Source organism: Tyto alba, unplaced genomic scaffold (genome assembly GCF_018691265.1).
Source record: "Tyto alba isolate M040663 unplaced genomic scaffold, T.alba_DEE_v4.0 Super-Scaffold_6, whole genome shotgun sequence".
NCBI classification, from domain to species: domain Eukaryota; kingdom Metazoa; phylum Chordata; class Aves; order Strigiformes; family Tytonidae; genus Tyto; species Tyto alba.
Window position 1 is genome coordinate 41012643 of NW_024881327.1, and position 66622 is coordinate 41079264.

Genomic DNA, 66622 nt, shown 5'->3' on the forward strand with positions numbered 1-66622 from the left:
CATGTGCTGAATGTGTGTCCCTCTTCCAAAGAGGTTTGGGCTGTAATTGACGTTACTGAGTGTTGGATCTTACTTATATTATATTTGAAGCTGAAACCAAGGCATCTGGGCTTTAGCAATGTCAGTGGTCTGTTGACCTAGATGGAAAATTGGCCAGTTTTTCACAGGATGTTTCTTAGGTCACCACTTTTGGCACACTGTCATAGTAAAGCTGCCTGGGTACAGCACTACTGACCTTATCCTTGCAAATAATGCTGTGGTAGCATTTTGAACATCAGCAGGGGCAAGCAGCAAAGCTTGTATTCGTACTGTGGCAGTGGGTTAATTGAAAGTATGAGGGCCCTATATAACCAGTGAAGAACCTTTGACCCTGCTGTCACAACAGGAATTATTGATCAATTATGCCAAGCCTTCCATAAAAAAAAAAAAAAAAAAACAACCAAAAAAAAAAAAAAAAAAAACAAAAAAAAAAACCCAAAAAAAAACAAAACAAAAAAACCCCACAACCACACAAAAACAAAGAACTACCCTGTCTTTAAACAAATAAGTAATATTGTCTCCAGTAGGAAAGGAAGGAGTAGCTCCTCAGACTAATTTATCTTTTCTGTGGGAGCATCATGAAAATTCAATTTGTTCATTTTTTACTGTAGTAGATATTATAGAAGTATTGAAGACAACTGCGTTACAGGATTAATAGTGCAAAAATATATTATTATAACCCTGGTTTTATTATGTTAATTTATGTTAGTAAAATAAAATAATGTCCCTTCCTTCTAGCACATGCTCACATTTATTAGGCTTTAAGCTGTCAAAGCATTCCTTCTTTCAGTAGCATCCCAGTGATGCTACCAGTGACATCTGCAGAGAAAAGTACAAGACACTTGCAGCCCTCTGTCTCCAACATGAAAGTGCTGTCAAAAGAGAATATCTGTGTGGTTATCATTGACACCTTGACAACAAGAAAGAAATAAATAAATTTGTTGATGTACATGAATACAAATGCAAAATCAAACAACCTGACAATAGATGTTTTTATTAACAGAAAATAATTCCTTTGAAAAAGTGTATACACATACTGAGCAAGGTATGGAGTTTGTGGAATAGATTTGTAGTGATGGCCAAGACAGATGATAAATCTTGCTTTCCTTTTGGTTTTCCTGGACTTTTTCCTCTATATTCTGTTTCATGTTCTAACGGGGGAAAGAATACTGAAAATAGTAATATTGGATGTATAAATGTTATTGAATGAAATTTTCATTAGTTGTAAATAGAATAAGCTTTACTTTAAAACCTAGCACATCTCTTTTTAGCTTTCACTACATACCATTTTCAAAGATATTGCTGAAGTATCTTCTTCCCTACAGTGAAGCCTACTGGTTCTCATTTGACTGCCCTTTTCAGCATGTTTTTATTTGCAGATATTTTGGACGTGCTTCCTTAACATTTAATCTTGCATTGTTAAATGTGGGCATGGAGGTCAGAGTTTGGTTTTACTCGGCTCAGTATCTGAATATTAGACACTTGGGATAGCATTTTTTTAAATGTCATGTTATGTATGGTGAATCTCCAGTTCATTTTGCTATATTCCTTAATCTTATCAGAATATATACCTATGCAACAGCATATGCGTACGAAAGTATCCTGCAGTATGCTAGAATAAGGGCATGCAGTAATGGTACCACTACTGAAAATGGTAAATTGGAAAAGCAGTATATTTACAATCCTGTTTTTTGACAGAACTCTATTGCACAGAAAGACATTATAGGAATCTGATCAAAACCCTTTTGAAATCAGTGGGAATATTCCCATAAACTTATTTGTCTCTAGGTCATTCATTAGATTATGAATGAGCTTGCTGATGAAATTATGTCGTATTAATAATTCTGCCATTAACTGCAGAAGTAGCAGAAGTGAGGGGGGGTGTTTTGAGAAGGTTATGCTATTAAGTTAGCACTATTGATTTCTACCAAGTAGCCTAACCATTGTGCTCTCCCCAGATACAAAAACACTATGTTTGGTCTCTGCTCCTCTAAGCAACATCTGACAGCAACTAAAGCTGCTACATGCAAGAAATAAATAAAGAAATAAAAAACAAATGGTCGAACATAACTGGAAAAAATTAACTAGCCCAGTGAGAAGTCAAGCTCCATACTGGGTCTGATTCCAAGACCACTTCATGGACAACTTGAGGACAGTTCACGTTTCATCTCCTTCAAATCCCTGTGCACCACAGACAAACTTGCCCTAACAAGTTTGTGTTGATCCATTATGAAAATCCAGAATGCCCAATTATTCACAGAATAGCTAGTTTGTAGTTCCTGTATTCTGCTTCTGTTGAATGGTCTTCAAGGAGAGAACTGGGACAAGGATTAAATATTGGGCTGCAGTTGAAAGTGATGATTTAAGAAATCCTTACTAAAAGGAACATCGTGCTCCTTGTGAAATGTGTTCGGTTTTCATCTTTGACAGCTACCAGTATCAGGCACTTATTCACAAAGGCTTCAGAAACAGCAAGGTCTATTCCACCCCAGCCTCTCTCCTTTAGTAAGCTTTTCATGTAGACATCCAGCATTTCACCGACGTACGTGTCCGTAGCTGTCAGGCAGCATGAACTGAAATCCCAGGAAGCCACAAGATCAGTTAGCTGGCAGTGCTGAGCAGGTATCCAGACATGACTTCTGTAGAGTTTATACCCTCCAGAGTGGAGCACAAGTGTAGAAGAGTGGTCAAAAGTAAGAAGAGGGTTAATTTGGGATTAGTTAGGACACAGGCAGCAATCTAGGACTGGTCAAGAACATGAGGTTTTACATCAAGTTGGATAATTGAAAGGAAGAGAAGGAAATCTCTTAAATGGAAGGGGGGTTTCTTAAATTTCAGGGACTTTTAGCTAGAGCTAGAGAAAATCCAGTCTTTTCAAACATGAATGCCTACACCGAATCAACAGCACGTTAATTCAGACATGTAATTTCTATTTCAGGCCCCCAATCTGAGTGATACGAATGTTTAAATGGCAAATATAACCTATTCAGCAAAGCCCGCTCTCCTTCCAAATTGTAGCATTTCTTACATTGGATTTTTCAGTGTGAGTTCTACAGACTGCTAAATCAAGACACCAAACTATTCTGTCAAATTTACAGGTAATTAAAAGATACTTTTTTCCAATCAGACCCCCCACTGGTTTACTTTTTGCTGTCCTCCATGAATAACTTTTGTTTAGGAAATGTTGATGGCTGTTTTTATAACAAAACACAAAGAGGGAATTAAAAAAAAAAATAAATCATCAAATTAATTCTTTTTTTATTGTTATTTCCTGCTGATTCAAAAACTCCAACAATATGGATACAATTTAAAGAACCAGCTATGAAGGTACTTGCATGCTTTCATTTTTACTTGGAAGAATGACTACTATACTTACCTCTAATACCGCATGAAAACCACTCCTGTGAGAATACTTGGAGCAACCATTTTCATCTACCTATAAACTGGATTTCATTGGCAACCTGTAAATATGGGTTCAAAGATACTAAGGATGTGGATGTGGGTTTACAGTGCAGTAGCTGTAAACTGGGATGCTTCAGTGTAGGCTGTTCTTTCCTCTAGATACATATTTCTCTCTTACCTTGGGTGGAGTAATTTTATTCTCCCTGGATACCAAGAGCCATATTTTAGGTTAGATTCTATGTCTGTGAGGGAGGGATCAAGCACTTGCATTATGATATTTATATGCAGATTACTCCACCCTGACTCAGATGGAGTGAAATTAAATTAAAAGCTGCTTACCTCTTAGCTCCTTACTGACAGCAGATAGCAGGGAAGGACAGAAATGGCATTTTCTTTGAGTTCTACCTTGTTACTTGCCTGTCATGTGCAATAGGTCTGCTCAAGTTGTTTTATGATTTGCTGTTGTAGAGAAGCAGCAGACCATCAGCATAACAAGAATAAGGAGGGAATTTTGATTCAGGCTCTTAACTCTGAGTCAAATGTCTGCTGAAACAGCAGGTAGCCCAGGGCTATGGGGCAGATTGCCAAACTCTGGTGTATGCTAGAAAGAGCTATACACGTAACGACAACACTCAGGGCGGCGCTGGGTCACACAGCACCTCCCCAGATTCTGTGCCAAATAGCTGCAGCCAGCACAGCATCCTCTGAGATAAGATATCATCTGCCTGGCTTCTTGTCTGCTCACAGGATGTTGCCCATCTGTGGAGGAGGAGGGAGATAACCCTTCAGCTCCTCTGGCCACTGAGACAGGAATACCTAGGTATTCTCTAGGCAAGTGGAAAGTTAGAAGACTTTAGCTTTCCTTTTTCACAGCAAGCAGTCCCCAAAAGGACTGGCAGATGGTAATCCCAAGACTTCAAGCACTAGTAGAGAATTAAGAAGTTAAATATTTTTCCTTCTGACTTCCCTGGGTGAATAAGGTTTTGCACTCTTCATTACAAGATGCAAGGGCAGAGAAAAGCAGTGTATCCTAATGTATGGACTTTAGAAGCCAGTAAAAATAACTTGCTAGGTAACAACACAGAACAAGTCTGAAAACTATACTGCTTATAAGAGAGAGGCGAAAGAAAACATATTTTTAAATATATATATGAACATTCTGAAAGACATATATTGCAGGCAGTATTACCTTTAGATGGAACATTTTCAAATTTTGCATGTCCTCTAAGAGTGTAAACTCTCTGCCATTTAAGAGCTACAAAGTGTTAATATCATCCCAGGACCAAATTCAGATGAGGCATTGTAATTGAATGACTCCTATTTCTATGGTCACAAACCATAACGCTTCAAGAGCATCTTTCTATTATTATTATTATGTTAGTATAAACCATTTCACATGCATTAAAAGCTTCCCTCAGTCATGCCCACTCACTTTAGTATTTAGCTGTTTGGACTGAAAAATGTGAAAACCCTATCAACATGATAGAATTGGTTCATTTGCAGTTTTCCTCATTTTCTCATAGAATACATGATTTCAGGTGAGTTTAGTGAAACTTACTGAGAGACCATTTTTATTTGCACTGAAAAAGGATTTCTATTTCAATCTACTGTTTGGCAAATCTCCCCGCTCTGTACTGTGCCATGGCAGAGCTGCTATTGTAGATAGGCAAGTGCTTGGCATAAACATGCACAGTAAAATGAACAAGAACCACATGTACCAAAGCCTCCCACTAGCAATTTTCAAAGTGTCAAATGTCTATGGTTACCTTTCAGGTACCCACAGCCTTTGTCTGTCCTGACAGCATTTCTTCAGCCAGCAAGTCACTGCCTGACAATTTATTAGTAGTTCAAACTACATGAGCCTGACTAAATGCATGCTGCTCTCAAGAGTGTGGACTGAGGTGGCAGATGTTATGCTTAAACAAGTACATGTTATTAATGAATCTGTGTGGTACTTCCTTGTGCAATGTTTACCATTAAGGAGACACACAGGAAGGACAAGGCAAGGAGGAGGCAGGCTCATGATTCGTACTATTTTATTCAGAGGCAAAATTTTCATGCCACACGTCCCCAAGGAACCTTTGCAGTGTGGTTCAGATTATATTGCAGCATTTGGCTTGAAGTGTCCCAAACTACTCTGTTGCTGTGTGAATATGTTTCGTCTGATTTGATAGAACAGTTGTGGGAAGAAAACCTTGCCAAACACCAAATCTTTTCCAGGCATTTCTCTGCACAGCATGGTGTCATGCACAACAAAAACCAAATCTCGGTTTTGCAACAGTAATGGCTTAAAAGGGCAAGTTTCTCTGAGTATTTGCAATTAAGGTTGAGTAAAATATTTTCTTCTCCTTCAAGATCATTAACATTTTGCTTGAAACATGCCTTAGTATAGTGCCATCCTTTTCTTCAGCCACAATGGCTTATAATTTTTTCCGTTTATAATCTCTCCCATCCACTGCAAAGTCACCTGGCTTAGATTCATTACAGCAATTCCAAACTAGATGAGGCTGTAATACAAACAAAAGTGCATTCTGTGTATCCTAATTGTCATCCTGAATACCTGTATTAAACAGTACTAGAGATAGTGGGACTCATAACACATTCACCAGTGGACTCGTTTCCCTGATAAAGCTAGTTTTAATATCTTTTAATATTTTGTATGTGAATTTGCAAAGAGCTGGAATTTTGCAGCTTGTTAATGCAGTTTGGCACCAAGGAAAACCTTCTATTTGGCATTTCTAAAATCTGCATTTAACCAGTACAATAATTAATTAACGTTCATTGTATTTGTGTTTCTGTGGGGTTATTTCAACTGCTATTATGCTGGCTGGTTGGTGTGTTTATACATATAATTTTAAAGGTTGCCAGGGAAACCTAGAGCACTCTTTTTTGAAGAAAATAATTCAAATTAATTGTGCCAGTCATAATTTTTATATAGTTTTGCAATTGATCAGTTACATAATTATGCTAAGATAATATAGCCTTTAATATTATTATTATGTTCCTAACATTTACTTTAGGTAAAAAAACCAGAACAAGTCTCCTCCTACATGACACACTTGGAAGACCACAGCTGTAGTAGTTTAAATATGTTGATCATATGAGCATCTGTTTTATGGAATTTTTTTCTAATGTCACAATACTGAGTACAATGCTTCTGTGGATGATCTCATTACTGATTCATAAAACTGACCTTTAAAAACTCAAATGAAAAAAAAAAAAGCTTCATTTTAGGGCAGTATCTGGGGCATATTTCAGAAGAGTGGTTAGGCCTTTGCCTCAGACACAGACAATGTTTATGTGTCTGTGTCAAAGGTGTGAGCCTGAAATCCCTGTGACAGCTGGAAGGTGAAATGACTGTTATCTCCCTTCCCGCCAGCTCTGCCTGCCCGTGTGTGTGCGGCAGGCTGACCCTGGCCCGCAGCAAAACCCTGTGGAGCCACTTGCTTCCTCCACACCATGGGACAGCGGGGCAACAGGAGGGAAAAAGCAAGAAAACTCGTGGGTTGAGATAAAGACAGTTAAGTAAGTGAAGGACAGAGAAAGAAAGAAAAAAAGAAAAAAAAAAAACAAAAAGGAAGAAACAAAATGAGTGCTGTGAAGGCAATCACTGAACAGTGCCTGCCTCCAAAAAACCCCTCCCTTGGTTTTTATTGTTGAATACAATGTCATATGGTATGGGATATCCCTTTGGTCAGTTGGGGTCAGCTGTCCAGCTGTGTCCCCTCCCAACTTCTTGCCCACTCCCAGTCTGCTCACTGGGAGGGCAGAACAGGAAAAAGCAAAAGCCTTGATGCTGTGCAAGCACTGCTCAGCAACAGCCAAAACAGGGGTGTGTTGTCAACACTGTTCTGGTCACAAATCCAAAGCGCGGCACCATAGGGGCTGCTCTGAAGAAAATTAACTCCATCCCAGCCAGCACCAGGTCAGCACACTGCAAATTATCTCACATGCATAGAAAGGCAACTCTGTGCCTGTCCAAAGTTACCTCAAAAGGGCTTAAAAGCTGAGCATGTACCACAGGCAAGTCAGGGTACGGAGGGTCAATCTCAGCCTGTTAAAGGCCCAGAACAGCCTTGCTCCAACAGGGACCTCCCATCCACTGTCAGGATCAGTCCCAAAGTCACCTCTCATTGCTGCCCCATGGGAGGGATGGGGGGAGCAGTGAAACTCTCCCTCTGCCCTTCTGCACGTAGTTACAGCATTCAGGTAAAGGAAGATTTGGGCTCATGCCCTTGCGGGATCCAAGACCCCTTTTTGGAAAGCACCCACAGAAGGAGGACTGCAGGGTATTTGGTGAGAAGCACTCATCGCTTGCACAACTGCCACGCAGAAAAACCACTCCTCCCTCGTCCCATGCAGAGGGGCAGGCTGCGAGTGAAGAGCCCAGAGGTGCACACGTGCTCAGCTGGGGCGCGGGAGTCCACGTCAGGCTCCTGTACGTGTGTTTTCTTTTAGGTGGAGAGCAAATATAAGCAGCAGACAGTAATGATCAAGGTATTAAGCTACATACCTCCTCTGATCACTAGATTATTTCATATAAAAGATGGTGGATAGCTGTCCTTCACTTTTCCTCAAAAGTTAGTGTCTGCCTTATACTCCCAGCTGTGTACTGCAAGCACAGGGCTGCACCTCCTCTGCAGCCTGAGCAACCACTGAGGCTGTGATTTCAGGCAGCTGCTCTTTGCTAGCTCACAGCAGCTCCTTGCTCAGCAAGTTTGAGATTTTAGACCCTGCTTTGAGGTGTCTAACTCTACAGGCAGCAGCCAAAGACTTCCAGTCCGAGATCTGCAAAAGACCTACATCCCTACTGAGCAGCATCTGGAAGACAGGCAAGATATAACCAGGCACTCGAAATGGCAAGGCACACCTGTGTTCAGGCAACTTCAAAATCTGAGCTTATCTTCAATAGTGAGATAGCCCAACCAAGTCACATTTATTATATCTATTGCTTGCTTGTATCACTTCCAAAAATGAACTCTCTGCTATGCGCTCCCTCAGGGGGGTTCGACAGTGTTATCTGTCATTAGGTGGCAACTATTTTGAAAATAATTTTGGCCTACTGACCTCAGTTTTGCTTAATCAAGGCCACAGCAGAGATGGCTAAGCCTCCTCCTAAAGGAAAACCTGCTAATAAGTAACAGTATCTACAGAGACAGATGTTACCAGAAAAGAAAATGACCAGTACAACACACTTTCAAACCACTGTGTAACAGAATGACCTTGTAATTCCAAATTCCCCAAAATCCAATCACACTGTCACGTGCAGTATACATAATGTCTTTAGTTGCCATTTCAGGAAACAAGCTGGTTTCTGAATGATAGCATTCCTTAATGATCACCCTGGTAACCATTTATTCAGAAAATAGCTTTAAGCCATGGGGGATAATCAGAGTAATAAATAATAGGATCCTTTTGTTGTATTAAGTAGCACACAAAATATAATACTGACCTCTTTGAATAGTAGTGATACAAGGGTGGTTTTCTCTCTCCATGGGTCTGACAGGTGCCTGGATTTCAAACTGTGGACTGACCCCCTTCAGATGTTTACAGTCAGCACAGAGTTGTTTGCTCCTTGTTTTATTTCTTTCCTTCTACCAAAACATTTTTACCTTCCGCTTGTTTTATCCCCGATTTGGTAGTTGCATCCACCAGTTTTCTCTTGTTTTATGCATCTATTGGACTGGGACTGACTACAGTTGAGAATCATCTGGCATAAGGAGCAGAAGGAGGTTCTCTTCTATGATAGGATCTCTCAAATATTTCTGCAAAACCAAATAAATATACAAATAAGAGCAAAAATAAGTAACTACAAATTCAGATAATCAGAATGATGTTTAACCAATACAGAATTGCTTCTGAATATTTTATATCAAATTATGCCATTTACAGTCTCTTATTAAGAAGGATTTGACACGAGTATGGTGTGCCTTTGGAATTTAGTGTTAGGCAATATTTAACAGCGTCATGTAAAGTATTGCAGCCAGAGGAGAGCTATTTAATGCGATAGCTATTTTTGCTGTTGTTTCACTGTTGAAACAGAAGAGATAGAATAAAGATCAGATGAAATGGACTTTTCTCTCTTTTAACTGTCTGTACTTGAGCTATTGACTTAGCCACCTTTTATTCCTGGCAAGTAAATTTTACCCTAGTAATAATTGCCTTAAATGCTGTGAAATAAATAAACTTTCAAATGGAATAAGTGTCTTACGATTTACCTAATAATTTCATGACTCTTGGAAATTTTAACATTTTTGAAATGGAAGCTTTTATACATGCAATTCATCATAAATTAAGCACAATTTATTGCAACAGAGCCCATCAAGATGAATTCAGTTGACATTAATGTAAATGTCAGCCATATTTCTGTAGGTGAGCCATTAAAATTTGTCTGTAGTTAAATACTAGTCAATCATCACTTAAAATGAAGCCTACCCTCGATTTTTCTCCTCAGTATATCTTCTGGTCATACACAATATAACTTGAATCTTTAGCTGAATGGATATTGCTGCTCTGTCTGTTCCACTAAACTGCACTATCATGGACACAATTTAGGGTTTTGTACCTGGTCAGTCTGGAATGAGTATCATAAATGGAAAAAGTTATAGAATATAGCCAATTAAATGAAATTCCACATTTCCATTAAGTTAAAGGAGGTGACAGTGTCTTTAATTGCACAGATAAAAAATCCCACTGTTTTGCAGAAGGAGGGAGCAATCAACATTGCTGTAGCATTGACCAGAGAATGAAGAAAATCCTGTGAAGGAAAAATGTTTTGGCCCTATAATTAGACACAGGGATTTTAAAAATGGCATAGCTGTATTTTAAAGCAAAAATGGTGAAAAAGACTTTTTGTAATCTTTTTAGGCAAGGTGAGGATTTTATTCACATAGATCACCCAATAGGTGCTGAATGCCCTCACAGTCTGAACCCATGATGAGTTTCTGAAAAATCCTGTACTTCTGAGCCATTTATGCGACTAGTTACCAGTAACACGTATGCAGTTCTGAAGGCCTCATGGAGATAGCCAACAAAAGAGGTATCCAACCTCAGTGCTGCATCTCACATGCAGACAAAAAACAGACTAAGCAGACTGAAATAGTTCCCTGCTGCAGGCAAGGGAGAACTTGCAGAAGGTCACTCTTCAGGTGCATGTTGGGAAATTCACCATCAGAAGGGTCAGGGAGGAATGCAGTAAATTCAAACACACCGAAATTATGTTCACTGTATGTCTAATATGCACATGCAATAGACTTTTGCATTTGTAATACACCCTGCCTTAGGGGGAGTTGGGGGAAGATTTTGCAACGAATGAAAGTGGTTTTTAAAGGACAAAAAAATTATACATGAATGATAAAGAGCATAAAGATGACAGAAATCAGTTACCTGTTTGTATTCCTGATGCTCTAGAGACATAACTCAGCAGTATTGATTTAATCATTTAACCAAAGTTCTCTATAGTTATAGCAACTGTTCAAGCATACCTCTCATGCCAACTCCACAGCTGAAAATAAAATCATATCTTCTCATTCTTCTAAAATTTGCATTTTTGCATTTGTGGCCTTTAGTATTTCCACACTGACAGTTAAAAAAAAATAATTATCAATGTACACTTATTCAAATATTGATTAAAGGTTGGGGTTTTTTTTGAGGGGGGGGGTGTTTGTTTTTGTTTTTGTTTTTGTTTTTTTTTAAGAGGATTTGGATGATGCTTATAAAGAAAAATTGAATTTTGATTTGACAACACTGATTATAGCATCTATGAATTTGAAGGAATTTGGACAGGACTAGGTACAAGTGACAGTGTTCAAGAGAACATGACCATATTTACAATCTGTAGGAATTATTTGGTGACATAATCCTAACTCTTTTGCTGAAAACACTGAAGTCTCTAGAAGTCAAAGGGTAAAAGTTAAAATCTTCTCAGTATTTGTTTCAAGGATTTACAGATCAGCTGTATTTTACATGAGTAAAATAAGGAGCTCTGTAAAAATAAGTAAGGACCATTCAAAATACTGGATGCAGGAATTCATTTTAAATCTCTCAGCAGGAAATTGTTGTTCATTTTTCCAAATAGTTAGAAACAACAAGAAAATCAGAAAAATACCCAGAGAATGGAAATGCTTGAGGTAGAGAAGGGAATCATTTACATATATGCATTTCCCAGATTTGAAAATATGTTTTTCAACTCTGCTCACACCCATTTCATCCCCATTTCGTGCTACTTGCTAACAGTAAACGTTATTCAATTCTGTCAGAGCTAACAGGAAAACGATAGTACAACACCCAGCAGATTCAAACAGCAGGAAGACAATTTTGCCAAAAAACAAGTAAGTAAATAAATTACCTTTTAAAGTACTGATAATTAACATCAATAAAAGTTTTATTATTGATATGTCCATGCACTGAGCAGCAGACAGCAAAAGACCAGATGACTCTATTGTGGTTTATAGCCTGATCACAGAACAGGAAACCACTCAGCTTTACTCTTCATTCAAAAGCTTCTGCTAACCTAAATTATTTTGTAATTCTAAGAGTGGGACAGTCAAAACTCAAAGATTTGTGTTGGTATTTCACAAACTTTGGGCAAGTCCAAGGGTGGATACTTTGATACTAGGTAAAATAAGTGTGCATTAATGCAGTCGTAATGTGATCCCTGGACACATCTTCTTTGTAAAATATTTCTTGTTGTTTCTGAATACTAAGTACTACTAACTGCAATGATCCATAAATTTTGCTGGACAGGCTGATACAGAGCTGGTCCAGTGGGTAAAGAGGGTGATGGCGAGAGAACCATCATCCAGGACACCACAGTAAGGTCAAGATCCATTTATGTGTTTCTTCCATACTCAGTATAATCCTTATGGCAAAGTAATACCAGAATGAAAGAATACCATATCAGGACTGGAGGAAATTGTTATACTTTGCTGGCTGGCAGAATGGGAAGGGAGCCATGTGCAGTAGCACAGCTGCATGCTAAAAAAGAGAGATTTAGCTCCTATCTCCCTAAGCAAATGAATCCCCTGAACAATATAGTGACTATGCTAAAGCAACAAAAAGGCTGTTCCAATATTTATGTCTAAAATGAATGTTTGCAAAACGAGTAGAGCTGTCTGTAACTGCGCCAAACGTGGAGCGGTAAGTGAACAAAAATATAAGATTTGATTCAAGATTGTTGAATTTCCAAATCTGCCAAATAATTTTTCAAATTTAATTATTATCCTTGCAGCTTTCATTCATTTTGTTAAGCTAGACTCTGAGAACTTTCATAGAACAATGGCAATTTCTAATATTTAAATGGATTGTTTCTTTCTTTTTTTATGTCTTTAGATCTTGCCCAAATATATGTGCAGCAATGAATATGGATATACATCCAAAAGGTAAAATTATTCCAGTACTGAAAAAGGAAGTATTATAGCATGACTTTTTACTATTCTTACTACTCAGTGATAGTTTGTAACATGCAAGGCATGAAACATCAGAACATTGTAAGGTCATAAAAGTTAAAATTAATTGTAAGAATAAAGGAAAAGAAATGGATACCCACTAACGAAGAAAGCAAAAAGGTGTTTACTTCCAGAATGCCCCAAAAAAATGCTGGCTTCATGATGTTGCAAAATGCCACCAAGAAGTCATCCTCTTGCTGGAGACTGAAAACATTATGTTGGCTGAGGACTTCTAGAAAGCAACTGAGGGAATTTTAATTTTTTCTCTGCCACCGCTCATGAAGGGCTCTCCTCTTTTTGCTGTTTGCTGTTCCAAACCAATAGAACAAAGACACAGGATCTCTAAGTGTGATTCCATGACAGATTATGGCCAGTAGTAAGCATGTGTTTAAATCACAATGATTTCAAAAGTAAAACACTGCTCCTACTTAAATCAGTGAAAAACGATACTGTATTTCACAACTGTAGCTGAGCTAAGAGATATTTAATGCAAAGCATATAAAATTATCTAAATAAATAGGGGCACAACTAGCCAGATAAAATTTGGTATACGATATATTTATTGTGTTATGTGAAGTTTGCTTAAATGCATTTGATATCCATATAATAGAGAAGATTTAGATGTAGGGCTGGAAAAAGCAGTTCTGGAAAAATAAAACCCAGTAGTCTATATCGTCTTATTGCAAATCTTTTATTCTCTGTGGATAGCTGGCCATATCACAAAAGCTTACCATAACTGGCATTTATTCACATCTTTCACAGTCTCTGAAGTGAAACCTGCCTAGCCTTTTGCTTTGTCCTGGAATTAAACCTATGCAATTCAGGAAGCTTCTACTTATCTTACTTAACGCCTCTAGAGGCTGGAGGAAAATGCCCATATATTTAACAGGACAAGGTTTTACACAGTACTTTTGGACCAGACAGAAAAAAGTGACTCTGAAAACTCCTGTGCAGGTTCTTCCTTGCAGCATTTCCAGCCCCATTTTTTTCTGCTGAAGTGGTTAGGAGACACTCTGTCAGGATCACAAGGTTCATTAAAATATAACCCACAATATTTTATTGCATTCTGTCACTGGCTGAAACACCACAAACAGTGACTAAAAAGCACTGTGCATTCACAGACTCACAGAAGTCAGTGAGAACAGATTTACCTTCTGCTTTCTCATTTAAAGAAGGGCTATGTTTCTAACATTACGTTTTCATGTACAAATTGCTAGCCTGTCACCCTTTTGAACAGACTTTTTTTAGGTCACTATGAAAAGTGGGCAAGGTTGCCACAAAATGCACACTATTTTAGTCCTTTGCAGATTAAAGAGAAATTAATTTCTTCCCTTTTGTCCTTTGACATCAGGCATTCTCTGTGAACTGACAGAAACACCCACACATATGCCATAGAAATATAACATGTAACTATTGCTAAAACTGATATACTCCATTTATTAATTTCACAGAGGATGTAGCAAAGCAACGAAAAATTTTCAGACTGAATAAAATATGATCAGTCCCTATAGCTTGAGGAGATTCTGACTCCTGACAGCTCTAAATCTTTAGTTTGCAGGGAAAAAATATTGGTGCCAGAAGGTCTAGCTGATTGCAACTACCTGGCACAAAGATTCTGTCCTCTTTCATCTCTGTACAACAGCCATTGCACCAAAGGACAGGAAATTTGAAGATGTCCCTGTTCATTGCAGGGGGGTTGGACTAGATGATCTTTAAAGGTCCCTTCCAACACAAACTATTCTATGATTCTATGATAAATTGGATGTTCCAGAGCAATATATATAGTAAACAGCAGAAATAATTCTCCCCAAGAAATGAGCCTTTGCAACAGTCTCCCACCACCCAACCAGCACACAGCACTTCTCATTCTGAAAGCCCAATATGTGTAGTGTAGCTGACAGAGTGAAATATTCATCTTCACTACCAAAATGTCATCCTTAAATAACAGGAGAAGTGGTTTCTAGCTGATTTGCACTCCTCAGCTAGCACAGACCAAATATTTGGGCATTCACCTTATGTAAAGGGAATTCCCGCAGGAAAGCAGCGGCGCTGCCTCTCCCTTCACTCGTGCTGTGCAAAGGAGGCGTTAGAAGAAAAGGAGAAGGAGGGCTGGAGTTCCTCCAAACCCTGGTGATTCCTGCATAACAGAATGGATTATAAGCTAACCTGGACATCAAATTGTAAACTGATGCTGGATAGCAATAATCACCCCAAAGGCTTGTGTCAAAATGTCCCCTTTTAGCATGAAATGCATGGCTAATAGCTTCGATGTTTACCACTGTTACTAATTTCTTATTGTTGAGGATAGAATAACCATTTTCTATTAACAGAAGTAAAAAAGCTACAACTTAAGACACTGACTGCCTTTTTTCATTATTATGTTGGTACCACCCAGTTTTCCTCATCTGCATCAGTTTTCCTCAGTAATGTCGTTGCTTTAAGTGAGCTTACTTCTAATTTGCACCAGCATAACTAAAGAAAAAATCAGACAACTAGTTTGCATGGCTAGCTCTCCCTCCCCTCCGCCTGTGACTGACCCTCTGAGCAGAGATAAAGGTACTACGTATATTGAATAAATGAACATTCAATGCCATCTGCTGGGGTATATAAAACTCTGCAATACCAGGCACATGCAGTATTCAGAACTTAAAACAATAGTGACAAATGTAAAGAGGCTGTATAGGTAAAGACTGGTTTCTTTCAAAACACAGCTGGAAGGGAAGGTTGTGGCATGTTGCCCATCCTTCACATACTGCAATACAGGGCACAACACCTGGACAAGAATTGGGTCTGGTTTTAACTCTCTCCTTGGCATAAAAGGGTTTCAGTCCACAAATGTCCCTTCTTCCTAAGCATTAGAGCATGCTGTAATGATATGTTATAGATTAGGCTTATAGAAGGACTTTCATGCTCTGCTTTTGAAATCAGGCTATAATATAGCCACAGACACAAGATTTGTGAGGCTGCAGGCAGCCTAAGCAAAGATTGCTTCAACTTCCCAGAATAAAAGTATGTACTGGGCAAGGACATACCACAGCTGTTTTGCACTAAACAGTCACTGGATTAAATGTATAAATCAGGTTAAGGGAAGAATTTGGGAGTCTATTGTCAAGTGAATTCACACTCCTGTTCACCAGCTCTTTGGCCCTGTAAGGTGTGCTCTCCTGCCTATACCATGAGACAACTTCCATGGGCAGACAGGCACTAATTAGAATAGTTTATAGCCTGGGAGCTGGAGTGTTCTCGGTTTTGGGAAATGTGAATTTGGAGCTTCTCAAACTGAAACCAGAAGTCAAATTTCCCAGGCAAGTGCTGTGCTACCACATAAAAGACTTCAGCACAACTCATTTTCCAGTTCAGTTTTGAAAGCAGAAGGTCAGATTTTCTTCTGGCTCTAAAGGAACAAGATATGTTTCTATTCAGAAGAGGGATTTCCAGACCAGGATCCCAAAGCTCACAAGGGTGAGCCCTTACAGTTCTGCACAAGCAGCAAAACTCAGAAGAGAGAGGAGTACAAGCACATCCTTCTCTGGGTCTTCTCTGTGGGAGAGCTTGGACACGCTAGTGGTTGTGAATCCCATTTCCACACAGCTAATTCCTCATGCATTGTGTAGGTCAACAAACCCACGTATGGATTTGCTTCATCCACCTTTGTTTGAGTATTTGTAAAATACTGTGCAGTTGGCAGATTTTTTTTCTGTGATGCAAGTTATTAGTTATTGTATCATTTTCTACAGAATGACACCTGCTGACATTTTTTTCTCCATTCTATACAGAAAACAGAAGAACTATTCCTGCTAACACCTATCATTTTGTAAGTATCACACTGTTCTTCCTAAAATTTTACTTTTCTTTCAGTTCTTGATGTATGTTAATATTATCTTGGCTATAATGCTGGTAACAGAAAATGTAAACCTCACTGTTTGTTAATGAAAAATAAAGCATGAGAACTGTGAAGTGTATATGAGAACTTTTACTTTTGGGAGCTAGATTAGAGTAGTGATTCACTCAGTAGTCAATTCTGCATTTATGGTCTGAATCTAAAGTACACCTTTATCATAAGATCACGTGAAAATAACAGGAGTCAAGCTGAACAAGAAGGTAAGTCATAAACTTCAACATTTAATATGTAACCAATGCAAATGAAAGCTGAAAAAGCTAACAGTACATATTACAATGTCTTCCCATTTGTATCTGAAAGCTGGTTTTGAGTTTCAGCTCAGGTGTATAAGAAGAAACTGAAAATACAAGTCAGAAGAAGCTGAAAAGAAAGCACAGCTCTGTTGCTTAATAAGCAAGTTGAACAAGTAAAGGATGACTAAAGAACGTTGCTGCAATCAATACTTGGCTGCTTTAGGTTTCATAGAAAGGTTAATTACAATCAGATGCTATATGGGATTAATACCAACTAGAAGGCAGTAATATCGCAGAGCGGAACAAGAACAGCCAGAATATTTATTTATGCTAAAGCACTTAGAGAAGTATTTTAAGTAATTTCTGAGACATTACTTGATTAACTTTGGGAATTCTCCAAGGAGTCCTGAGTTCCTAAAGCAATGGAAAAAAAAAGAGTGGTAACCTCAATTTCTTACAAGAAAGAAAGCAAATCCTGAGGGTACATTGGCTACTTGGAGAGACAATTAAACAAAGTTAGTCTTGAAAGCATCTTTTGGAAATAATAAGTCTGATTATGTAAAAAATTGCTAATGTGAACATTATGAACATCTCATCAACTCCTCAAAACAAAGTAATTTCCTTCTCATCAGAAATACAGTCATAATGGGGAGAAAGAAAACACTGGATGTGATATATCTTGATTTCTGTTAGGCCTTCAATGTTTCCCAGAAGACAGTCTCACAAGCAGAAACGTGGAAACCTGGTCTAGGTTAAAATGTATGAAGTGTTTGCAGAATTGATTGAAAAAGTAGCCACCCTCAGCCTAGTTGACAGCAGTCTGCTACTGAACTGGCAAGAGTTATGCAGCAGAAGAGCATACAAATCCAGGTATACTGCAAGGGTCTGTCTAGGTTGTGGTGATATATTTTTATGTACTGTTACAAAAAGGCAAACCTCACTCTGAAATGTACTGTCAAGAACACTTCTTGGAGGTCTGCTTGATGTTGTAATAAAGATGTGTACAACCTGGAGAGTCCACAGGAAAGTAATCCGGGAGACATGAGGCTCAAAATTTTTTAAGTTGGTTGACAACTCAGGAAAGCTTTAAATAATTGTACTTGCTCAGTAAGAAGAGTAAACGGAAATATAATTACAGCATTAAGCATAATAAAGTTTGAAATAAAGTAAACAGCAATCAATTTTTTTAGTGTCCTCGGAGAGTAAATCAAATTGGTTTCATTTGTAGCACTCAGAGAAAAAGCATGAACTGAAAGGACAGTTAACTAGTGGGAAGAAGACACCTCAGAAAGCTATTGATTCCCCATTCCTAGTGAGTTCAAGAAGGGATTAAAACAAACATCAGAGAAGATCCAAGTGCATGGATTAATCTATCCCGTCTCTGGTAGCAAAATATGACTTACAAAGACACTGTGTACTGTCAGTTGAGTTCACTCAGCAGGAATTTCACCTCTGCGCTGTTCGTGAATGTCTCCTCCTGAAGGAAGCCAGCAGTAATATTTCAATGTGTAAACAGTATGTACAAAGGGTGGAGCAGGACTCCAGAAAATAATCTTGAACAAACCTAGTACGAGTATATACACATATCCAGAGACATCCTGAGTCACCCTCATCATCACATTTCTGTGGACTCCACTGTTCAATACATACTTGCTATCATGTTCACTTGGACTGCACATTTACTAGCACGAATTCCTAAAAACGGCGCATGTTTTTATTCTAAAGCATGACATTTGTGATGAGCTATTTAATATATTCTTGCAAGTAACATATGTAAACAGTCAGTACAATACAAATACCACATGGATAATATTATAAAGAAAGGCACAGTTTCAAACGTCTGCAACGATCATAAAATTAAACACACTCATTATATTTTCAAGAGTGGTGACAGGCCAAATTCAGAGAAAGACCTAAACTGTCTCCCAAATGGTCATCTTATGAATCTAAATAAAAAATTCAGATCGTCAAAAGCCTTGTTCAACTACTTTCCAACCCTTCAATTTCCATCAGAAAAATTTCCTCTGCAACAAAATGTCTGGTACTGATAATCAAATATTTCCAAATCTGAAATTAATCTTGAACTGAAATTTATTTGTATTATCTGTGTATCTCTTCTATCCAGAACAAAGATCTGACAATGAAGGGCAAGAGTGACTCACAGTCTTCCTCCAAGGTACCTGAGGAGGAAGAAGGTGACTATGAGACTGTAAGTTCTTCCACTCTGGAGGCCATCCATGCTTTGAGAATCCTTCCTGCCAAACCTCTACAAGAATCTGAATATGCAGGTAACTTTTGCTGTCTACAGAAAGTAAGCCAAACCGAGATAAATAGGAAGAGTACAGGTTTTCAGTACAGGTATTTTTTAAAATTAAGTGGTTCAACTGAAAAATAAAACACTGGTTGGCAGGAACAAGAGAAGAGCTTTGCCTGCATCTTCATATTCAACAGTTACCCTTATTTCCATTAGATTATATTAAATTAATAATTACATGCTGCTTTTGTAATTTTAATATTACCTTCATGGGAGAAATTCTATGATCCCAATCCAGCTGGTATGTGCAAAAAATTGGTTGGTCAAACCCACAAACGTTTCAGAAAAGCCCACTGCTATTAACCCTAAAAATGGAAAACATATTAAACAACACATGAAACTTTCCTCCAGATGATAATCTGCAGATGAAGAAATGTAGTATTCTTTTCAAAGACGTTCTGTTGCTTTCAATAGCAGTAATAAGCAATTACTTTGAGTATATTTCTCAGACTTTCTTAGCCTGATAGATGTATTATTCAAGTTTTGATTTACTGAAGTCATACCAAGTCATATTTAATGCCTAAACATACATAGCCAATTAATATCCCGTTTACAGAAGTGAAATATCATCCTATCTATCTATTGCTCAAAGCCATTACAAACACTCTGTGGAGATTTTAAATCACTAAAAAACTTGGTGGAAATCCTAAATGAGGAAGAATGGAAACCAGAAATAAAAAAAAGAAAATATGAAAACACAGGATCAATATATGCACAAAAGCTTGCTCCAGTTCACATCAAAGTCAACACAGATTTTTCTACTTATTTTTTGCAGGAGTTAGTTTGATGTATAAACAAATAAATGGCTTTTAATGTGAATAGATTTATTAGTGTGTGAACAGATCACAATCAGTCTGAATATCCAGATACTCTATGTTATGTTCCAAAGACTCATTTGTGCATTTTATTTGGAAATCTTGGTTAGTAGTAAAGACTTTCAGTCAGCAGTCAGCATCTTTTGTTGTTTATGTCAGACTGTCCTGAAATACCAAAAAGAGACCATTTTTGTTTTGTGATTTCAGAGGAAACACATTAAACGAAAAGCTGCTTTTTGCCTGCATGTCATGCTCAGTAACTACAATGTGGCAGGATACAAGAGCAAGGAAAGGTCTGAAAATCTATTTCAAAAAGGCAAAACTCAATGCTAACATCTCATTTTGTCATCTTTCCTAGGCAAATAACAACGCCCTTGAGATACAAAATTAATGACTCAAAAACACATGCTGGTGTACCACCTTTGCATTTCTTTTAGATGACCATGGCTGAAGTATCTATTAAAATCTAAAGTAAAAAATAAAAAGCTCTCTAGAGAGTAAACCCCTCCCAATACCCCTTGCAAAACCAGAACAGCACAACAGCATTGCCAAGTTCAAAGGTTCAGATGAAAAACAAATTCGATAATCTATTCACAGTTTAGGTCAAATGTCTGCCTTAAATGTGTACCAGCTTACAAAGGTGTTGGGTTTTTTAACCACATTGAGGACGTTAACCATAAAGCTATTATCAGTCACACTTATGTCCTCAATACAGCTACTAAAATAACGGTTAACTTCTGACAAGGAAAAAATTAAAAAGCTATAAAAATGTCAAGATCTGACCTGAAAAATGTCTTGATCATTAAAACATCTTATTCTTAAAATGTAGTATTACCAAACTACTCAGGCTTGGTTTTTCTTCCTCTTTTACAGATAAACGTTGTTTAAGGCCTTTAGCTACCACTTCCCCAATGCACAGCCAGCACACATCTCAGCCCCCTCAATACTCGGATGTAAGTAAAAATCTTAAACACTATTCACAAACACACTTCCCCTTTTCTGTAATATCATTTACAGTTAAGCGCAGTCTATTTAAAGTCTTAACCACATAACATTCAATTGCACAATGTTGCACAAGTTCCCATGAGCCGTTTCTGCTTCACTCTGCACCAACATCCTCGCCACTGGCTTTCACTTGTTGACTGCTGGGGACCTACCAAGTATTAGAGGCATCCCAGTCAGGAGCAGAGCCATTTCTACTGGCCATAGTTTCAAGGATGATGACTAACATCACATCTTTATTTTGTTTTACTAACAGAAACACGCATCTGTTCTGGAGGGGAGGAGTGTGCCAAGTATTAGAGGTATAATAATAAAAAAAAATCTACCCATTTCTGCAAACAGAAATAGAAATTGTTGCTTCCATATTTAGCTTTTGTACATAAGCAGAGATTGCAGATGATAGAAGAGGTATGGTTTTCAGAACAGCAGCTCCTTTCCAAAATAATCATACTGCAAATTTTGTAATACTGTTTCAACTATCTAACATGAAAGTAATTATTTACAAAAGGGGATATATTTTATCTCATGAGCTCCCTGTTCCTCAAGGGGGAGGAAAAAAAAGCCATTCAATTTAAAAATCAGGTTTTCCTTTCCCCCAATTATAAGGACATAAAAGAGGCACGGGGAGGGAACTTGTGTCTCCTGAACTGTTCCACCAAATGGCTGAGAGACCCCTGCTATGCTTTACTTCTCATGATCTGATGCTTTTTGGCTCCCTACCCTTCTCAGGCATTTTGTATGAATATATTGTAAAGCATAAACTAATAACTATTTTTAAATAGTAGGATCAACTTCAGCAATTCCTATTAACAATACACATCCTAGGGTAACAATTGACAAAAAATATCTGACAATGTTTTCCTACTATGAATATGCTAATTATGTAGTATATCACCTAGCATATATTTTTTCTCCACTGATTTACCTTTAACTGTAAATTTGCTTCAAAAACCTATAATTTTGAGTCACAAATATACCTTTAATTTTTGTTCATTCTGTTTTGTTTCTTGTGGTGAGATTGGAGAGACTGCTATCTTATTCTTCAAGAATCTAATGAGGTGTCCAACTATTAAATCCTATAATTGATGGTTTTACTCTATCATAAGATTATTTTTAAAGTAGGTTTCTATATAATTTTTCTATATTTGATATACTTTAGATGTAGTAATATCTCAGAAGGACTAAATATCTGATGAACCTTGAAAAGGAATGGTATTTTTTCTCTTACAATTTTCAACTCTGAACCATATGCTAAATATGGTCAAAAAGAATGCAACTGCCAAGACAGAAAAATGTGATCCTTTCTATGTTTGATGTAATGGCTGATTTTCAGAGAATAAGTATTATGTTTGGTCAGCAAGAAAAATAACAAAAAATTCTATGCAAAACAGAATTTTATTTTTTTTTCCTTTTAGTTTGTAATGTAATACAAAACATAGAGTTAATAGTTTCTAGAGATTATGAGAAAGCACTATAAAGTTTGAAAAATTAAAGGTTAGATCGACTCTTGTGAGCAAATCCTGATGTAGCTTGTAAAAAAGCTGAATTAAGAGAAGTTCGAGTAAGTTGGCTTCAAAATCTGCAGAAATTTAGGCAAGGTCACACTGAGAGTTTGCCAGTTTAGATAAAGCTTCAAATCAAGGATTCAGTAGGTTGGATTTACATGTTTGTCTACCTCTATGAGATGTGTGCTGACATTAAGAAAGATGAACCAAAGGTAGTGCAGGCAGGTAAATTAAACTCTGCAGTTTGAGAATGCAATTTATACATATTTTTAGTACATCCTGAGCTAATAGTGCTTATAGGGAACTCTCTTATTTTTATATAATAACTACACTGTTATTAAATATATCTTAATATTTATTCCCATGCCCAGTGCTGCTAAGTGGCTTTGCCACAAGATGGCATGAACAGCAAGGAAGAATTTTTGTCAACATTTATTTTCTAGAGTTGTTAAATCTTGAAGGTATCTTTATTACATTCAGAGCAATTTATTATCGTTTACTTGAAGGAGAACTTAACATACATTGCATTTCTTTTTGCATTAGTTAGGATTTCAGTATGTAGAATTTATGAAAATATTTTCAAAATCAAAATCTACTGCAAATAGAGTCAGATAGGGGTTTTTTATTAGTAAGATGTCCTGGGTTCATTTAAATAATCAGTCATATTTTGGTAAATTTGAAAACAAACTTTCAAGATTTTTATAAATTTCTATGCAAAAATCAAAACAGACACAAAATGCACCCCAAACAACTAGATAAGCATATATATAAAGTCTCTGAATAATATTTAAATTTATAATACTTGAATAAATATCACCCTCATATGTTTCATTCTGAAAGCCAGAGGTTAAAACAAAGTTCACTCTGTTTTATCAAGTATCATGACAATTTTTAAATTTCTTTTATTCTATAATTTAAGATGAAAAAGTCAAAAATACTTGTTTTTTTCCTGCCAATTCTTAATTATGTCTCTTGTTGCGGTTTAAACTCGGCCAACAGCCAACCACCACACAGACGTTCACTCATTCTCCCCGCCCACCCCAAGGGATGGGCAAGAGAATTGGAGGGGTAAAGGTAAGGAGGTTCATGGGTTGAGATTTAAAAAGTTTAATAATTGAAATTAAAATAATAATAATAATAATAGAATATACAAACAAGCGATACACAGTGCAATTTCTCACCACCTGCTGACTGATGCCCAGCCCATTCCTGGATAGCAAACCTAGAGGAGAGAAAATCCTGAAACTGCAATCCTGGAAGAGAGAGACAGCTTCCTGACCAACCTTATTCTATATATCGAGCATGACGTTACATGATATGGAATGTTCCATTGGCCAATCCGGGTCCATTGCTCTGGCCGTGCTCCCTCCCAGCTGCCTGTACACCTGTGCACAGGCAGGACACGGAGTTGGAGAGACCTTGATCTCTCAGCAACAACTGAAAACATCAATATATTATTAAAATTCTTCTCATAATAAATCCTATACTGAATCCAAACCACAGCACTATTCTAGCTACTAGAACGAAAAGTAGCTCTACCCCAGCCAAAACCAGGAGAGTCTCTTATGAAATTAATGTTTGTGAACGATATTAAAAAGATTTATTGCCTACAGCACAGCAAGATTCTCAACACCTCTATGACGACCATAATTATCTAAGTACACTTTATTTTGTGTTTTCTATGGAGAGAAGCACAAATAGTTGAGAATAAGTTGCACCTGAATCCATCTTTTTAAAAGGCGAAATAAAGTACAGATCAAACAAAATCCATTCCCCTTCTAATAAGACTCATTCAGAGCCCATTGGCCTCATGTGCAGATCAGCTAACAGAAAATATGCACTTCAGTGACCTCTGCCTCAGGTCTAGGCTGTGACTTGCCGTGATTCCCACACATAGCAACTTCCCACTGAACCCGTGAAGCTTCTAGCTTCTTCTAGGTTCACAGAAATTAATGCTTCCCATTCGGTAGCAGAAAAAGTTGTGCAGGTACAGATGTGATTGGTAGGAGGAATGCTGTGGGGACAGGAACATAATCTTAGAGCGAGGAGTTCTGGAGGTAGAGCCACAGCAGAGAGGTAATAGGGCTGGACTTCCAATAATAATAACAGCAATACCAGAATAAAGCTATACCTTTATGAATTAAGGGTAGCACTTTACTAACAATTACTAATCATTATTTTTAGGAGAAAGAATGAAAATACATGGATCCCAGGTAAGCAGAATTCTCATCAATTACAATTTTTACAGGTAATTTTGTGACTTAGTATATTTTTAAAAGCAGGCTGCAATTGTGCTAGCGCTAACTAAAGGATAAGACAACTCATATCTGCAGTCCTACATTATCTCACTCACTTGCATTCATGGTTTATGTAGATGTGTTTTACCCCTTTGCGATTTTAAAATGGCATACTAAAGTATGACGTTATGTGCTGCAGAGCACATAAACCCTTTGGCTGTTGACCAAGGCATGTCTGTTTAATCTAAACTCTTTACATTTCTCTTACTAAAACAAGGAAAAAAAGCTTACATGGATTTTTGTTTCCCCTCTTTTCCAGGAACCTATGCCTCCCCCACGGTAAGATCACTTAAGAGATCACTTACTTGCCAACCTCAGGGAACTCGGTGCTAATAAATGCTCACATCCATCTATACCACTTATGGTAACAAGATGACTGGAAGTTAGCTGATGTCCTTTTACTACCTGGCTCTCTTTGGACCTCTTTAGGTTCTGATATGAAATTAGGGAGAAGAAAACATGAGCCACAAGTGTTTATAGCAGGAGCTTGGGCCTGCATCTTCAAAATCAATTTGGCTGAGCCTACAACCAAGACAAAATCTGAGAAATCTTGAATCTGGTTCAACCCACATATAAATTGTTGGGGGAAAAAAAAAAATCTTCCATCATTTTGTATTGGTGCCTTAGGCTCTGTTCACCACAATAATATTGATTTCATTGCCTCTTAAGTCTTTGTCCTGGGTTCTGCCATTTTTTTTTTTGCTACAAATCTAAATTGTGTCCATAGAAATCAACTGGAATATTGCTACTTACTGGACCAAGCTCTATTCCACAAATATATTTTTCTATTTTATGCCCACAAACAGAAATGAATTGCTTCTTGATCTTTTCAACCCCAAACAATAACTGCTACAATTAAGATATCATTCCAAAAGGTCATCCAGGGCTGACAAGCTTATTCCTCTATGCATACATTGACTGCCATAAAAGCGATAAAGAAGTTTAAAATATGATTAGCACTACAGACATATTCAGACTATTGCTGAAGTTAAAATATGAAATAAGAGTATAAAAGGACTGTAGCTTCACAAATTCAAAACTGTAAAAGCACAGAAATAAGAACATTCTCATTCCATTATTCTACAAAATTTCACTATTTGTTTACATTTGCATTATGGTGGCCAGAATGGCTCTTAATTCTCTCACCTGACTTCATTTTGGTCTGTACCATGCAAACACAACAGGGTCCCTCCCCAGGAGCCCACCACTGAAGGGCAGATCTGCCATGCAGCATGGATGCATCTCCAGTTTTACTCACCCAAGCTCTCCATGCTACAGCTTCCAGCTGAAGGTGGGCTGTGGCTGGTCTCAGAGCACGGGCAGAGTGTGCCCACATCTGCCAGAAAACACCGGGCACATGTTAGCTGTGAGTTTTCTGGGATAAGGAGCATTTTTTATTGTGTGTCTGAACTGCAGCATGTTCCCTGGCTGGGCCTTATACACAGCCATATCCACCCAGAAAAATCAACACTGGAGAGCAGTACTTGGCACACACTGCTGAAGTGCGTGAAAGTGGTAAGTGGCACATAACACAGTATAGTAATGTCTTGCAATGGTAGAGTATTATCCAAAATTACTATTGCTATTGAAGCGCCCCAGGAAGCTCCTGGACCTGAGCTAAGCTCAGCACAAATACATTGAAATGCTCTTGGAAAATTCCAGTGTTTTACTTCTCGAGTTTGCACTTACAGTCCCTGCGCCTCCTTTATTCCCTAATAGTTTTTCAAATTCTCCTTTGACTTCTCTAGGCCTCTGAAGACACTTCCAAAGCAATATCAGCCACTTCCTCCAGAGCCAAAGATAAGCAGCCAATTCTTTCACATGAGGAAAACATTCAGCCAAGCGCACACCTTTCCAATATCAGCAAAAGTCACAAGGTACGGGTGCATTCCTCATCCTCATTCCCTGAGAACTAAAACTCCCCCTCTTCAATCCACAAGACTTTACCTCCATTGCACCTCTCCTTTTACCTACGAAGAAGAAGAAAAAAAAAGTTATTCTTTAGACAGCTGTGAATAATTGAGAGAAGTGGTATTTAGTGTAATGTGACACTAGCATTTTTTAAAGAAAAAACTGCCAAAATAATGGCAAAGAAGTAAAGGAGTAGAAAAGAAGGCAGAACTTTCATGAACACTTTGTTTAAGGTTTGTCCTACTTTTTCCTACTAACATATAGAGGTTTTGCAACCACTTCTAAGTAGAAACAATTGCACTTGCTCAGCACAGTTGGTAAATCAAGTGATGAGGGCAATACACTGACCACACTAGAAATACATAAATACACTCCACTTCCCAAGGATGTTACATTCAGCAAAAGAAATTACTAATCTGTAGCCAGAATTCTTGCTCCAGCCCATGAGACCAATGAATCCAGACTAGAAGTCGCTTCTTGCCCTCTCCCTCTTGCCCTCTGCCATCGTACGACACCCATGGTCATTCAGCATCCTGAAGTGGCAATGTGGATGAACGCTGAGTCCTGAAGTATAAACCACTTGTGTCCAGCTGTATGGTTGAGCATATGCGTATGTCAGGTTATGAGTCTGGTTGCTTTTTCACACAACATATGTATCTAGTCACATGAGCGTGTATGTACACTGCTCATTGCCATGTAACCAGATGCATACGTGCTCTTGCTGTGTGACCAAAATGGACATTCATAAATAGGGATGGTGGTGGATACAAATAGAGGTGGCGGGAAGAGGAATGGCACACATCCAGGGGCCACAGTATATAAAGTTCAAATGCCTCTCAACGAAAACCTACCCCAGCCAGAAGTTTGGGCACAACTGAGTTGTGTTAATCCTGTCCACCCTTTCTTAATGGCTTCAATTTCAGTTCATCAGGATGGAATTTTGCTTCATTTTACAAAGGTCACTACAAATCCCGGGGGGGGGGGGGGGGTGGGGGGTGGAATAAAAGCTTACAAATCGATGAAATAATCTTCTGCTTAAAGTTAAGTATAAACTTAAGGAGTGAGTTCTAAGTATGGGTTGGCTTTTTTCCCGAATGGTGCTTAAATTCCTTCATGGATTAGGTTCCAAACGCTGTTGGTTGTTAAGACATTTTATTAATATGAAGTAGCTTCATATTCAGGTGTGTGACCTGACCTACAGCTGCAAAGTTCCAAATCCCCTGACTGATCCTCTCCTTCAGTATGGCAGCACATACATTGAAAGCTCTCTGAGATCTCTTATAAACCATGTTTGCCAGCAGACATCAGTATGCAAAAGACTTGGATTTGAAAGGTCCTATTATAAAGGCAAATTCTGTAATATAAATACATATCATTATTTATTCTAGAAGTAAAAGGCAGAAGTAAAAATCATAATCACCAAACTCCACTTCTCATTGCAGTTATAGACACCAAAATATTTCTAACAGCTTGTTGTTTCATTTTTTTTTTTGTACTAGGCTTTTTAATCACATGAGTAAGAGGAGTGACAGAGACTAAGACCACACATGATCTGGGGAAGGTGCTTCACAAATTTCCCTCACAATCACTTAATGCAAAATATTGCTCAGCCATCTTTAGTCCAGCCACAGCTTTGTAAGGAGAAAACATACATATGAGCTACAGTGTGGAGGAGTACGGTGCTACAGCCGTTATCTGCCAGACTGTAAGCAAAGCTGTCAAACCACAGATGTGATATAGGAGTGCAAGTCCTGTTTTCCAACAAGATTTGTAAGACTTATAAAATTAAACATATCATTATTTATACACTCTATAAATAGCTTTATTAAAAAAAAAAAAAAAAATAAAGGCATGTGCAGGATCCTAGACTGTATCTTAGAAGCTTTGGTGTGATGTAAACTTCCATGTGCCCGTGGTAAGCAGGCCATGAGTGGCACGTCCCCTCATGGTGGAGGCCAGCCCCACAAGTATACCTTTATTAGAGTTTCACCTTACCATGTACCCAATGTCCTGGATATAGGTTTTCACACATCAAACAGTGACCTTGGAGACGAAGTTAACAAATTGAAGAAGCTAACACAAAAGCAATTATCCAAACCCAAACCAGTTCTTCTCCCTTCTCCTAGCCTTCCTGAAACTTTCCCCTAACAGATCATTCCCAAATTTCTTGCCTCTTTAACCTTCTGTGCTGATGTTTTCAGCACAGGAGCAAGGAAGAGACCCCTTTTCACTGAACAAGTGTTGAAAAATAGTTCCCAGGGTTTTCTATACCGTGTCTTCTTTTTGCATTTTCTCTGACTGATTTAGCAAAACAACTCACTGTCATGTTTTCTCAGTCCATGAGGTAAGCTAAGGAGGGACTAAATCCCAGAGCCTTCAAAAAACTACTAGATGCTTATCCACACCTTACGCTACTAAATAACTTCTAAAATCTGGTCCTCTATCTCCTTTATTATGAGATATATGCTGCTAAAAAGCTTGAGCGTTCATCATACCCAGGACATCTAACAAAAGATGTCAGACTCGAATACATTGTCCGTTTTTGAGGGGAGAATATTTTCTGATGAACCTTCTCATGAAAGGAAGATATTACTGTTGATCAGGCACATCAGAAGGCAGAAAAATATCTAAAGACCTTGAATCAGGGACCATGAGAAGCATTCTCCATTCCTCATTCCCTGGTTTGCACCTGCTTTCCTTTACACTTTCCATTCTGCCTCTGTGAATGTTTCACTTCTGAAACTCTCCAGTCTTCAAGGAACTTACCACCATTTATAGCTGATTTTAAAGTTCATAACAAGACTTTTTGGAATGAGATGAAAAGTGTTGAAGAAAGCTGATAATCATTCATATCTCTTCTCCCCTCCTCTCAGAATAAATCTTTAGTGAAGACTTTTCTTTTTTACCATAATGAATTCAGTGGATGCTATTCTTTTTTTATGGAAGTCCATAACCTTCTCCTGCAAATAATATATAAAAAAAAAAAAAAAAAAATAACCAGCCTCTGAATTTCTATAGTAGTAATAAAATCCTTCCCTTGCCAAGGGCTGTTAATTTTCAGTGATGATGTAATCAAAGTATTTAAATGCTCAAAGTGATTTTATGATAATGAAATGTTTTGCATATAATTCTTTCTTTTCCAGACATCTATCTGTTAAGGAACTAAACCAAGTAAGTAATCATCTCTGCATATATTAGAATCATACAACCCATACACAATTCATGGCTTCACTGTCTCTTTTGTAACAGTGCGTTAGCCTATTAGGTAAAGATACTATAAGAATATTAGCTTTGGGTCATAAATGTATCTATCTTTAATGTGTGTAGCATTTTCAGTATTGCTTCTTTCTGATTGGCAAGTAAGTTGTTGAAGTTGCTTGCAGAAATAAAAGCATACATACAGTGCAAAGGTACCTTCCCAAGTATCCACATAAAAGCGTATCTCGTAACTGCCAGATGCTGTGGATGCCTATGAGCGGTAAGCAGCAGGAGAGACACTCTCTGTCAAAGAAACAGAGGTTCCACACAGATTTTTAAAAGCAGAAAACTGAAATATAAAGTCAACAGAGGAGTGCAGTAGTATTACTGTGATGTAAATACAAGGTTACTTCAAAAATAAGATGACCCATTTCAATAAGAGAAATAAAAAAATGACAAATTTTATACCCAGAATGAACCTCACCTATTATCCCCCAGCTCCATTCTCCCTCTCCTGTCCCTCCTCCTTCCCCAGGGCCTCTCACAAGCACTACAACATCTGTCACCTCAGACAAACAGCAGCTTTGCCTACAAAAGATCTCCGTCAGCAACCGAGGGGGCCACCACAGTGCTGCTCAGGCGCCTGCGTGGTCCCGCAGCTTCCCGCAGCCAAAGCCCCCGCCGCCCTCCCCGGCAAGGTGGGGACCCCAGCCACAGCGATGCCCGGTCCTCACCTCCCCCAAGCCCAGCACAGCCTACCTGCCCAAGCTCACGCTCCGCTATCTCCTCAGACCTCCTGTAAGCCCCAGTACATCCCCACAGTTCATCTCCTGCTAGCCCCATCCTCCAGCTCACAACCCACCCTCCTCACAGCCAGCCTGCAAAGCTCCACCAAGGGCAGCTCTGGGCTCCAGGCGCTGCTGAGGCGTGTGTGCTCTCAGTGCTGAAGCAGCAGCCCCGAGTTCCCCTGTCTGACAGAGGCTAAGAGGGCTCTTCCCTCCCTCCCTGCACCTCCATGCTGACCACTTCTCCCAGCACAGCCACCTGCAGCCCCGCCACCGGCGACCCCTGCACCAGCCACCGGTGTCCACAGGCCAGAAGCTGAGAGGTGATGGTGGGAATGCACCTATAGGCATATATAAGGCAGAAAGCAGCAACTTTTACACAGGGACTGGTAAAGCGTTTGTTTTTTTCAGATCCCAGTTTCTCTCAAAATGTTTTTAGTAAGTTCCTTCACTTTTTACTCAGGCCAATGAAGTAAAGCAGAGGAAATGGAGTTAGCAATAAAGGGATTTAAGTTACAAGTGGTTTCCTAAAAGATGTATTAAGAGATACAGTTGCTACAATAACACAGAGTGTTAAAATATGCTTGTAAAATTCAGAGATAAATTATAATTTATGGCATTTTGTGTTGCTTACTGAATGTTCTATTTACTGCACTAATGTGTTTATCGTATCCATTTTTTTATCTCATTGCAAGGGAACAGAGGAAAGAAAGGAATCTCTATACTGGTCAAGCCCAGCAATTTCCTACCATAGAGGCCTGTAGCACGAATGTGTAGACTAGTCTAGCTCTAACTTTCAAGTCCTTTGAGTTTTTCTTCTCCAAAGTTCTGCCTAGGAGGCTGTCCCAAACCTCCCATAGTTAGAAACTCTTTTAGTTCGAAAGATCATTACAAAACACGGTTTCACTGAAATACTGTAATTAACACTTAATACTAAAAAAAAATATGTATTGGCAAGAAAGATAGTATTTTAACACAAAAATCTTCGTCTTATCCTAGATACTGACTCATTACAAACCAAATATGAAAACATCCCCAAGAACAATAAATATCATACATCTGTAATATTTCTGGCTGGGCGCTGTACAGCTGCACAAATACTGCAGCTCTTAACAGGCTCTTAGTTTGGCTATGTCTTAAGCAGAAACATTTTATATCTCATAATGTGGAAAAGATAAATTTTAATTTGGATCACTTCCCATTCATATGAATCTGAAGACATAAATAGTTTCAGTGTGACACGGAGGAGGAGACAGATTGTGTCCTTGTCAGTATTTTGGACACCAAACAGCAGGTCAATAGGTTTGAGAGCAGGACTGACCTTCACCGGGACCCAGACAGGCTGTAGGAAAGGGTCAAGAGGAGCGTCCTGAAATTGGAAAGGGCAAATGCAAAATCCTGTCCCAGGATGGACTAACCCCCTTGGCAGCAGCTCTGCTCAAAAGAACCTGGGGCCCATAGGCTGAACGTGAGCCACTGGTGTGTCTTTGGTGGCCGTAAAGCCTAACCGTGTATCAAGCTGTATCACCAGAAGCATAGCCAAGAGATCAAAGGGAGCAACTATTCCCTTTTACTCATCACTCATTAGACAACACCAGGCTGCTGTTGGCAGAAAGGAGTAGGTCAGCAGAGGGTCACCAGTACAGTCAGGGCATGCAGCACCTGCCCTGAGAAATGAGGCTGATAGGGCCAGGTTCCCATGGCCTGGAGCGGGGATGGCTCAGGGGGAAGACAAGAGCAGCCTGCCAGATGATTATCAAGAAGGCAGAGCACGGCACTTTACAGAGGGCACAGTGGAAGTACAAGGCAAGAATCCTGAAACGAGTGAAGTTTCAACCAGAAATAAGGACGAAAAATTAATTATGAGGGTATTTATGAGGGTCTTGGAACAGATTGCCCAGAGATGCTGTGAAATCTCTGTTCTGGAGGTTTGCAAGACCCAGCTGGTCAAAGCTCTGACACCAGGTCTCATCTGACAGTTCACCAAGCCTTAAGGAGGAGCTTGGACTAGAGACCCACCTAAGTCCCTTCCAACCTGAGTGAGACTATGAATTTCTAAATAATGTGTAAATATTACTGAGGAAACAACTTTTAACGAAGACTCAAAATGCAACATCTACAAAGAGTAAAACTTTCTTCTCTTACCTATTATAATCTTATATGTATCAAATTAACAAAACAGTTATTATTCCCACGTGAATCAAAATAATATAGAAATATGGTGAAAGTTTATGAGTCAAACTCTGGTCTTTAGGCACCTATCATTCACTTCTTTGGAACATAATATGCTGAGTTAAGATTCTCCACAGAGTGATTTTGAATGAAGTATCTGCCACAACAGTAAAAAAAATTGTACTGTCAGTTAAGGAGCCTGAGAAGAAATGACTGATTTTAATTTTTGGATAGCGTATCTCCAGTCAATCAAAATCAATGTCTTAATTTAATACAAGATCACTGAAGGAAAACCATGCAAGTTAAACTGATGCACAATAGTTATCATGAAAAGGTGATCATTGCAGTAAACCATATGTTCATGTACATCCCTAAAAATTCAGTTCTCATTGTTGCAAGTGGACTGAGATCAGCATTCAGTCTGAGTTTTTGAAAAAGTGATTAAGTATTAATGATTGAATGTCTATAATTTGTTTTAAAATTAAAAGATTGTTTGGTCTGTTGGGGTAAGTTCAAGTTGGTAATCAAAAAAATATTTACTGTCTATGTTATCATTTTATCTAGGCACCTGGAAGAGAACAAGGTTAGTATTTAATAATATGATATTAATTTGTTATCTTTCCTTTGTATTCCAATAACAAAATATTCAATCATTAAAATTCTGGCTGAAGTAATCAGTATAGGAACCTGACATCTATCCTACTATGTAGTATCCGGCTGTCTGGCTCTATATTTATATGAGTAAGAGACATCCCCCAGGTATATGTCTGCTGAGAACAGAGATCTAGAGTGACCTCAACAGTTGTGGAAGATGTAGCAGAAAAAAGGGAATTTAACCTGGCATTAACCACAGCTATTTGGGGAGCCAGGGTATCGCATTTGTTCTAAGCAAATCAAAGTCTTAAGGCTCTGGGGAAAATAAGAGTGCTGGAATCTAAAAAAAAAAAAAAACAAAAAACTGGATTAATCTGATCTGCACAGAGAACATCACCCTTCTCTCTAGCTTGTTCTTCTCCCATAATTTGAGAATTTTGAAAAAAAAAAAAAAAATGTAAAGCTTTAGGCTTTTAAAGCTACAAAAAAGTGGTTTGGTTTGGTTTTTAAAAAGCACATATATTAAATACAAGACAATTCTTTAGATGTACATATAGCTTTGAATAAACAGCTTAAGCTACTTACTATGTACATGTGCCTGAAGGCCCACGAAAAAAAATGTTACTCTGAAATACTTTGAAGATAGGTACAGGTTATGTGATTTTTATGCTGTTTACAGGTTTGTGTTAATGAGTTCATAATTTCCTCTGGCATTTCCCTTTGTGGATTAAGGCACAGTTTCCTGATATTCAGCTAGAAATAATATTGACTGCATTAATATATTCAATGCCTATCTATCCTGTCCTATAAAAAGGATTTATGAACCCTCCATATACTTCTTGTACAGCATTCTACATTATTTACCATTTTGTTAAGCCATATTTGGCATCAGCAAAACCTGTAATGTTCACCATGTAATGTTCAGTACTAGTATAAATGTTTCCCCCTGAAATCATTAGCTGACTCATTTAAGCCAGACTGATTGCAGCCTATTAGGTTTTTCTATTGACCTGCCTCCCCCTCAATATATTAAATCAGTTAAGTTAATTTATTTCACAGTAGTAGCTACACAGTCAAAGTTACACATAAGAGGAAGTAATAAGTTCTTATTCTTTTTACTCATAATTACAGATTTGGGGAAGAAACCTGAAACATATTCTCAAGCACAAAAGTATAAATCAAAGCATCATCCTGAAGCCAGGTAGGAATATAAGAATTTCATGAGTTTGTACTGGATGTTTCAAGGGCTAAACATTCTGCTCTATGCAGTAAAAGCAAGATAATACACTTTCTGGTGCCATGTAGTGATATATTAGGTTTTGCCCTGGTGCAATGACAAGAACCGTCTTTGGGAATTGCTTTCAAGCTATTGTAATTGCACATTCCATTTTTATCTTTAATAGCATACTACTGAATTACATTTTTGCCTCACTTTCCATGATATGATGTTAAATATACTGTTTAAAGAAGTTCTGCCATCTCCAGCCTCAGTATTCCCTCCTTCTATTTTTACATACAAAGAATATATGCTTAGCCTTTCAAAGGCCAATTATTGTTCCATAGAAATCTGCCACAGTTGTTCCTATTTTTCTTTTCTAACCGACACAAATCTCTCTTTTCTAAATGTGCCTTTAAATCTATATCCTCCTAAAGTATGCAACAAAAGCCAAAAGTATAGGATACAGTATAGGAAGCGTATGAATGATTTAATGTCTTTCCTAGAAAAATACTGAATCTCTTATCTAGCCTTGTTTACAATGATGGCATTTCTCCCATATAAAATTATTGCTTGGAGTAGGTGTGACAGTATTTGTGACTCCTAGTATTTTGTTTCTTCTTGTGTGGGACCAGTGGCTCTGTTAAGTGAAGTTATTTGGATGGTGCTCTTCCCAGTGTAACCATTCTAATTAATAGCACAACAAAATGCCAGCTGGGTGCTCAGCAGCGATCTAGAAAATCAGAAAGGGCTGGGAACAACTGCTCCCTCGGTCTTCCTATAGAAGAACTGGGAACATCAGGTGAAATTAGCAGGGAACAGGCTCAAAACAAACAAAAGCAAGTTGTGCTTCACTACACATGTAGTTAAAACGTGAAACTCTTGCCAAATACTCCTGTGGAGAGTAAAAATCTATATAACTTCAAAAAGTGGATCGTGAAATGAATGGAAATTTGTCAAAAGATGCTAAATGCAAAATTACCACCCAAAACCCAGGAAGGCCGAAGAGAAAGGGGTATTCTGGGGAAGCACAGCTATGCATTGCTCTCTAATGTGACTCTTACTTAAATACTGCCATTAACAGAAATACTTTTCTGATATTACTTTCATTCATTAATTTTTCCTAGCCTTCAGTGTACACGGAGCTCTAAAACCGTTTGCAGCTCAGGTAAGAACCAGAGATTGCTTTGAAAATTAAACCAGGCATGAATAAGAAGCAGATTAGTGTTTCTAGGTGTTTATGTTTGCACCAGGGATTTTCAATGCACAGAGTTAGGACAAAGGGATTATTAAAGAAAGCAAGAAGAAAACAGATAAAACAATGGCACAGTCAATAGTAGTGAAGAAACAAGCAGGGAGTTACTTGCTCAGCTATACCCCATGCCTGGTTCAAGCTCATCAATGTCCAACCTAGGATGCAAGTGTTTAATCACTGCAGACCCCCACATCCAGAGGACAGGGATTTGGACGAGCTGCTGAAGGACAGTGGGGAGAGGAAGAGAAGGCAAATTGCTTGGGCATACAAAGAGATGCCCACAGAGAAGGAGCATGCTGCGAGCACAGCCATCCCTGCTTTTCCAGGCAGAGATGCAATCAGCTGGGCTAAATGGAAGCTACGGGTGTCCAGAACGTTATAGAGCAGCTACTATGGGTTTAAAGCCTTTCTGTAAACAAATAAACTGATCTTTGAAGGAATTGCTTTAGATTTATCCCCAATTCCTAGAGGGAACGATATGTAGGTACCATTATCAGGCAGGTCTGTCAAATAACTATGGTTGGAAATAGGACTTCTCCTGCACCGTGTGGTCTTACCTAAGGGAATGTACTGGAAGCCAACATTAACACTGGTGGGGGGCCCTGCCAAGAAAGGGCCTGTGGGAGGGCCTGCCCAGGAACTGTGGCAATGTCCCTCTGTTCATCTTCCCCACATTTATGACTGCCAGAATTTAATCCAACACACAGGAGTAGTTTCACTAGATTCATATGCACAGTCTTTCTGATCTTGAAGACAATACTTCTACAAACACTATTAAAAGTTGTATTAGCTTTTTGCTGTCATGTCATATCGTATCTGTCATCCACCAAGCCCACTACCTAATTTCTTTTAGAAAAATATGACCTCATTAGTATTTAACTCAAAATTCCTATGTGGCTCATCCATACTTTTCAATATACTTACACCTGCTTTAGCAAGTATTCCCATAAACCCAAGAGAGACAGAAAAACACTCCAGCATGTGCTTAGAGACTTTTGAAAAGCAAAATCCCTTTATTAGCCAAACTTCATTATAAGAATTGTGTAAGCAAAAGAAAACACTTACCATTCTGCTGTGTAAATATCATTTCTTTTGCAAAACCGCATAGTAAAGATAAAAGATGCTATAAAGGAAACTCTGATATATGTCTTTCATAAACAGATTGTTTGGTAAGGAGGTGTTTATACCTTAGATGGAATACATATAAATAACACAACCTCAGTCTTTTTGGTTTTTTGAATGTCATTAAAATGCACCAGCCAAGTTAGCTCATGCTATATCTCCATTCCTCAAAAAGACAGTTCATGCCTTCGTAGACCCAGGGGCTCTGGGGACTGAGAGACTATAGGAAACATCCATACTGGTAACTGCCTACTGTCCTTGACTACACTTACTATACTTTCATATTATCCCTTAACTGCCTCTGCAAATGTCCTTTTGTATCAAAAACCCCAAATCCCTATGCTGTGCCAAAAACCTGTAAGTTGCATAATGTGAATTTATGGTAAAAGCAAATACTTCCAGGAAGAACATACAGACTACATTATTTGTTCAGATAAAGTAGGAATCACTTTAACTTTGGACACTGCCAGGCTAAGGAAGCGGACCTATCCCAGCTTTGTTTCCCAGGCTCCAGCTCCCTAATTCTGGTGGCAGCCCTCCACTGAGCCACTGCTGGTTATTAACACCCTTCTTGTGCTGGGGGGGCAATTCCACATACCCTCCTCTAGATACCTACTAAAAATCTTTCTTCATACAGTCCACAAAGCTCACAGAGGTCAGTGTTTGTTGCTGTTCTCAGAAGCCTCTCAGTCTTTTTCCTAGGTGCCCCATACCCATCTTGACTTCAGACACCCCCTACCATCCCTCCCCCTGCTCTTGGTCATTCAGGCTCTCTGGGACAGCACCATCTCCCTTTCTCTCTGTAAATTCCTTGCCCTCCTGAAACTACAAGGAGAGAACAAACAAGTAGCCTTTCCCCATGCTACCCTACAGTTGCCTTTAAAGTTCCTATTTGGTTTTAAAAATATTTTAAGATGAAATATTAATTTTATTAAGTTTACACATAGGATCTAAAAAGGGGTATTTGTAAGCACATAGGTGTTAGCTTTGCAGCTGGACTTTACATGAACTTAAAGGTCTTTCCCAACCTAAATGATTCCATGATTCTGTATTTCCCTCTGGTAGTTTTAGATTTTATTGTTGAAAACAAGTGTTTTTCTGTGCAAAAATCTAAAACATTCTTCTTCAATTTCTCAACAAGCTGTTGTTAACTCCATCCCAGCCAGATCCAATACATGAGCATTGCGAGAGCATTTTCCACTTCTTGTCCCGCAGCTTAAGACATACCAGAAAAAATTCTACAGAATATACACAGCACCTGTCACAAAGCAAACATGGTCCTAGCTGTGGGGTCTCTTTTTAAAAATAACCTATCTCGGGATAGCCACTAAAAATGCAATGTGAACACAAATGCCAAAGTCAGGATCTCATAAGCTGAATGGTGAAATATTTGCATTTTGACAACTCAACCTAACTGATGAAACAAAATGTAGATGTCTGGTCCCAGACTCTTAGAACAGTGATTTCATTTCTGAATGGACTGATTGTCTGCTGAAGACCATGGCTGCTTGTTTACTGTCTTAGAAACTAATGCAATGCTGTTATAAAACAGAACATGGTATGCATATGCACAAAACACTGAAACGCAGTGAAAATTATTATTCTTCTGTAAAAGAATGTCTTCCAAGTAAAATTTCTTCAATATTCTGTAATATGCTATATATGGGCAGAAAAATAACAAACTGATAAAAGCATGAACAATAGATAAAACATAATGAAATACCGCTTTGGCAAACGTTACTGTCTCTTCTGACAGTAACCAGAAGGAAAAGATGGAAGCCATTGATAATCACATTTTTCTCATTTACTCTTACAATAGACACTAGGTCATTTCTCTCACCAGCACTGCATGAAACAACAAAAAAAAAATTTTTCTGTTGTAGAGCAGATGAGGTTTATCTTCAATTAACCATTTTCCACCTATGACATGTACCTGCAAATAGCATTTGAACTATACATTGAAAGCAAGCCCTTGCTATTCTCAGGCTGTTTCCGCTGCATCCTGATCGGACTCGGCCTGAGCCTCCCACATTACCCCACGCTTCGTGTGCCTGCGCCATCTCCTCTGCTCACGCAGCTCCCCAGTGACGTGGCGAGCTGGGGCCGGATGGCAAATGGCAGCCCTAAACCTACAGACGGCAAATCAGATTTGCTTTGGGAGGAGGGTTTTCAGCCACGTAAGCTCCCTCTGCCAGCTGCCTTCCCAGCAGTGCGGCATGGAGCAGGAACGCACAGCCGGGGACCACCACTTTCATCTTTTTCTTAATGCAAGAGCGGCCTCGCTTCTGGGTCCTAAAGTTGTTAATTGAAACAAGTCGCAGAGCAGGCTGAAATTCATCAGCGTGGCAGACTCTCGGAACCGTTTAAGGTTTCAACAGCTTGGCAGAAACAACGCTAGCTGGCAATGGGATAATAAGGGGTTTTAATATGATCCAATGTAACAGCAGCTCTGATCCAACACAAATAAAAGGGGCTCAAAAGGTGAAAGAAGAACAGAATGAACTGTTACACTCGTATTGTATTTATAATTTTAGTTAGCATTTGCTATTTCATTAATAGTTTATCTTTAATATTTTGCTGTGTGCACAAAAACCTGGCAGAGCGATGTCAATTAAAGAACAAGAAGAAACTAATGTATTAAATCTCTCAGGGCATGAATCTGAAATTACTGGTGCTGCACTAGCACAAGACCACTCATAACTGACAGCTCTAACTTTTAAAGGTTAATATTGCAATACTATATTTCTAAACCGTAAATGCTATTCTCAGACTTACTAAGTAAAACTGGTAAGTTACAGTTTCATTTTACCCCAAGTTTAAAAAAATACTTTTTTCCTTCTGAATTTACTTTTACAGGGTCCATGTTAAATGTAGAGAATTTGTCAGTGAAGAGGTCACCATCTCCTATACCGTACGCGGCATGCAAAAATAAATCAAAACATTCACTTGTAAAATGGGAAATGCCATCTCCTACCCAACACACTGAAAAGGTAAAGAATGCTCTGCTTCATAGAGAAACAGGTTTTTACAAAACAGGATTATCACTATAGGGCACACACATACTCCCCTGTAGGAACTATTTACTAAAAACATTCCCCTCAAGAAGTTAAATGGTCTGAAAGTAGCAGGTATTCAGCATCCTTGAAAACAGTATGAGCTCTTGAAAGCATGGATAAGAGTTTAGATGTCTAATTTCATTCAGATTTCCTAACAGGGCTTCTCAATATAAATGCATTACAATTATTTTTATAAACTACGCTAAACTTGCTTTAAATGCGGATTGGATATTACCTGTTTTCTGTTATCTGGCTTCTGCTTCTTCCCGCTGTGGTTAATTTCTATACACTGATTATGTTATCTTAAAATGAAGGATTTAAACAAATATGAATGGTATGTTGGAGAATATAATCGCCATGAAGCAGAGAAGGCACTGTTACAGGAAAACACTGTAAGTAGAATTTAACTTGAAATCTGGGGTGTAAACTCTTGGGAGAAAATGTCTGTAAACTGCCCACAATGGCTTACAAGTTTTGTTGTGAAATAGCCATATAATCCATAATTTAAATCTGTTTCATACAGGATGAGACATTCTTGGTTAGAGATTGTTCAAATAAATCAAGTGCTGAACCATATGTTTTGGTCATCTATTATGGAAGAAGAGTATACAACATTAAAGTACGTTTTCTGGAAGAGAGCCAACAATACATGCTGGGAACAGGGCTCAGAGGAGATGATGTAAGTAAGATCCCACCTAACATTATAGTCTATTGCTTTTATGTCACCGTTCACAAGTTCTTAATACTAAAGATTAGTTACAAACTCTCCTACATAACGAACTGGCTGCTTCATTAGCTTCTTTTACAGTAATTCGCTTCAAGTATGTCTCAAAGCTTCAAGCAACTTCAAGATAGTAATTTAAAACCAAATTTTACATACCATGCTCAGATTCAGACTTAAACCGATGTGAAAATTTCCTAAGTACTTATAATACTTCTACTAAATAACACCTGCAAAGTAAAGGGGAAAGAAAAGTCCTCCCTTTCCAGGTATACATGTTATTTTAGCGTATTTTTTTTAACTTGTAATATAAGCAGGTATTTTAAAATACATACAACTCCACATATCTGACAGCATGGCCTGTTGCTGTTATTGCTGCATAATGTCTCATTATCTGTCTCTCATAGGAGCAAACCAGGAATTAATATCTTAAAAAACAGAAGAGAAAATAGGACAAAAGTTGTCATGGATATTCAGAGGCAATTAAATCACATGGGTGCCCACAAATCTGTCTTTCAGATATGGTAAATTTCAATTAGAAAAATCCCTTTAGATTAGCAATGCTTTTTCACGTAATTAAACTCAATTATATCCACGACAAGAGTCTAATTCTTACTCAACCTATAAGGCTAAAATACAAATACTGTATCTGTAGGTCTTTCACATAAGAAAAAAACTGAAACAGTCATCTCTATAAAGATGTCATACTCGCAAAAAAAAAAGAAATAAAAGAAACTTAAGGAAATTTCCTGCAGTTTTAGTATGATTTAGGAGAAAGCAAGCTTAGTTTTCAGTGGTTCTTTAGTCTTCCTGTAATGCCCCTGATAAAAAAAGGCTAATTAGAAACAATGACTGACTAAAAAAATTGAATGGAACTGAAATATGGTACACTACAGGATAATGGAGTATATGCATGGTATACTACAGAATAAAGACAAAACTAAATTTTCATCATTTTAACAGATTCAACAATTAAGGCAACTAGAAAATGAACTGAACAATACGTGAGCAATTTTTACTGAACTAAAATGAACACATTCCCTCCCATCTCAATTAATACCAAAATATCTAACTTTGTTGTTTGTTCCAGCTGGTGCACAGAAAGTACATATCTTAAACAGCGTGTCTGGACTCACAACAGTCAAACTGGAAAGTTACAATTCCAGAATAAGGTTTTCAAGCACCTAGTTAACAACCAACAGCATATCTAAGACTTGGCTCTACCAGGCCAAATCTGTAATCATGATATGTTACTTTAAGGCTTCTTTTTTGACTATTGTTTCTCTTTAACTCAGAAATCCTCCCACAGATTAACTACAACAGAAAAAAAAAAATCAGAATTGTTTTGCTAGTCAGCTATGTGTAATACCAGGGAGCCACAGAGATGACAGCCTTCTATGCATTATTCTCAGCAGCAGACATGAAAATAGAATTAACTGGGCATGAAGCATATGTGCAATAATGAACAATCAGCGGCATCAACCTTGCTCAGAAGAGCTACTTCCACCTCAGGCAGTCTCAAAGGATTCCCCAAAAACTCTCTTCCTTGAAGACTGTTACCTCAACTTCTGCAGCTCGCTTAAGGTTATCTCAGGAGAGTGCAAACAATTTGTAAGGTTTTGAATTACAGCAAAATTGATGCCTGTGATTTTCCAATGCCTGTGAAAATGCTTTACAGAGCGCTCTGCATTGTCCCTTCAAAGGGACACTCTTTGTTATACCACATTTTGCAGTATGCAGTGCAACAGTCCAGCTGCTTTACCTAGATTAGCTGAATATTCCCCCTTCACCTGCCAAAGAGAAAGCAAGCTAACCAACAAGAAACAGGTGCAGACCTATTACATTTCTCCCCAGTTGGTGTTTATTCAAACATTGTCTTACAGATTTTCTGCAGTCTGCTTTCACTTTTGGATTAGTCTATTTTCATCCATTATAAACATGTTTTTCTTTACACATAAATATAACTATTCAAAGTTTTCCCTATCCTATTGCAACTTCTGATCTTTCACATAGTTTATGAGTTGTTAACACTTTGTATCAGAGAAGATTTTCAATTAACGATTTTTTTTAAAAATGTATTTAATTCACTTTTCATGAGTGCTTCCATCATCAGTTCTCATGTAGCCCTATAAGGCCATAAGGGGGGCAGAAAAAGCATTGATAGTCAGACTTTTGTTTATGAAAAAAGTAACTGAAGTTCCGTGCAGCTACATTAGTATCAAGCTGGGATATAAGGAATACAAGTAGAGGGAGACAAAAAAAAAAAAACACCCACACACCACCATCTCTGTTAGTGAAGATGCATCTTTTGCTAGCAATTTAGCCACAAATGTTCACTCCTACATACATATTAAATACATTATACTGAGCTCACTAAAGGCCAAGTGACATAAAGCTATAAAGAACAGATCCCCAAATGGGACGCATATGGAATTCAGGCATTTATTTGAAACTGCTGTCCTGAGCGTCCTTTACTTGGCTGTTGCCTTCCTCTACTCCAGTCAGTCTTCAACATTAACGATCCAGAGATACCTGTAATGCTGCTTTTTATGTACATAGTTCCTTTGATGAAATCAAAACCTTCGCCACATTTAAAGCTGATCATAAAGCAAAATTTAAATATTTTTCTTATCTCATTTGCAAAACTAGATCTGCCACACACAAAATACATGTTTTTAGCATGTCTGCAGCATCAGGCTCAACTCACAATGCAATAACTAAAAATCAAAGTCAGAACTATGCTCCTCAACTCAGTGCCTGTTTTACACCGAAGCTTAGAGCACAGCCCAACATGCATCTCTGGATCTCACTGTTCTGGCCACTGATGCTCTCTCCATCCTCACCACTCTCTATCACCATTTGCAGATAACTTTCATTTTCAAACCATCGGTCATACAAGTCGCATCATTTCAATTCAGTTCATTTCAAAGTGAGTGAAACTGATTAGCTCCATCTACCTTCATCAGCCATTAAATTGGCCTCACTCATGAGAGATGAGGAAGCTCTTCCACAATGTCTTCAACTGACAGCATTATGTCAAAAGTTACTGACAGGAAAATGGGCACAGTGAACACCTGTCAGGGGTTGCTAATACTTTCACCCATGTAAACATCTTGTCCACAGCTGAAATGACAGTTCAGGAATGAACTGTTCTCATTCAGGATATGCGACATGTAGACCAGAGTCCTACCACCACCCTGATGCAATCCAAAACTACACCTTGCACAAGCAATCCCTGAGACCCAGAAGAGTCTGGAGAACAGCAGACAGGACTTTCTTATGACAATCAAACAGTCTCTTCAAACAGTGAAAAGAAATGAAGAAATCTGAAGTAGTGAATTTTCTTCATCTTGACGTCTTTGAGTGTTTTTACACCTAACAAAGTGTGGGGTTCCATTAAAAGAGTCAGACAAAATTCTGGACCATCAACACTCATCACTATCATGTCTGTGTCAACTTCATGTTCTAGCAGCTATAAAGAGCTTAATATTTTAAATCTCACTAACTCAAATAAGAGTACAGGATGAAATAAAACAGGAAAAAAGATCTAAGTAACATCTGAGATATTTTTCCCTCATTACCAAAGAGCTACAGCTTAAAGGTACAGTGATAAATAACGTGACATTAGCCAAGTGAAGCCAAGTTAGATTTCCAAAGCAGATGAACAATTACACCAAGACGTTTTAACTTTCCAACCAAGAAAAAAGGTAGAAAACAGGACAAGAAAAAGTGCTGACAAAGAGGAAGTTTAGAATAAAAAGTTAGGATTACTTTGATATGTCATGAAATACAAACCACAGTTTTGCCTAAATTTCTGGTAGCAACAGTGACTTGAACATAAGGCAAAGACAAAACAGAAAAGTGGAACAAATGTATACAAGTAAAAATTATGAAAACAAAACTTAAAAAAAAGCATACTGGTTTTGGGATCAAATAATTTTCATCTTAAAATAATACAGGAACAGTTTCACCAAATCATAGATTTAATCAGATTCTTTTGTTATAAACTAGGTGGGGATCACACAGAGATGACAGAGACTACCATGAGATATCATCATGTATACAATGAATGCCCATGCTTACAGTAAATGTGATATAATATAGGATAAGTATTAATGTTACACACAACACAGTAAGCTTGCTTTACTGTGTACAGTTCTAGTGATTTAATATCAATGAGTCCAAAGAATAGCTCAGGAGGAGAAAGAGCGGCATGATGAGAGTTTAGAAGTCACACACAGGGAAGATGACTGTTTAAACTGAAGGACAGCTAACCATTGGAATGGCAGGATTAAGAGACTCCCAGCAGGACAGATGAGGATAAATACCTTGGATATCTTTCCATTGCTGTTTGATCAGTTCAGGAAACTCGAACCACACCTTTATCATTTTAGGAACACGCTTGGAGAATGTGATTGTTTCGAACACCAGAGAACAAGACTAAAACCCTGTTTATACCCCTCTTGTACATACTCCAAGGGGATTTTATAGCAACTTTCTCAGTAAACTGAATGGGAAAATAAAGGGTACATTTAAGAAGGTACAAAGAAACTTGCAGCGTAAAGTATCACATACTGTTAACTAAGTGTAACTTTTGACAGTGTAAACTGTAAAGATGTTGCGTCATCTTTTCAAAATCTATCATCCAATTTGGCATCCCAAATACTTACAGGTGATACTGCGCTCTTAGGGCTTACACATGCTCCCCTTTGGCCCTAAACAGCCATCTGCTTTCTCCTACACAAGACAGACACAAATGGAACAGAGGATTAAAATCTGGTGGTTTTCTTTTTATGATTGCTTCCCTCTAATCTGACCGCAATTCTATGCAAAATATTACCGATTTCCAATACTGTCATTTGCAAGTCTTTTAATGTTATAGATAAAACAATCTAGCAATTTCATTTTCAGTCACTGATTACAATTTTTCTTTTTCCCCCAGAAATTTAATTCCGTGAAAGAAATCATTGACTTCTACAAATATGTTCCAATCACACTCATTGATGGCAAAGATAAATCAGGACTCCACAGAGAACAATGCTACCTTACATACCCATTCAAGTCATGCAAAAGATATTTTCTGCCTTCATGTCACTGATTTGTTTGTATAGATGTAAATAGAACAATTATTTAAATGTCTCAAAAATCAGATTAACCTCTGAGTGAGGAGCTCCCTATACCATGAAGCATTCTAAATGGTCCATCAAAAGCTTCTCTCCAACTGAGAATACAGAGACCCACTCCATTTTGATCCTTGTAGTTTGTTTTTAACTTTGAGGATACAGGTGCCACCAAGCACAGGATACTTGAGGATACAACATGCCATTGTATTAATTCACAGAAAAATGTTAAGAGAGACTGACTCTCAATATCCTGACAATGACTGAGCAATTTGCTTATCTTGCACTCTACCTTTTTATACCAGACAAAAAAAAAATCAAACTTGGTCTTGCTTACCTAAATGTCACTGAAGCTCGGTTAGTAGGAAAACCTAATAAAGCATACTATAGTCTAATAAAAAATATTCTTGCTTTTAATACACGTGAAATGCTGTTTATCTGAGTACTCACTGTTTAACAATGTCATTTGGTGTGTGCGTTTACATGAAAACAAGCTGTGCTCAGCAGCCACTGAAGTCAGTGGGTGTCAGCTGATGCTCACAGGTACTGGAGCAGATTGTAAAGCTAGCTTTAATTATGTAAATTCTATTACTTAACTAACACTTCTTTAGCTTAAAGTAGCAGATATTTGTATTACATATCTCAGCCCTGAAACACTTACACAGTAGGACCATTATGCAAACAGTCCCTTTGAATTCATACCAGGTGCAAATACAGAGATAAAAATCAACACTAGGAACAGTACATGCGCTTCAAACTCTGCTAGAAAACATGTTCCATTGTGTATGAAAGAACACAAGAAAGTGATATTTTTCCAGAAAAAAAAATACAGTAATATTTATTCATATGAGTTTTGGAAGGCTTAACAAAATTTATTATAAATATGAAAAGCGAACTTCAGTCTTTTTCTGCAAAGCATCCATCTTCCTTTCTAAGCACACTTAGAAATTTGACTAGGTAATTGGAATATACCAAGAAAGCAACCTCAGTTACTTTATCCTTACAGAACAGGAACAAGAAAAATAAAAATGTTCAAGCCCAAAACATAACATTCCAACCCAATTTATGATGTAGTGGCACAAACTAACTCTAAAAAAATTTAGCAGTTGGCTGTTATTTCCTCACAATCTTTTTATTTCTCAATGCTGCATCAAAATGGAACAGAATATTCATTATAATTATTTCTCTCAAACCACTGAGACTGTTAAACTTCAAGGAAATTATTCTGACTTGACATTATCTAAGAAGAATGAAAATTAACAAAACAGAAGCTCCTAAATAGAGTTTGACAGAGCTTATAAAGGAAAAGAGGCAAGATGTAATCTGCTTAAAGAGTTTCATAGCCACCATACAATTTAACTTACAGAAGTTTTTCATGTTAAAATAACAGAAAAAAAATTTCTAAATTAAACCCATGGAAAAAAATACAGTTTAACAATTTAGAAAGCAGATTATGGCAGCGACATACAAAGCTTTGCAAATGTCTACTAAAACAGTAAACTTGCTTACAAAAGACAAGCATTACTAGTATGCTTAAACCACCTAAAGCTGAGCAGCAATGCTTCCCCCATCCCCCCTGCCCCATACAGCTTTCATGAGGAATGTTCTAATTTTGTCAGTGACAACTCTTATGAAACAAATTCAAAACTATTTATTTAGTAGCTTCTACAGAAACAGAATTAATTCAAACAGTAACCTGGACTGAAAGAGTTAAAAAACATGGTTAAAATTCCTCCCTTGTTCTATGTTAACAATTTCAATATTTATGTGATATGCCAGAATTTTAAAATGGAAGCTATTTTCACAATCAAAAATGCAATTAGTGCTGTTAAGTTTGGCATCAAAGTATATGAAGTGAAAAAAACCCCTCTAGTGTACCCATCTAAAAAAATATAATTCCATTTGAATACAAAATGAGAACTGTCCTTTCATTATTATTGACAAAACAGACAAAAGGAAGTTTGTTCTGTGGAATAGATTAGTCTGATACAAATGATACAAAGATTTTCCATGTGTACATGATGAAAAAGATCTGACTTCAAGCACCAACTATCTGAAGGATTTTAACACTGTATTGAAAAATAATGGGAAAGCAGTGTGGTAACTGGTTTTGAAAATAAGCCTCAGTCAAATGTAGTTTTAAAATATTTACATTTCAACACAGATACGATACATACTTTATCAAAACAATGTATAACCTGTTGGAGTATATAAAAAAATATTTCCAGCTTAAACTGTTTACAAAAATGCACCAACAATGAAAAGTTATGGACTGCCAGCTTTTCAAGAGTAGTCCCAGTATGAACAAAGAACACATATCCAGCATTAGAGTCAGTACTAGTTTTTTCTTATCTGTAAAAATGTAAGAAGTGATTTTAATTGTAAATATGTGCTTCAATATAGTTCATTCTATATGGTTTTAAATTGTTTCAAATAGACAAGATGAAGAAAAACATCCGTTGTTCATGTATAGAAACACTAGACTTCAGTATCATCCACACCTCTTCTTGACTGAAAACTTTAAATTTGGCCCTGATTTAAGAAAGCGTTTAAGCAACTGAGCAACGTTTACACTGCACTGAAGTCAGTGGATACATGTTAGACATATATGTAACCAGGCACATGCTTGTAGGAATTGAGGCCTACAAAAAATATATTCTAACATCATCTAAATTCCCAAGATTAAGAAGGATGAAAGATTGCACTGAAAATCTGGTTCAACACTGTCAATGTAAAAGCTGTGCAACATGGGTTTTCATTTTGAAAATTCCTCGTCAGCAAATCGCCCCTGTAAATAAGCATTAACTCACCAACTAGAGTTTTAACCAAGTGCCCAATTCTGAAAATGTGCTTCTATCAGGCTAAACACACATGGTGGTAGAGGGTTTATGTTTGGCTATCACTTCCTTGGATTTCAGAACAGCCTTGAGACCACACAGAGAAAAGCTTCTCTCTCCCATCCATCCAAGCCTAATGGTATCTCCAGCTCCGCCTGTTCAGAACAAAGATGGTACAGAAAGCTGACAGTGTTCTGCTCTCTCACATCTACGCAACATATGCTAGGTAAAGACTAAGTACTAAACAAAATTAAACTTTTTAGTGCTATCTGACCTAGTGGGAGCAACTCTAATCCCACCAATTCTTCATTTACACCCTTGTATCTCCTCTGAAGTCAGCAGAAGTGGTTTTCTTTCACTAAAACAGAGTACTTGCATTTAAGTTCTACTTTTTATGCGTGGTGTTTACTGTGCCACTAACACCCATGATATACACTTGCTGCCCACAGAGAATCAAAGGTGCTTTTCAATACACATATGCTTGATCTCTGGCACACCACGGTGCACTAAAGCAAACTAAACCCTGTTAAATTTACAAAGATTTCATCATCTAAGATTTTAATCTATACAGACCTAGCACAAACCAATTACAGCACAGTATCCTATCACAGAGAACAGTAACTAGAAAGATGTTTGCATAGCAATTCTTTCTCAGATTTCTCCTATGGAACAGATGAAGTTGACCTTCAATACAAATTTCAAACATGTGAGTGCAAAGTAGTGCTTAATTCTCACTATTGGTTTCTCTGTTATCTCTATAACTCTGCTCTCCTCCACTTCACTAACAATAGAGATCTTTTGGCAAAATCAAGCAGTTATTTCAATCTTCCTTTTCAAGCAAGTTAGTGGCACTCAATAAAATAAGAGGAGAAACCCCCCCTAGTCTCTCACTTAATGCTTTTTTGCTGGAAGAGAAAGAACATCCCAACCCTTGGTTGCCTCTATCAAGTGCCTCTGTCCATGACTTATCCATTCTTCTTGGTCCATATATACTCTTCCACAAAACCAGCACTTAAACAGACATTGAAGTGTTTCAGCTGGTGAAGTTTCCACCACCTGGTAGTTGTTTTTATGGGTCTTTTTTAGTTTCATTTTTAGCATACTCTGCTTTTTTGCTTGGTTTCCTGTCTCAACATTCTGAAGAGTAAGACGTTTTCGATAACGTTTGACACCAAGACAACTACTTGTCCTTTCTGAAAGAACTACTTTCAGGACTTGACCTTTATACTTGTTGATAGTCTTCATGACATTAATTATCTCTGGCGAGTCCACATCAGGATGGTTTAGTACCACAACTGGCTGGTTACGACGAGGGCATTTTATCAACTGATTCATTCTCAGAGGGACAAGCCGAAGACGTCTTGCTGTCAACAGATATGACATGTCAGAACTTGAACTGGTTTCTGACTGAGTTCTTGTCTTCCTCTTAGGAAGTTCCCTGAAGCTTGCTTGTTTTGCCTTGTTTTTGGGACCTAGTTGACTTTTTGAATAGGGTTTGCTTTGCTTACCCACATCACTGCTTTTCTGAAACAGTACACCAGTTTGTTTGTTATTATTTTTAACACTTGCCTCTCGCTTTGGTCTTTGCCTGAGAGATATACTTCGGGACTCAACATTCAGTTCACTCTGATTAGGCAAACATGGCAAATTACTGCTAGGAGTCTCAGAAACACTGACAGGAACCGGGCGAGGCAGAAACATTTCATTGCAATACATAGGAGGATCTGATGTTTCACTCCTGTTTTCTACTCCCTTTGAGTTCTGACGGCTAGTAGCATTTAGCACTCGCAGCATCGTCCCTTTCGGGATAAACACAGGAGTAGCAACATGGGAATTTTTAGTTACCCTGCTTTTAGCTGTTCTTGCAAATGTAAGCACTTGATCTTTACTGTGTTCTTCACTACTAATAATACTGTTTCCACCATGCACTTGAGGGGAAGATGCAGACTGTTCCACTTCAGTGGCAGGAACAACTCTCTCACAGCTTGCTGAATTTTCTTGAGGGAAAAGCACCTTTTTACTAGAATCCTGACATCTCAAAGGCATGGATTTAATGTTAGATTCAGCAGCAGACATGAGCTGAGCAATCTTTCTACACAGCAGTGTTGCTGACTTCTTATTGCATGTTGTGTCGTCCCATCTGACACCCTCTGGAACGTTTTCAGCCCCAGAGCTCAGAGAAAATACAGATGAAATAACAGGTCCCTCAAAAGGATTGCCTTTGTTTTCCATCTTCTGTGGTTCTAACGATTCCAGAAGATGACTGTTCCTTTGACTTATGTTTTCAGCTCTCTTTACTTTGCTAAAGCCAAAAGTCACGTCCTTGCAAGGCAGAGTTTTAGTGACATGAAAGTTTTTCCCTGCTTCAGAAGATGTAACAGATTTTTTATCAAAATCCTTATCAGCTAAATGTGTTTCTGTAGAGCTGACTGGCAGAATCTTACATTCTTTGTCATCCCTCTTTAGAGGCAATGTATCCTTTTGTTTAAGTACTGCAGAAGAAGAATTTCTGCCCTCCTGAACAGCCTCTACTGAAATGTTCTTGGAAAATTTATCTTCGGAAATAGCAGCATATTTTGGAAGGGGTATATCCACACCTTCTTCATAACAATACAAGTCATAATGTAAGTTATTTTTTCCATCTACTTCCCACCTTGAAGATTTAGGATCACTTTTTTTTTCAGTACTATTCATCACCAGAGATGGAGAACAAAGTTCTATAACACCTGAATGGACATCAATACCTTTCACCAAATGAAAGCATAATTTTGATGCATCTTCCCTCTGTATAGATACAGAGTTACAGTCTGAGAGATGAGAATCAGAAAAACAAAGACATTCAGAATTCTTGTCATATGTACTATCCAAATTAAGCTGGTTACCAACACTGGATAATTTGTCTACATTCACTTCCATGGTCAGTAACTCACTTTGAGACACAGAAGATGTTTTTTTGACTCCTGCAGATCGCTCTGCACCTTGATTCTCAAGTTCCTCTTCAGCACCATTCACAGGTTTGGAAGCTGCTTCTGTCATAGGAATTAGTTTAAGAACCAGCTGTCGTGCTCCATTCACTATTTTAATCTCTACTATCTGAGCTAAACAATTAGAAGGAACTACAAGTTCAGACGGTGCAATTACTGTTAAAGGCATCCCAGGTTGTAAAGGCTCCGTTTTTGGAGAATAAACCTCAACTTCCACACTCTGATTCTCACAAACACTTATTTCAGATGTCTCCAATATTGTTTTATGCTGGACTGATGCTGTGTTTATGCTACGTTCTACATCACGAGATGAACAGACTGGTTTAGTTGCTTTATCTGGAAACTCACAAACCATATTTGAAGATGAATTTGAAAGTTTGTTCTGAAAAGGAATTTTATATTTCTGCTTTTCAAATAAAGTGCTTTGACTCAGCTTCTTTTGCTTGTGGTTTATGATAGTATTCGACAGCCGTTTTGTGGGTGTTTCATGTACTCTTCTCGTATGTTTTACTATATAGTCGTGTCTAACAGCACCATAGTCACAGTATTGACACTGATATGGAAAAGTTCCAGTGTGTTTCACCAAATGTCTCTGGAATTCTCCTTTGGTGTAGGATATATTACTACAGTGGGAACAAATAAATTTTATTTCTTCATGTTGACCTACGTGCTTTTTATACTGTAAAGGATCCTTTGTTGAAAATCTGCATTTATCACAGTAGTATTTACCTGGCAGAAAGTTTTTAACTTTAAATGTTTTCTGGGTTTTACCTGGGTTTTTTTTTTCACGTTTTTCAAAGACTACAGCATTGGCAGCCTCAGGAACAAAATGGAAAGCTGGCGGAGTAATATGATTGCACTTCTTGCAGATGAAATTTTTGTCTTCGGTCCACCCAAGTTTCTTATGCTTTTCTGTATCTTGCATCGAAATTTTCTGAACATTTCTGCATTTTATACAGCTTATCAGTGACAACTTACTGTTCTCAGCCTCAGTCCCTTGGTAACAGCAGTTTTGGTCATCATCCCCTTTTGATGGATTTGTTTTATCCTCAGAAGATTGCTTTGGGGATGTAGTTAAGGAATTATTTTTATCGTTAACTTGGCCAGGATATAGCCTTGGTAAAATTTCCCTCATTTTTTTCAACTGCATTTCAGAAGATGTGACTCTGCACCAGTTTTGTCAAACACAGCAGCAACAGACAGAATGTTTTCTTGATATTAATCTTGTGTATGCTGCTTATCAATCAATCATTCCAGCCACCAATCTGCAGAATATACACTTTGGAAGAAACGGTGTTCAAGCAACTGCATCCATATTATATTCCACGTTCTTAATTTTATTCAAGCAACTTGCAGCACTAAAGAATAAAAAGCAGAAGATTAAGTCAGTTACTATTCACTGATCACTGAAATAAAATGAACTAATAATTGAACTACTAGTAGAGTAAGCTGAATTACAGAGTGTGAATCTACTGTTAATAAACCACCGATTGTATTCTGCACACACAACCATTAACTCCAAGCAAAACTTACCCAAATAATCCTTTAATGTTCGCTCTTACTCAAAACATTCATAAATTCATAAAATTATCTGCTATGCATCAAAACCTAAAGAGTTAATGCTATTTCTTCCATGACATGAAAAATTTTACATTTAAGAAATGTATTTATAAGCCTAACAAGACAGACACTTGGTAACAAAACTGAGCAGAAGAACATTATTTCAGTTCATATACAGCCTTTAACTCCAGAAAACATATTATGAAATACTGTAATGCCACTCATTTGTAGATCCCAGGAGGAAAAAGGAGAGTGACTACAATGGTTATTAGAAACACACGACTGAGTTTGTTTTTAAATATAAGGATTTTTAAGTTAGCATGGAAGGTCCTTCAGTACAGAAGAAGGAAGTTCTTTTCTAATCAGTGACAATGTTTCAGATCTAGTCTTAAACACTAACTCATAACAAGATGTGATTTATACTTCACATGTTCTCAAAGTAATGAAGTCAAAACAATCTGCAGCTGCAAAATTAATTACTTTCACTTCTATTAATATCACAGAGTAATCATTTCTGTGTACGTGGACAAGCATATAAATAATTCACTCCATCCTGATAATACAGAATGTGTCAATCAAGCAAAATAAACAATGTAACAGAAGTCAGACAGAGAACAGTAATATCCATGTAAAACCACCACCTTAACTGGTGTAGTGTATTTGGCCCCACACGTTCCACCTCTCAGTCTCTTTACTACAGCTAACATGAACAAGATGTCAGCCTTTAAGCTTTTGCCAAGACTATGAGGCCACTGTTATTTGGAAAATAAACAATTAACCTTTTGAGATATACATAAAACAAAGTCCAATGCTAATAGCAACAAGTAAAATCTACTCAATATCTTTCTTACTCTAACAGACATACTGTTGCACAGATCTGTATTCACTATAGACCCTACTTCATAAGGTTATTTCTAGATTCCTTTAGATTTCAATATACCCCACAGAAGGCTTCTGCTTCTGAAATCGAGCTCCTCTCCAAGTCTATCTACAGAAAGGAGGGCCTGATCTAGACTCCAAAAGCACCTAAATAGCATCCTATTACAATAATCCTACATGAATGAGGAAAACTTTACACTATGGTACTTCTCCACAATGGCTTGACAGGAATAAACATCTGATGCAGAAAGTTTTTCTCACAAATCCCTGTGCTCCATCTGCAAATATCCCTAACTGCCATAGGAATGCTGCCCTAAAGATCAGGCTCTGCAAAGAGCCAGTATAATGATGTAACCTCAAACAACAGAAAAAATAAGTTAGAAAACTGGTTAGGGACAACAAATCTGGCTTTTCACTCTTTAGCAGATGGATGGCTGCACACCTTTAAAACTCCTCAATAGGTAGCTCTTAGGACCGTAGTAATCTCATATCATTGCAATGCAGACAGCTGTACAAACCTATGTGAAAAACCTCTATATCCTGATGTGAAAAATAAATCAATGGCAGTCTCCCAGGAAGAAGGAAAACATACATGACTAATGTATCATTATGTGAAGATTTTTTATTTTTGTTTTCAGCAGTTCTAATGTTGGTAATATTTATGTCCTCCATTATCCAGATTCTAAAGAGGAAAGAAAAACAAGTGTTTCTGGTTGTCTCAGATGGACCATTCTTTCTTTGCTAATACCAGTTTTTAGACTTAAGATGAACTTTGCTGACACAAGGGTAATGGTAGGCCTACGTTCAGGAGAGATACTGTTTTATTTCAGGAGAAACATAGTAAGAGATTTTGATGAGCTTAAGATCCAGACCAAAGATACTTTGAACATTTCTATACAGCTTTAAGAAAGAACTAAAATTTCATTTGAAAGGAAATGGTCAAGTCAGATCAATATTTGCCTTTTTTTGCCATTAACAGTTATCCAGCGATACTGAAACTGCCCTCCATATGAACTGACCAAAAGGTAAGCATAGAGCACTTTATGCCATCAATATCCTTGACCACAAAAAACAGTACTAAAAACATGGATAGTTTTCTTATATTTTTTTAACACTGTAAACATCACCTTATGAGACAGCATGAAAAAGGATCCTCCACCACCTTTAAAGAGCAAGAAAGTACAAGAAATACCATCAGATATTTTAAGAATGCTCTGGGCTACTCAGTCCAAGAGGACACTATCAAAATTTAACACGTTCATTCAAAGAACATGCTAATAATCCCTCTAGACTTTCCGGACTCAAACAGTTTTATATATTAAAAAAACCCCAAAGCTTTCATTCAGACCTTTGACAAATACCATGTTCCTAGTATCCAGGTTTTGAATGTTGTTGGAGTTACTGCAACTGCATTTCAGATATGTGGTGGGTTGATCCTAGCCAGCTGACAAGCAGCCACACAGCCGCTCGCTGGTTCTCCCCCCTCCCCGTAGGAAAGGGAGTGAATTGAAAACAAACAAACAAAAAAAAAAAAAAAAAAAAAAAAAAAAAACACGAGAAAGCCTATGGGTCAGGACAAAGGCAGTCTAATAGGTGAAGGAAAGACAGGGAGTCAGTGACGCAAAGGAAATCACTCACCACCTTTCACAAGCATACCAATGCCCTGCCAGTCTCCCAGCAACAGCCACCTTGGAAGCCAACCCCCCCCTCTCCCCTTCCCTTTCCTCTAATTCCACTTTTCACTGCAGAGCATGATGTTATACAGCATGGACTATCCCACTGACCAGTTCTGGTGAGCTGTCCCAGCAGTATCCCTTCCCAATCTCTTGCCCACCCCATGCTTACTCACTGTGGCAGAGAGGGGGGAAAAGAAAACCTTGACATTGTTCAAACACTGTTGTGTCATCAACACTGTTTTAGCCACAGGTCAAAAACAAGGAACCCTACAGGCTGCTGTGAAGAAATTTAACTCTCTCCCAGCTAGACTCCGGACAAGATAAAAAAGAACTGAATAACCAGGTGATGCTTAAGTGACACTGCTGTTGTCTCCCTAGCTATTTTTTCACCCATTTTTCCTGAATGCTGAAGAGTTAACAAGAAAAGTTTTGATGCAAGTAGGTCCACTTTATCATTATTTTGGATAAAACAAGCCATGAAGTACATTGTAATTTCATTCTTATATTTTAAAAAATTATTTGTCTTTTCTGGTTACTGCAGAAAAATGAGACCATCAATGCACACAGAGAGGTGGTGCAATCCAGCATCCATTCACTCCATACCCAGGAGCAGGGCGGGGGGGATGTGCAGAGCACGTGCTTCACAAGATACATACACAATTTTTCAAGTTAAATGCAGAGCACACAGACCAATCCAAAGATATCATCAAGGAAGACCTGGAAGTCTACAGGGAGTCTGAATGGCAAACACAAAAACAGGATGGATGAGGAATGGAACAGTAAGGAGTGTTAAAATAAATTCTAGTTCCTGTCTTTACAGGAATGGATTCAGAAAAAGTTTGTAAAAATACTCAGAAATATATTAAGGTACCTGAATTAGGAGAAACTGAAAAAATTTAGATGCCCTAGTTTTTAAATAAATGGAAGCAGAGATTTAGAAGTACATGAAAAAGGACAACAGAAGGACAATAAACCAAACTTTCTCATTCGCTCATTCTACCAAACATCTGCAATTCAGTGACATTAAAAAGTCAGGCATTAAATAAAAGGAAGTATTCCCACCTTTTAAGCAACACTAATGTATCCTGAACCTTGTAGCTCAAGTCATAGAGATCAACAGATCCACAGTAGTCAAAAGGCATTCCAAACAGTGCATATTACATTTACATAAAGACTAATTAAAAACAAGAGAAATAGGCAAAAACATCCTCTGTAGCCTGACTATGCCAAATTCATCCAGTACAAGGTTTTTTGTACTGGAGTAGAGTAGAAACCACTGATAGGGCCACTGTTGGACATACTGCCAGCGTCTTCCCATTATTCTACACTCCTGAACTTTCCCTTTTCTTCAAATATATTATTATTTTGTTCATTTCAAAGAAAAATATTTATTTTCCAGTGTTTTAGTTCTTGGCTTTATCTCAAATTATACACTGCTATCAATGAAATTATTATGACAGGCAGCATGTATTTATCGTAAGTGATCAAATAAGCAAGACCTTACTTCAGCAAAGCACACACCTCTTGCACACTAAGTTCAAAGACTGCATCCAACAATCAAGGCTTGCTTTAGTATTGAACAGCCCACATAAGTTGTCTACTAAGAAAATTTTAAACAGAATTTTTTAAACAGAAGACGCTGTGCATCCCTGTATCAGGAAGACACAGTGTGTAAAATCCAAGTCTCTGTGAAAAACCTAAATCTCTGTGTAAACTTAAAATTACCTGATTTGTATTTTACAGTTATATATATAGCATATACTATCCATTTAACATTGACTGACTGACTGTTAAGCAGAGCTAACTGTTCTACTGATCTAAGTACATAGCTGCAATTATAACTCATGAATTTTAGGCCTAACAACTGAGAAAGATCCAAAGTGCTTCACTCAAGTGTAACAAACTGTACTAATTAAAAGAATTGATTTTGAATTAAAAAACACACTACTCAAATACACCAAAGAAATTTTAACTACAGTTATTTCTCTTGAAAAGACATTTTGTTTCACAGTAACAGCTAATCACACAGTCATAACACTTTTTGTATCTGAAATTCGCATGAAGTTTTTCCATCAACGTGAATAAGGGATGTCAGTGCAGAGAATTAAGAAGAGCAAAGACAATGCACCAGGTTTTTAGAGCTTACTTTTATTATAAAATATACAGTTATTTCACTCTACAGAAAAAATCTAATTACATTCAAAAATTTTACTACTTATGATATAAAGTTATGCAAAATACCAATTAAATCACTGTTTTAGAATGCATAGGTGAAAAATTGTCCGATTTATTGACATTTATTAGCATTGCAAGAAGTCTGGTACATATATGGACTATACAGTATTCTACTGAAATGGAGGTCTGCTTCTCTGTGGCTCTAGGACCAAGACCTAGCTTTATTTGTATTTGAAAGAAACACATTTCTGACATATCATATAATTGCTTGGTGGTCTTCATTCAATAAGCACGCCATTCTCAAGTAACTACTGTATCAAAGGCAGTAATTTAGAGAGTACTCGGAGATGTTTGTACAGCTGTTTATCATTACATGTATGATCAACTTTTAAATTTATGCTGCTCATTTCATCATTTCACACAATGCACACCCATTTTCAAAATCCTTCTGTACATCCAAAGCATACCGATTAGTATTTAGCACTACCTCAGGCTAAGCTTTAAGGCCAGTAAGCAATAAAGCAAGGCAGTATGGCAGAGAAGAAAATGGGGGAAGAGGGGAGAGAGTCCCATTAAAAGTACATATCTCTCCATACCCAGTTCTCAAAACTGTCATGTAGATGCTAAAATTCATTTAGACAGTTTTAATTCCTGCTAAAATTAGCTACATACTATCTGTATGTGCAAAAGGGCCTCGACTATAACCATTTATTGTATTAACAATGCACAACATAAGGCAAGTACAATCCTCTAAAATACCATTAGTTTTCTTAATAATAAAACAGAGGTGGTTTATTAAACTTCTCTTTCAGGACACTTCAGCTACATCTACGATAACACTGGATCCTTTATTTACAAGAAATCCAAGTCATTTTATACGTCTAAATTATCTTAAGTGTCCAATGTAACACTTTTTTTTATGACAGATTCTCTTGCAACAAAATTTAATGTAGGATATAATTAAGTGAATCTCATGCCTAGATATTCCAAAGAACACAATTTACATACAAAATACAGGAACTTCTATTTTGCTCAGTAATACAGCTACTAACCCGAAAGCTTCTTTTCTTCAGGAAGAAGGCCAAGATGACAAACCTGGACAACAGCTTTACAGTCCAGACGAGCCTAAGGCAGACTGATGGCGTCCACGAGACAGCAGCACTCGCCAGCCACCACCAAAAAAAAAAAAAAAAAATCCCATTTTCTCGGGCACCCAGCCCACCCGCGCACAAGTGCTGCCGCCTCTCCGGGGAAGAGAGGCCTCCCTCGCTGCGGGCCCGTCTCCGGGGGCCGAGCTCCGCCGCTGCCCGGGCGGGTGGCGGCCCCTCCGCAGGCCGCTCAGCCCTCCGCCCGCGGCCGCCGGGGAGGCGGCTCCGCCCGCGCCGCCGCGCAGTGCCGCCGCCGGCCCGCGGGGGGCAGCACCGCGCGGCCCGCCGGCCCCGCAGCCCTCCGCCGGGACCCCCGGCGCGGAGCGGCCCGCGGCCGCGGCACGGTGCAACCTTACCTGGCCCGGAGGAGGACGAGGAGAAAACCTGGCTGCCTCCCTCAGGGGCAGACCCCGCTGCCAGCCGCCGCCGCCGCTCCCCTTCTTTCCAGCCGCACAGGGAACGCGGCGCCGAGCCGGAGCCTGCTCCTCATCCTCCCCGACCCAAGCTCCCGCCCTCCCGCCCCGCCCTGAGGTACTTACCCCAGCGAGGACGAGGGCGAGCCCGCCGCCGCCGCCTCAGCACGGCTCCCGCCCACGGCGCCGGCGGAACTGACCTCAGCGGCCGCCGTGGCGCCTCGCCGCGCCATTGGCCAGCGCCGCGCTGCCGCTCCCGCCGCCAGCCCCGGGTAGAGCTCTACTGAGGCGCCCCGGGCGTGGCGGCGGCGCAGGCGCGGAGCGCGGCCCGGGCCGGTGGGGGGTCCCGCCGGGGAGGCCCAGCCGCCGCCGTCACACCTTCGGGAGCGCGGCCCGCACCCGCGTGGGGAGCCGGCACCCGTGGGGGGCCCAGCGCCCGGCCGGGAGCGCAGGCCGAGCCGTGGGGGGAAGCAGCGGGGCTGGTGTTGGAACAGCTGTAAGATGGCAGGCGAGGGTGCGAGAGGAGGTGCGCTGTGAGGCTGCTGCGATGGCTGACCCTCAAGGATGCTGGCAGGACAGAGGGCCAAAGGAGGAGCTGTTGTGGCCAAGAATCTCTACGTTCCTGCAACATCACCGTGTTTTATTAGTATATGGGGTGGGCATACATTTTGCAGGGATTGCTCAGTTAAGTAGCACAATGGCGTAGGACTCTCATGTTTACAGATGCTTCCTATAAATTCCAAATTTCTCTTTAAATAAGCGGTTCTTAGTCGAATTTGAAGGGAGAACAAAAGGATTTTCACTGCCAGCATCTTGCCCTCTAAAAGTGCCTTTAATGTCACTGCAGTATCTAACCACTCTGCTTAGAAAGGAAACCATATTTAGCATAGGGCCCAAACTGCATAGAAAGGAAACCATATCTAACATAGGGCCTGAAGTCTTTCCCAGTGGTGTCTAAAATTGAATTTTTTGGTACGTGACTTCAAAGATAAACTCCGTTTTGTTGATTGTTCTGTTAGCATGGATTCTGTGTGATAAGAGAAAGCACGAGTAAGTTACATCTTGTTCTTTACTGGAATGATTGGGAACAGGGCTTGACCTATCCTTGCCATTGTCTAGATCTGAACATGGATCTTCAGGGATCTTGGATTTTGGGATAGGCTCTTCAGATCCCCCCAAAAAAAAGGAAATGGAAAGCTAAAGCTATCAGACAGGGAACTCTGGGGAAAAAGAATCCTCTCAACTATTAATTTTTTGGTTCCAAAGTGATACATTGCCCTCAGAGTCTGTTACATCCTTTGATCAGCAGTGTAAGAAAATGCTGTTAACAGTGGAGTTTGGAACATTGTAGCCTACTGAACATTTTTAAAACTTATGAAGAAGGTCTTAGGGTGATAGAGCCTGTTGGGATTTCTAGACGGCTTTTGACAAAGACAAATGAACAAAGCAGTACCAGCATAAGACCAAATGTCTTGGAATGAATAACTGATTAAAGAGGGAGCAGTGGGAGTGGGAGTGAGTATGCAGTCATTGTAGCATAGAGGTCACAGATGCACTGCAGTAGCAATCTCTGCTTGGACCTGCTCAACGTGCTCAGAAATGACTTGGAAAAGGAGATGGGCACTGGAGTGACAGCCTTCTGATGATACCAAGCTATTCAGGGTCTTAAGGACAAAAGCCCACTGAAGATCTGCAGAATGACCTTATGAGACTGAATAACTAGGCAGTAAAAAATGGCAGATTACATTTTGGATAGATAAAAGTGATGCAGAGTGGGAAAGAACATCCTAACTTCAAATATAAAATGATGAGCTCCAAGCTGCCTAGTACTTTGCAGGAACAAGATCTTGGAATTAAAATATGTTTCTGAGAAAATCTCACTTCAGTGCTTAACATAGTTCAGAAAAACAAGCTGTACGCTGAGATTTGAAAAGGAACAGAGAACAAAGCATCCTTATGCTGCTGTGTAAATTCCTGATTTGACTACATCTTGAATTCTGTTTGTGTTTCTAAGTTCCCTTAGCTCAGGAAAGACAGAATAATAGTGGAAGAGGTTCAATGAAAGGTAAAAAGGATGAACAAAGGTACGTTGCTCTCAAATTCCATGTGAGGAATAAATAAGTAAGCTTCTGTCTGGGAAAAAAAAAAAAAAAAAAAAAAAAAAAAACCACTATAACAAAGGGCTAAAAATCATGAATGTATTGTAATGTAAACAGTTACATGCGGATCCCATGAAAGCCACCAGAGAGAATTTGCATTTACTGACTTGTGTCAGCTACCCTGCAAAGGTGATTTGGTGGTGTTATGAAAATTCACTTCCCTAACTATTATGTCAATCACTTTTTATAATATGGAAGTATATTAAATTTGTAAATATATATTAGTTCACATTATACACTGCAATATAATTCAGTGGAATTTTACTGGAGACTTTGGTATTGTTCATGCTCGACTAAAACAAAGGGACAGCCCAGTCCTGGAAATAAGGACTTTGCTTCTTGGAAGCATAGAGCTGTCCACAAAGGATAAAGGATACGCATGGACAGCCCAGATAAAGCCAGCATCCTAGACCCTCTAATACATCTTTAAAACCCTCCCAGTGTCATCTGGCATCACAGATAAGTAACTGTAGTGAGACTGACTCCAGGGACCTCTGGATCAATAGACAAGCAGCAAGGATGCTGCAGAAATACAGTTGCTTTGCAAAGTGTTGCTATGATTAGCAATTGGTAGTGTGGGTCTTAGTAAGTAGTTAAATCGTGTTGTACCTGAATGGTTGAGGGGTGTAAGAACCCTGTGTAAAACCACATTCAAGGGTCCCAATTTGCCTTGGGCACCTTGTGCATGTGAATTAGTATTTACCCATGTAATTCTGTACTTCGTTTCCTAGCCTCTCTCGGTCAGCTCAGGCCAGTTGCACATTTTTGTAATTGTGAGCTACACTGAGCAGATCATTTCCTTCAAAACCAGAAAAACTTGAAACATTCCTAAAATGAAAGATGATATTCTGTAACATGTAATAATTCAATAAATAGTTTTCTAGTCAAAATTTTTTTCTCAGCTCATCTGTCTGTATCTGGAACAGTCCAGAGGATGATAAGTATACTTCATATTGGTAAAATGGAATTAGCTATCTGATACACAATACTGATTAAGCACTTCTACCACTTTTTCTTAGATACGTGTAGCTAGCCTGCTCTAAAGTTAGAAGGGCAATTGCCTGTAACAAATACAAACAGATTATTCACAATTTAAGTAAGGCCAGCCTAAACAATGTCATCCAGAAGAGGCTTTCTTATGGAAGACTTGAGAGTCAAATTGCATCTTCCGCAGTGCTTTTCAGCTACATAAATTCAGTCCTTTTCCTGCATTTTCTAACCTTGCATTCACAGCTACTCCATTTCCTTTCCCTGTCATGTGAATGCTGTCTTCCCAGAGATGAGTCAGACCCGATCTGATCACATCATAGCTCCTTTCTCCCCTTAGTCTCCAGCCCTGGTCCTTCTTAGACTCCAGAGAGGAGGTAATGCTGCCGCAGTTACCACCTTTATCACTCCCCTTTCGCTTGCCATTTGCCAGTCTTCCTTGGTGACTTCTGAATTCCCAGCTCTTGCCAGGTTTTTTGTTCCTTCTCCATTTGTCCTGTGACTCACCCACCCTGAGGAGCTAGTTAGGCATTTGTGAGCATCCCTACTGAGGATCCTAAGGGGAGGGTCACCACTTCCTAATGGTAAGGGTTGTTACCTAAGTCGGAGATGCTGATGGTAACGCTACTAATTGGCAAACAGAAGCAGCATCCAAGCAAGTAGCCTATTTTACTTCACAGTGGGTCCTAGTTTCTACAGCAAAGATGTGATGCCCTTGCTGCGCCCTTTGCACCACTGCTATCCCCTGGGAGCCTGGTCCTGTCGTGCGCTGTGGGGCACCCATATACCAGGAATTCACCCCAACTCCTCTGCTGCTGCTGCTTGTCCTGCTGTCAGCCTGCATTTCTTCCCATCCCCCTAACAAGACTATCTGACATGAAACACTGATGGTGGCTTGTGGAGCCATGAGAGCTGCAGGTAGGTAGTTGCTGCCATAAAGCTTCAGCTTTGCAGTTCGAGTGCAAAACAATGAAATAGTTGTGTTTGGAGAAGGCTCAGGTGGAAGGAGAATAAAGAGGGCAAGTAAATCAGCTGCAAGATTAATCAAGAGCTCAGCTGGGAACAGTTTTGTTTTGTGTGTTACTAAATTCACAAGCCCTCCCAGAAAAGTAAGAAAGCAGTGTGCTGGAAAACCTGAGAAAACCAGCAGTGACAAGCCAAGTTGAAAATGTAAAAGGGCACTTTTTGGAGACATACAGAATTTCTCTCTGAGCCATTGCAGTACCCTCACATAACAGCTTCTCCTATCCCCCTTCAGGACAGTATTATAACTGTAGTCAGGTGGATATGGTTTTTCACTCTATCAGCTGCAATGGTGCAATAGCACAGTCTATTGAACGGTGGGAACGGAGAGGAAAAAGCTTCTTTTGGGTATGCTGTGAATGGACTTGGTAGATTTGAATTATGTTGAGTGGAACATTTTGGCTTCCAGGGTGAAAATATACTACATTGTAAGCATTCAAAGCACTCAGAAAAGAAAAATGCAATCTTTATTTTCTGAAATGTACAAGCACAAACTGCATACAATTACAGTACTCAGGATTTAAAATAGCAGCAAAAGAAGTTTCAATTCTGAAGGTTTCCCAGCCCCTCATAATGCAGATTTGGACTTTGAGACTGAAGGAACCAGCTCTAGTTGTTGCTTTGCATTTCTGCAGCTGATCTTAATTCTGTATGATACATTCCTGCTTCAAACGGGTAAGCAAAGTGCATACGTTATATGATGTATTCTAGAGATTTCTTTAGGTACAGGTTGTTGCTAATTACCAGAGCGCTCCCTCCTGCTATTTTGTTTGATTGGAGGGCATTAGGACTATTAAGAAGTGTCAAGAGGGTAATTTTACATTATGATGTTAATTTCTACATCTGTGATTTTAAAAGCGTTACAGGGCTATCGGGTGCTCAGCTTTTGCAGTAACGACTGTACAACTACTGGTTATCTATTGCTCTCTAGTGGCCAACTTGTAACGCTGCCGCTATACTCTATAAAGATTGCCGTCATGTTTTGTTATCAGAGTGTATTACTGTAACATTATAAACTCATCTGCAGACAGTCACCTTCAGTTTAAGGAAATTTACACTTCAAGACTCGGGGAAGACAAAAATAAAAGTCTCTTGCATTTTTTCCATCTTCTTTTGCCCCAACATTTCTAATATTTCCACCCATGTTTCTATTTGTTGGTGACCTTACCAACTCACAGATTGCATCTCTTTTCTCTGCCCCAGAATGTACACAGACAAAGCCTCACTCCCTGTTCCAGAGCTACTTGGCAGTGCCTCATTCTGCCTCTTGCCAAGCAAAACATGGTTTGATGGGCTAGTAGCAAGTAAGGCAGAACAGCTACTAGTTGGATTAATTCAGTTGTCACTCCTGCAGGTTTTACAGTCTTATGGGGAACTCATTCTCATGTAGACCTCTACTCATTTATTAAATTGTTTAATTTCAGAGACAGATTTAAGCATGAGGGTGAAGGTTGTAGGCTGTCTGGTCACATAAGCCTTGTTCCCTTGGGACACCAGGTTGAGAGATGAAAATTAAGGCAAAGAAGAGAGAAGCCAGCTGAGAGTATGGTCAGGGCAGAAGCTGCAATGAGGTGCTGAACTATTGGAGGCAGGGGCTTCTGCAACGGCTTTTTAGCAGACTGTGAGCAATCATTAATTCGGGGTTGACTTGGGCACTTTTGTGAAGGGTTGCACACAATGATTACCTGCAAGAAAGAGACCGAAGCTGAGCCAGAGCACCTTCTAGCACCGTGTTCCATGTTCATGGCTCAGCTGAGAAAAGCCCCTGGGTAAGGACCTGGGGACGGCCGTTGTCAGCCAGCTCATCTCCAGTGGCAGCCCCCTCAGAAGGAAGCCAATGGGCAGTGTTGGGGATCCCAGTGTACCCCACATCTTCCTAAAGGAGAACAGGGAGGAAATACGAAGTGAGTGAAAGCCAAAATTAAAAGTAGATCAACTAGATTAAAGACACACAGAGTTACAGTGACCAGATCTCTCTCCACACTTCTTTTTTTGTGGCTCTTACCTATTCCTTAGAAGAATTTGAAACTGCCTAAGGATAGAATAACAATCTTAGTCAAGCAAAAAAATGCATTCATGGTAAAGATGTATTCTGTAAACCAATACAGTAAGAAAAATCTGAAATAGAGTCTTTCATTTTACACAGAAATTAGAAAAATAGCCAGATATCATGAATATGTATTAATACTCTTTCCAGACTTTTCATATACAATCTGCAGATTCACTAAAACAAAACATCAATGATATAGTATATTTTAAGTGAAATAAATACTCTGCTACATATTTGTTTCACTTCCAGGTACATACAATGCAGTAACACAATCCATTACTAGTATATAGTGGTATAATCTGGCAAAAACAAACTTTGCAGTAATCCTGTTCCAACATCTCATGAACACCCAGTGCCCTTGTAGGAACCATTGTCATCAACACTGGTTCCTGAGGCTTATTTCATTTGTTTCAGATTCTGTAGCAGAGTGTTCCTACAAGGAAAAATATATCTGTATGGCAGAAATAGGAGTGTTTTACTACACAGTGCTGAGCAAACAGACGGTAAATCAGTTTGGGCTGTATTAGTGCTAGCTGCCATGTGATAACAAAACTACATATATTTTTCTTTAGAAATTAACTGTTTTCATACTTTTGTGAAAGCAGATTTGTCCTACTGCTGTAGGGG

At 38.6% G+C, this 66622-nt stretch overlaps 2 protein-coding genes across 4 annotated transcripts; one reads left to right on the forward strand and one right to left on the reverse strand.

Moving 5' to 3' along the window:
* Positions 1–16625: 16625 nt before the first annotated feature.
* Positions 16626–47412, forward strand: CLNK (cytokine dependent hematopoietic cell linker). Its single transcript, XM_042808142.1, is given in 16 exon segments — positions 16626–16640; positions 16642–16701; positions 19147–19309; positions 21024–21103; positions 21409–21454; positions 24842–24870; positions 25214–25233; positions 26703–26831; positions 30009–30036; positions 33585–33603; positions 34740–34815; positions 35958–35998; positions 40064–40197; positions 40578–40655; positions 40787–40942; positions 45927–47412. Coding segments are annotated over 16 exon segments (1230 nt in total). The 3' UTR covers positions 46083–47412.
* ZNF518B (zinc finger protein 518B) lies at positions 47216–60002 on the reverse strand. Of its 3 annotated transcripts, none has more exons than XM_042808141.1 (2): positions 59903–60002; positions 47216–53283 (listed from the first exon to the last, which is right to left on the reverse strand). In XM_042808141.1, the coding sequence occupies exon 2, from the start codon at positions 53073–53075 to the stop codon at positions 49833–49835; it is 3243 nt and encodes a 1080-aa protein (XP_042664075.1). In that variant the 5' UTR covers positions 53076–53283; positions 59903–60002; the 3' UTR covers positions 47216–49832. The 3 variants fall into 3 exon arrangements, with proteins under 3 accessions (XP_042664075.1, XP_042664074.1, XP_032840384.1); XM_042808140.1 differs by lacking the exon at positions 59903–60002 and adding an exon at positions 59720–59862; XM_032984493.2 differs by lacking the exon at positions 59903–60002 and adding an exon at positions 59268–59570.
* Positions 60003–66622: the final 6620 nt, after the last annotated feature.

Bases quoted from the DNA above. Each gene is read 5' to 3' on its own strand.
- ZNF518B (XM_042808141.1), bottom strand. From the start codon at position 53,075: ATGCAGTTGAAAAAAATGAGGGAAATTTTACCAAGGCTATATCCTGGC.